We start from the raw sequence: 60,948 nt of genomic DNA on the forward strand, positions 1-60,948 counted from the left end.
TCGATTGCTGGTACATAGGAATTCAACCTTTTGTAGGTCATCTGACCTCCCCAAGTGGCCCTGGGAATGGCTCCTAGGTCTGCACAGGGCAGGGGCAGTTTGAGTTTTTCCCTTCCAACCTGTTCACGCTTCATCTCCTCTCATCGACTGAAATGGTTACAGGCGAAGACACCTAGTGTGCAGAGATGCGCTTTAAAACGTCCCAGAGAGAGAAGTGGGGTCTTGTGACGCCTGCTGGGCCCGAGTGCTGGGTGCCTCTGGCTCTTCTCTGCGCTTCTGTGTAGACTCGACATAGTCTGTAATAAAGGGTTTTTTAATCTATTACAACAACCCCAACACTTGGACGAATGGAAAAGGGACAAAGGCCATTAAAAACACACACGACCAGCATTTCATCAAGGAAAACTTGCAACCTCACCAGCACGTTCCGGCGAGAGGGTTTGCCCCGTGTGTGTGTGGAAGGGTTGGCACGAAACGATGTGTGTCCCGACTCGTTGAGTCGCTCCTGCCCGTGAACCCAGGGACTCACGTCTCTTTTCCCCTAAAGAGGGGAGGAAAGTCCAAACCCGGGTCCACACAGCAACGTGTTCAGAGTAGCAGGAAGCTAACTGAGGGGTGGCCAGCCCGCCCCTCGAGGTGAGCAGCCACGGCAAGTAGGGACGGTGTGTGAAGTGGGGTCGGGGAGCCGAGACCAAAGCTGCACGCGCAGCGCCCACGAGCACGTCTTCAAAGAGCAGGAAACACGGTAAAAGGGAAGCGGCAGGATGCACGCCGAGGTCCTGCTGTGCTGCGGGTCCCAGAACATGCTCCGGCTCCCTGCGCCTTCTCCAGGAGCGAGGCTTACTTTCGTCAGCAGAAAAGAACACGGGGGCAGCAGGACCCTTCCCGGGCCCCCAGGCGGGGCGGGTCTGGGTCCTCAGGGAGCCCACGTGGCATCCCTCCCACGGCCGGGGCCACAGCCCCCACGCCAGGGCTCCTGCCCCCTGCCACCCCGGCTGGCCTATGCCAAGCGCCGCCTGAGCTCCCGTGCTCACCAGGCCCTGGGCTGTGTGGCTCTGGGGAGGCGGGATCTTTGAACGTCCCGCAAACGGTGCGGCCTCCACCCGTGCCCAGTAAAGTGGGAGGCCGGTGGGGGACAGGAGTGGGGCCATCTGGGCAGAGCCGAGGGGCCAACTGACCGGAAAGGGGAGACACCGACTTGCAAAGGCAACAGCCCTGCAGAGGTCAGGAAGTCCACGGAGGGTCAAGGTACCCAGACTCCTTGTGGGTCCGAGGCCGCTGGACAGAGAACACTGGGCTCCGAGCCACAGCCTGACCCTGTTTTCTAGGACACGTGTGGGCACCCAGCCGCACGCCTCCCGGGGCCACCCTCTCAGGGCCCGACTCCTGAGAACCAGCTCATTCTGTGGTTTTAGTGGAGCAGCCCAGTGGGGGAGGGCCGTGTCCCCCAGGGCTGACCGCCCAGAGCAAGGCTCCCCGCAGCACCAGAAGGCCAAGGAGAAGCGGCACATCGCCCAGCAGCTGCTGTGGGGGACGCACCCAGGCACGGGGCCTGCCGTCACCCCGCTGGAGCTCACTCCAGGCGACTGCCTCTGTCTTGGTTTTTCCCCGAAGGTCACTCCCCTCCGGAGCAGCAGAACCGGTGTCTGTCATACCTCCATTCCGCCAGCAAACAAATACATCAAGCCCTTTGGGCAGTCTCGGGGAAGAGCTGAGCCGGGGCCTTTAGGGGGTGCTGCCGGAGCAGAAACGAGTGTCGGTGCGAAGCCGGGCAGTCGGAACCAGGCGACCTCCGGTGCAGAGGCCGCGGCGAGCTCGGCTCGGGGCCCAGCAGCGGCCGGCGGCCTGACGGGGGTGTGCCGAGCCCAGCGAGGAGGGGGACGCGGGCCGAGCCTCTGTGACCAAGGCCACGGGCTTGGGTTTTGTTCTCTGTGCGTCGTCTGGAAGACGCTGGAGCGGGTGAGGTGAGCCTTGGCATGCACGCCCTGGGTGTCGGGAAGCGGGGGGCCCCTCACTGCAGAGAAAGATGGGAAGGCAGGTGGGGGGGGGGCGCCCGGGGACCAGGGTGCCCGCCTCCAGCAGGACGTGCAAACACCCCTCAGCTGCTGGGCCCTGGGGTCAGAGACCCCATCCTCCAACAGCCCCACTGCGTGTGACCCCGAGGACCCCTGGTTCCGAGGGAGCCGGCTGGCGGGGGGCAAGGCCAGCAGGACAGGCACGCGTCCCAGGCCCGCCCGGCCCTCCTAGCACCTGTCCCCAGATTAGATTTCTCTTTTCTCATTACCGCGGTAATAGGTCCTTCAGACCTCATTCCAGCCCTAGATATTATCTGACCCGTATAATTAATTAATTATAGCCCAAATATTATAGATTATTAAAAATAGCATAACTAATAGTGTAATATCTCAAGCTGTCGACTTTAATAGTCAACATTGTCTTGGCCGCGCTTATCAGCCCGGGACACCCGGTGAGAATATTGATTCCGGGTAATTTTAGCCGTCATCTGCCATCCTGACGGGGAATTGTCAGGGCCTCACCCAAGCCGGGGCTCATTTGAAATCGTTAAACCGCCGCACGGCTCACAGTGGATCTTAATGTTCCTTTTTCTCCCCTTCAATATGTTTCAGCAACAGAGAGGAAAATAAATAGAGAAGTGGAGGGGGAAAGGCGGGGGGAGGGGGCGAGTCCGCTCTCAAGGGGAGGGGAGGAACGACTGATTTGTCTCTCTCCCTGGGGACCCTGCGCTCGCACGGCAGCCCCCCACCCCCACCCCTCTTTCCCGGAGACCGTCCAGCGCCGGGGAGGCTGCGGAGAAGATCCACGCGCGCTGCAGCTCGGCCCGGATCCCAAAGCCCTGACTTTGCCGGCAGCGTGGCCCCCACCCCCACCCCGGGCTGCGCCCCGGGGACCCCCCAGACCCACCCGCGCGCACAGGGCGCTCAGGCCACAGAGTCAGCCCCTCGCCGGGCACACGCGGCGCACAGACCCACACACGAGCGGGCACACGCACGCGGAGTCACGTGGACACCCCCCCCCCACCCCCACGGAGCAGACTCATGCAGGGCCACACGTGCGCATGAACACTCGGGCACATGCGTGTGGAGCGCACACACCGTCAACCGGCGCGTGCACTCACTGAGGGCCTCCCGGGGGCCGGGTTAGGTCCGGGGGCTCGGAATGCGCGGGGGTGCCCATGAGGAGCCAGGACCCCGTGGAGTGACCTTGGAGAGGGGGCCTGGGGTGACGCACTGCCAAACGGCGTCGGCGAGGGGGGCCTCCGGAGAAGAGGGAAAGTGGAACCGCGAGCCCCTCCCGCCCATCGCCGCCCCCCCCCCCCCCCCCCCCCCCCCGCTGCAAACCCATCACCAACTTCGCTTGGGAAAGGAGGGCAACTGCCAGCAGGCCGCAGGGACCGTCTCACACGCAAAAGACCCCCAAGGGGCGGGGTTCGGCGCGGGGGAGCAGTTGGGGCGCGCCTGAGTCTCCCCCCAATCCTCCCCATCCGGGCCCCACGCAGTTCAGCGGCTCACCGGCACCGGGAGCGCGCTCGACACCCCCACCTCTGGGCGTGCTCGCCCCACCCTCACCCTACTCGCCCCTCCCCCACTCCCCCTGCCCGCTGGGGGGCGGGGAGCACCCCCTGGAGCGGGGAGGGCGCCGGGGCAGCGGAGCTCCGTTCCTCGGAGGCTTCCCTTGGAGTGTTACTCAAACTTCTCATTAGGATTCACGCATGTGATAATAATTTAATAATCAGGGAGCCGTGCAAGAGGCATTAACCTCAATTAAGCTCATTACGCGGCGTGACTGCCCCCACCACATGCCCTCCCGACCCGAGTGCGTCCTGCGGGGGTGACTGTGGCATATACGTGCTGGGCGGGAAGTTTCACTGCATGCATTTATTGAACACTTTCTGTTTACCTTGCCTGGGGCCCTCTCCTCGCACCCCAGTTCCCGGTGCCCTCTCCCTTCTTCCTCCCTGGGCGACCCGGCTCCCAGGACACTGTCCACTCTTCCTGACCAGGGAAGTGCCTGACCTTCCCACCCACCCTCACGACCTCCCGCCCCCTCTCAAGGCCTATCAGGTGGAAATTGAAGGACCGCTGGTGGCAGCCCGCTCTCCACGGTAACTGGATAACTGCCTACCCTCCTTGATGGCAGACCTGCCTACCTTGCCCATTTCCGCCCCCATGCCCACCACCGGACTCACCCTGTCAGAGGTGTGGCATGGAGAGTAGCCCAATGCGTGGTGGGTGAAGGAATGAGCCCCCCCATAGGATGTGGGGAGGGGGGAGAAACACTGGTACCTGGGTCTGGGTGACTGGAGAGATGTCGCCCAGTGCTCGTGGGATAGGCGAGCAGTGGATAGGTCAGCCGGTGGACATATGGAGGTCTGGTCACAGAAACTGAGGCAGGTAAGCCAGGCGAGATGGGAACTGAGCAGACAAGTGGGCGGGTACTCCTCAGGCCACATCTTCTCCACTCTAGGATGCCATGGGTGGGTTAAGGGCCCCACTTGTATCGGTCCGGTTTCTGCTACAACACTGCCGTGTAACAAACAGCCCCAAAGCTCTCGGTGGCCCACAGCCGCCATCCCCATTTCCTGCCTGTGGACCATGATCAGCTGCCATTGGGTGCCCCCCCACTGGGCTCATCAGGTGGGGTTTGGGTGGGCTCCAGACCTTGATTCCTGGTCCCAGCTGAGGGAACAACAGTGTCTAGAGCATGATCTCTTCACAGAGGACAGTGGACGCTGCAAGGGGCAGAAGCACAGATGCTCTTAAAGCCAGAGCTCAGAGCAGGCTCCTGGTCCTTTCTGCCCACTGCGGGTCATGTGGCCAAAGTATAATTTCAGTGGGTGGGAGGTATACTTTCCCCACTGAAAGGCCGTGACGGAGTAAGGGGATGAAGGGATAGAAAAACTGGTTAAATTATCCAGGGGCACCTGGGTGGCTCAGTCACTTAAGTGTCTGACTCTCGATTTTGGCTCAGGTCATGATCTCACGGTTTGTGATTTCGAGCCCCATGTCAGGCTCTGTGCTGACAGTGCAGAGCCTGCTTGGGATTCTCTCTCTCTCTCTCTCTCTCTCTCTCTCTCTCTCTCTCTGTCTTTCTCTCAAAATAAAAAAAAAATGAACTTTTAAAAATTATCCAGTCTGTGATATTTCTGATTTAATTAGAGTTTTTCCCATTGGATGGGGCTGGGGGCAGGGGGGAGGGGCAAGAAGCATTACTGTGATGCGCCCACGTGCACAGACGCATCTTGGGTCGAGAAGTAAGCTGTGCACTGAGACACACAGCACAGCAGGGGTGACAATTCCTTCCCTGGGCAGGGACTTCCCATGTCGGTCTCCATGCCATCCCAGCCTGTCACCCCTGGTGAGACCCAAGCAGAGCCCGAGAAGCATGGATTCGGGCACCTGGGATTTACTGAGGCAGGAGAAATTCAGGAGGTAGCGTAGGAAAGGCAGGGACAGAACACAGCAAGGATGCCTTCTGGAGAAGTCTCGTCTTGGCCTGATCTGCAGGGAGCCCTGGAGTGTAAATCCCGACAGCTGTCTAGCCTTGAAGGAGGGACAGTGTCCCCCCAGGTGTCTCTAGGAATGAGTCTCTTATCAGCCAAGGACAGTTCTGAGTAGCTCATGGGTCTGAGCTGGAACTCCTTACACTCCTAGAAGCAGGGGCAGGGATCCAGGTGGGAATCTGGGCAGAGATCTGGACAAGATCTGGAAAAAGATCTAAGCAGGGATCTGAGTGCGGATCTGGTCAGGGGTCTGGCGGGGGACACCACCTTCATCCACTACACCAAGGAGAACGTTAATCAGCACCAGACCTGTCTGTTGGTGGAGGACAGAGCCAAGGCGGCCAGGGCCCTGACTCCCCAGCCAGGGCCATCTCCCTACTCACGGGGGCCAGAGACAGACCGGGATGTCAGACCACGGCGGGGGTGAAAGAGTGTGTGGGCCGAAGTGCTTGCCCCACCCCCTCAGCACCGTGCCTTCCGATTTTCCTCATCACTTTTTGCATTTTGCATTCCGCCTTTCCTTTGACGGGGGACACAGAGCTGAGTGAGACACACACAGTGTCCGGGAGCCCACAGTCTGGAGCCGGAGCCACATGTGAACAGATAAAGACCCTGTGATGTGTTAAAACATGACAGAGTGGAGCTCGGGTTTCGGAAGGACACTCAGGAAGGTGTCTGCCTCCACGCAGGGAAATCAGACAGCTCCCAGGTGGTGCTGCCACTGAGGTAAGTGGGAATGATGCACGTGGCCAAGTGGCCAAGGGCACTGGTCAAAGAGGGAACTGCAGATGTAGGCACATGCCAGGTTGACCACTGGGCTCAGGAGCTCTGGGCACAGGGCACAGGTTTAGGGACTGTGCAGGACAGCCTACGGGGTCCAGGGAGGAAGTCCTTAATGCCGGGCTGCAGAGCCCAGAGGCCGGCCCTAGACCCTGGCAGCCTTCAGGTGTTTCTGGAAGAGGCATGTGATTTGATTTGTGCTTTAGGATGATGGAGAACAGACCGGAGGGCTAGGCTGTGGCAAGGGCAGTGAGGGGTGAGGGCATTCATCAGCGGGAGACTCTGACACCACACGCCCAAGGCATCCCCAGACCCCCTACTCACAAGGGGTCTTCTGACCGCCCACCTCAAACAGGGAGGCTTAGGGCATTCCCCCGGGTGAAAAATCTATAGAAAGCCCAAACTGCTGTGGTGATTACTGATGGCGAGAATGCCTGCGCTTGGAGCCCTGGGTACTAACAGAACTCTGTAGGTCAGGGACACAAGGTGGCTGTTCTGGGCAGGACTGAACCTGGACATCCTTGTCGCCCTTGTGAGGTGGACCAGTCGCAGGCAAGCAAAGCAGCAGGAAAGACCAAGGGCAAAAAGGGCCATTCTAGAGAGAGCCTGCAGTGGCAAGGACCCCTCGGGGCACCCCACCTGGACTACCTTCCCTTTGGCATCTGGTAGCTGATTATGTCACTTTGCATCAGTAGGACTCGCATCCACATCAGAGTTCCACCACGTACCGGCTGGGTGACATTGGAGCATGTGATCAATTGTCTTCATCCTCAGTTTGCCCACGTGTGAGGTGGTAATCCCCACTGCTGCCCTACCTTCTGGTCGGAAAAGTCTTCGGAGCTAGGATGTCCTCCGTGGCCAAGGGAGGAAGCTGGCCACCACCTCCTCAGTGCTGATGTGGGAGTTGGGTGCCCTGCCACAGCACCCTTGACTGCACAGCCCCTCCTCCCCCACAGCACCCTTGACTGCACAGCCCGAGAGCCACTTTCAGTTTTGATGATTCAGGATTTTGTCTTTGTTTTAAAGGGTTTAAACCTCACCTTTGCGTTTGACTGACTCCTTGCCATGATCCAGGACCAGTGCTACGTGCTTTTCATCTTTGAACTCATGCAGCTTAGAAATAGAAGCATTCAAACCTGGACAGTGAAAACCTTGTAAAAATCCCTACCCTTTGGTTGGCCCTGGCTTGGCCAATGTGAATGGGCTGGGGGGTAGCACGCACTGTGCCCGGACGCCACACCACACACACAGCCTGCCGCCCTCGTCCTCCGGTGGGATATCCTAGAGTCCAAGGAAGAGAGCCAAGCTCGGGGCACAGATGTTACAGCAGGTGGACAACCGAGGAGAGCTTAGCCGTGGGTGGCAGTTTGCGCTGTCCGCGGTGCTGAACGCTCGAGCGCGCGGGGTGGGGGGGGCGCCCGGCGGCGGGTGCGCTGTCCGTGGTGCTGACGTGCTTTGGCTCTGTCTGTGGGTCTGAAGACGCCCTCGGTGCCGCGGCTGCGCGGTCCGTAGGGCGCAGGCAAACGCCCGTGTTTCCATCTCTTCTCTGCTGTTGAGTGTGGCGTACCCTTGCTCGAGAAGTCAGGAGACCCCAGGAGAGGTATATCTTAAAGAAGATGAATAAAGAAATCAATAACTAGAAAGTTCCCCTCTCGTTTTTCAAACTCGGGGTGAGCAAAATTGTTCCCCGAGGAGCAGAGGGGGTGCAGAATCCTCTTACCTCTCGCCTCTCCACGAGGAGGGAGCTTAAAAGCCTCTTGTTCTCATCCTCCTCCTCTGCCTCCTGCATCCTCCCCACAGGCGCACAGGAGGTTGGCCTATTCAGAGACACCAGCTCATCAGCGGGACTCGGCATGGACTCGAGGAGTCAGAACACTAATGTGTAGATGGAGGTGATAATGCCTTCCCTGCATATTTCACAGCGATGTTGGGAGGGCCCTGGGCAGTCTGGGGTGGGGGTATGCTTTGCATGAAACATTGTACAAAGCGGGGGTTATCCATCCATGTGCCCCTGTAGACCCCTGAACGTTGCTGCCCCTCCATCCTGCCCGATAAAGCTTCTCCAGCAAGAGAAGGGAGGACCCCCCACCCCCATGTACACGAAGGCTGTGATTGTGTTGTTACTCGACTCCCAAGGGGAAGGTATAAAAATCACATAGAATCCAACCCCCTACAAATGACAGGTGGAGACACTGAGTAGGGGGTTCATAGGCACATATGTTAGTGGTGGGGTGTCCCACCTGCTCTTGTGCACCCCACACTCCCAAAAACTCTGGTGTTGGGGAGAGGGTACGGCTGGAAGCGCAGCCCTCCCTGTACCTCTCCCTCCAACACCTCCCCTTCCTCTTCTGCATAACCTCAGTCCCCACCCACTACTGTTCCCTGGGCCACTTCTAAAACCTTGCAGCCCCAGTCCCTCCCCCAGATTTCTACACTTGTTCCGCGTCGGTCACTGTCTTGGTGCACACCCCCCACCCCAGCCTGCCAATGACCCCATCTGGTCCTGACTGATGTGCGGTGAGTGGAGGCTTAGCAATGAAGGGGTGTCTCCTGTCCACCGGGTAGGCAGAGGCATCCCTATCTCAGGCACTGATTTCACCTGTCAGTGCCCACCTGGGGCCCTGCAAGGGAAACTGGTGGCTTGGAGATAACCCGATATGGCAGATGGGCAAAGATTGCACAAATGAGGGTCTAATTGACAATCAATTGTGATTAGGAGCAAAAGGACATCTTTATAGCTAGCCCTAGACGCTCCGAGTTGAAGTTGGGGGGAGGGGAGGGTTGTTCCGGGTATCTGAGAGAGTAGGGTGGGTGGGTGCTGTGCATCCCCGTGAACGGGGTTATTTCTTAAGAGATGGGAGAGGCGGAGGGCAAGAGAGGATGCTAGGATCTCCCTGAGCCTTGTCCTCACACAGCAGCCCCCTTCGCATGGGAACGTGACCCGAGGTTGCCTACGGAGCTCTGGAGGCCTCCCCTCACACCCCATTGCCCTCCCCCTGCTCCCCTGGGCCAGACTTTGCAGTTCATTACTCAGACCACTGCAGCTCCCATTAGACTGTTGAGAGCACGGAAGAGAGAGGGAGAGGAGGACCAAGGAGGGAGTCTTGGCACCTCCAGACTCCAGGACACTCACAGCACTTTTGTCCCAGTAACACTCAGCCCCAAGCCAGCCCTCGCCTCTGGGCAGGGAGCACTTCCTGCTGTGCCGAGTGTGTGGATGTGCTTGGTTGTATATTACAATATGTTATTTGATTATGCCTATTACGTATCATATTTAATATACTGTGTTCCCTCTACTATGCTTTAGTCATACTCACCATACATTGTACTGCATCTCTGTGACATAAAACGTCATCTTATGTGTGTTTGTGTTGAACGAACGTTGTAGCGAGACGCCTCACGTCTCTCTTCCTCACCTGCAGGTGCCCAGTGTGTATAACGGGGGTGAGAGCAGACCCACGTCCACACCCTGCCCACCCAGCAGGGTGTGGGGGTGTGACAGACATGTTTGTGCCTCCCTGGTGACCTGCAGTAGCTAGGGGACAGGTGCTGTGTGGCATGGAGTGTGAGCACGCACATGAGGGGTAGAGCCAGGTCAGAGGTCTGTAGTTAGGACCCGCCCCTAGGGCACCTCATGCTGTGCCAGGGCGGGGGGGGGGGGGGGGGCGTGGTGGGAGCAGTGGCAGCTCAGGGACTGGCCAGGCAGAGGCCCTGTGTGCCCTCCTCACGGAAAGCATTAAAGAGGGGACCGAGACCAGTGCAGAGCTGGTGGGCACTGGTGAGGCTGGCTGCAGGGACGTGAGTGCATTAGTGGGTCATGCGCCTGAGATGGTGTGCCCAGGTGCTCATGAATGAATCTGCGACTGCATGTGGTGCCTGCTGCTGAATGAGTGTGTGTGTGTGTGTGTGTGTGTGTGTGTGTGAATGGGGTGTGCACATCTATATTCAAACTTAGCTGGGGGAGGGGTAGAGAGAGCCTAAGAGTCCCACCAGGAAGGTGGGGGCGGGAAGGAGATAATTACCTCCCTGTGATGAGAGATTATCCACCCTCCTTCCCCCAGAGGTGATTTATAATTTAAAGATAAAGAATAATCAAGTCCTGGCAAGGAAGGACACAGTGTTGTGGGTCTGATTAGAATCTCAGGATGGACCAGCACGCGGGGGAGGGGAGGGGAGGGAGGGGAGGGGGGAGCCCTTGCCTCCCCCCAGTCCCAGCCTCCCTGAGGCTCAGCATGTCCGAGCTGGGCCCAAATTACAGCCGATTGGTCCCCCATTATTTCTCCCAACTTTTAATTTCTGCTTCCAAAGGATCATTGCCCGCGGTAATTGCAAAGGACCCGTCCTTGTGCGCGGAGCAGGCTCCGGGGACCGCAGTGTGAGGTGGCGCGCACACCGCTCGTGCACACGCCCGCGCGCACACTCACGCCCGTCACACACAGCCTCACACCCCGCAGACCCTCGCACGCGCGCTCCCACCGCCCGCTCCCACCTGGGTCCCACCGGCGACGCGACGGCCGAGGAGCTCGCGGGCTCTGCGGCGGGAGGAGGGGGGCGGGCGCCGCCGAGGGGCAGCAGCGGTCTTACCCTCGGACGCCGACGCTGGCCGGTCCTTCCGAGGGCCGCAGGGCCCGGTGGTGCACACGTGGCAGCTGTGGGTGAATACGCGCAAACACAGCCCCGGCCCGCGGGGCTTCTGGTTTCTCCGGGCGCGGGGGGTGGAGGAGTTTGCCGCACGATGCCCCCTTACTTGAAGGGGATCGATTCTTATGCAGGCCGCCTGCCGTTTGTACGATTCTTCCGTCCCCATTTGGGGGGGGCGGGGGCGGGAGAGCCGTCCGGCCTCCCTCATTTTCGATCCCACTTCTAATGAGCGACCCAGGGGCCGCCGGCCCCGCCCCTCGCGGGGACACGAGGCCGGGCCCTAGTTTGACGACGCGAAGGGGGCGGGAGCGGGAGGGGCCGGAGGGACAGAGACCCTGAGCCAGGGAGACCCAGAGACTCGAGAGGCGACCCCGAGACGAGCGACCGGGAGAGGCGGGAGCGAGGTCCACCGAAGGAGAGGGAGGGGGCCGGAGACGCGCGGAAGACGCCGAGAGTCTTCCCCCGGGGACACCCCCCGCCGCCCGCCACGACCCCACCCCCTGCCCCAGCCGCGGAGGGACGCCGGGGCCTCGGGGACCGCGGTTGCGCCGGGACTGCGCGCCCCGGAGCCGGACGAGAGGCCGCCTGCCCGCCGCGTCCCGCGCCGGGATGTCCCGGCCGAGTCTTCGCGCTCGCCCGCCCGCGCGCCCCGGGGCCTCCGCGGCCCCTCCGCCGACCGATCCCGCAATTATTTAAAAGCCAGGGCGGCTCCTCCCCCTTCGCCCAGGAGGCAGGCGCACCGTTTCTGGACGAGCGGAGGCGCGGCGACGCGCCGCTGACCGCGACAGCCGCTCGCGGCCCGCACTCGGGCTCCGGGCTGCGCGTCTGTCGGTCGGGCCCGGGGCTCCGTCCGTGTGTCCCGCGCGGGGCCCGCCTCCTCCGCCCGGGGCCGTTCGCAGCCAATTAGGCGCGCGCGCTAACGAGGGCGGCGGCGCCCCGCGGCCGCCTGCGGGCGCACGTGTGTGCGGCGTGTGGGCGCGTGGGCGCCGCCGGCGGGGTCGCCATAAATGCGCGGGCCGGGCGCGGCGGGCGCCTGAGGCGGCGGCGGAGGCAGCGCCGGGCGGCAGCGGCCGAGAGCCAGCCGAGCCGAGGCCGCCTGCGCCGGGCCGTGCGGCGGCGCCCGGGGCCGCCGGGGATGGGAGCCCAGTAGCCGGCGGGGCCCGAGCGGCCGGAGCGGCGGGAGGCCGGCATGAGCGCGAGCGGCCCGGCGGCTCCCGGGGACGGCCCGGCGCTGCCGCCGCCGCCGCCCGGGCCCGGCCCGGGGCCCGCACCGCCCGCCGCCACCGCCGCCGCCACCGCCCGGGACGCCATGGACGGGCGCGCCGAGCTGCCCGCCTTCGCCCGCGCGGGACCCCCGCCGCTCGCCGCCAGCGACACGGTGCCCGCGGCGCCCGAAGGGGCCGGGGCGGCCCGGCCTGGCCCGCCGCCGCGCCCCACGTCCTTCTCGGTGCTGGACATTCTGGACCCCAACAAGTTCAACAGCAGGAGACGCCGCTGTGTGCTTCTGGGCCCCGCCGCGTGCGCCCCGTGCGCCCCGGCCCCGTGCGCCCCGGCCCCCTCCGCCCCGGGGCGCCCGCCGCGCTCAGAGGACCTGGAGCGCCGCGCCCTCGCCGCCGCCGGAGGAGCTGGGGCCGCCACCGGAGCTGAGCCGCCGCGTGAGTAGGACGCGGCCCGCTCCGGGTGCGGGGGGCGGGGGGACGGGCCGCCTCTACGCGTTCACGCTCCTGGGCCCCTCGGCGCGCCTGGCCGGCCGGGTGCCGGGGCGGTGTGCGAAGTTCGCAGCGCGCGGGGCTCCTTCCGACCCGGACTCCGGGGCCCGCGCCGCCCCGCGCCTCCCGGGATGGCTCCGCCAGCGGGTCCCGGGGCTGCGGGGCCGCGGGGCCAGCCTCGGAAGGTAGTTGGTGCCGGAGGAGGAGGGCGCCTGCGAGGCTGCGGCCCGTGACCTCCCCGCCCCCACCACGGCTGCCCGAGGCCTCCCTTCCTCCCCCTTTCCTCCTCCTCCTCTTTTTTTTTTTTTTTTTTTTTTTTTTTTTTGGGACAAATCAGACTAATTGTGACAAAACGCTGGTTATCTCTGGAAAAACAATTAAATCCCTTCGATTACAGTTAAGGGGAAATGTGCTTAGCGGCGGAAAGCGGCCGGTAATGGGGCGGCCCGCGCCCCCGGCCCGGTCGATATCCCATTACGGCAGCATGCATATCTCTTTCAAGCACCTTGCAAACTCCCCCCGAACATCTAAATTATAGGGTCAAAATTCGGATAATTACTCGATTAAAACCTATTACACTTATTAGGGGCCGCTATTGATCGAGAATTGCATTCGACCGGCTCCTGATTGCTTTTGGTTCCCCCTCCTCCGGCCCTTTCTCCCTCCAACTTCCCAGCCCCTCGCCGAGCAGGGACGGGAGCAAGCGCAGGGCAGCCGGGGCTGGGGCCGCAGCCTTGGGGCGTGGGGGCCTCAGGTACTTGGCTTTGCCGGTTCCAGGTGGGGTCTAGATGGAGGGGGAGCAAGCCCAGGCCGGCCGGAGGGAAACCCTCTGGGCTTTGGGCCTAGCCTGGGTTCTGGGAGTCTCCACCCCGAGCCTGCACCCGCATCGGGAGCCCATCCCAGCGGAAGGCCCTGGCTCTCGCAGCTTCAGGGAGGGAGCCAGGCCAGGCCCTCTCCCTCCTCAGATCTCCCCGGGACAAGGCAGGGCTGTATGGCCAGGTGCTCTCAGGGTCCCCTAGGGGATAGCCCCTGCTCCCGCCAAGGGGTGTGGCTGGGGGGCCAGGCCACCTGCCCTGCCGACTTCCACCTAACCTCTGCAGTTGCCCTGGAGGAGTCTGCTGGTACCGAATCTGACGTTTGTTCCCCGGGTTCTCCATGTCAACCTGACTCAACAGCAGGGGCCTCGGTGCCGACTGGGCCGCACTGTGTAGGGCACCTGCCTGGCTTTTCTCACGGTGGGTCGGTGGTACCACCACCTGTGGGGGTGGAGTCTGCGCGGATGCCCTCCCAGGGCCTGCCCAGGACAGACCCTTTCTTGCAAATTTCCCCGACTCAAAATGCAGCCACCTCAGGGGCCTCTGCTGGGAGGAGCCCTGCTGCTGCGCAGACTGGGCCTAGCGGGGACACCCCCGATTTAGCGCCCAGGGCCAGACCTCCTGGTCAGGACCCAGACCCACCCGGGTTTCCGCGGCGGGGAGGACGGCTGCCAAGTTCCAGGCCCAGGAGGCTTGAGGTGGAATCGGGGCCAGGGCGGCCGGTTCTGGTCCCCAGGAGCCCCCCACTCCTTGCAGGCGGCCCCAATCCCACCGCCGCCTGTGGCCCGCAGGCTCTCAAAGGCCGGGTAATTGGCTGGCCCTCGCCTCTCCGTAATTGGAGGGTAATCTACGCCGAAATAAATTAAATGGCCGTTAACTAGTTTGTACATTACACAAAATGAGTTTAATTAAGTTTGTATCTGCCCCGCGGATCGATCGGAGCCTTCACTCCGCTGTAAACCCCGCGCGCGGAACCGGCCCGGCCCGGCCCGGGAGGCTCGGCGCAGGGGAAGCTTCGAGAGAAGCAAGCGAGGAAGGGATAGCGAGGCGCCCCGGGCGCGCGGGAGAGGAGGGGGGGGGAGAAGGAAAGCGCCCAGGGGAAGAGGAGGGGGGTAGCGGAGAGAAGGGGACCCTCCCCGGGGCGGGAGCGGGAGGGAGGGCGCCGCGTCCTGACTGTGCTGTGCTCCCCGCCCGCCCGCAGACGCCGGCGACCCCTACAAGGCGGACGAGGCCGAGGCCAGCGGCTACAGCAGCGGCGGCGGCGGCCGCAGCCCGAGCGCGGACAGCGGGGACGAGGCGCCCGACGACGACGACGACGACGACGACGGGGCGCCCGAGGCCGGGACTGCGCGCGGCGCGGAGGAGGCGCGGGGAGGCGGCGGCGGCGGCGGCCTCGCGGCCCGCGGGTCGGGCTGCCCGGGCGCGGCCGAGGCCGAGGCGCCCCCCGGCGCGGTGGACGAGGCTGCAGCCCCCGGCCCCCGCGGGACCTCGCCCGGAGCCCCGGGCCCGCCGGGGGTCGCGGCGGCGGCGGCGGCGGCAGGGGGCGCGGGGACGACCCCGCAGGGCGCGGCCGCGGCCGCGGCCAAGCCCAAGCGGAAGCGCACGGGCTCGGACTCCAAGTCCGGGAAGCCGCGGCGCGCGCGCACCGCCTTCACCTACGAGCAGCTCGTGGCGCTGGAGAACAAATTCAAGGCGACGCGCTACCTGTCGGTGTGCGAGCGCCTCAACCTGGCGCTGTCGCTGAGCCTCACCGAGACGCAGGTGAAGATCTGGTTCCAGAACCGCCGCACCAAGTGGAAGAAGCAGAACCCCGGCGCCGACACGAGCGCGCCGACCGGCGGCGGCGGGGCCGCGGGGCCGGGCGCGGGGCCGGGCGCGGGGCTGCCGGGCGGCCTCAGCCCGCTCAGCCCGTCGCCGCCCATGGGCGCGCCGCTCGCCATGCACGGCCCGGCAGGGTACCCGGCGCACGGCCCCGGCGGCCTGGTGTGCGCCGCGCAGCTGCCCTTCCTGTCGAGCCCGGCGGTGCTGTCGCCCTTCGTGCTGGGCTCGCAGACCTACGGCGCGCCCGCCTTCTACGCGCCGCACCTGTGAGCGCGGCGGCGGCGGCGGACGGGGACCCGGAGGCGCCCGCCGCCGCGCTCGTGCAAGGCCTCGGTCGTGGACTGTGTACATAGCCCGTTGCTACAGGAGAGTTTTAAATTTATAAACGACTGTTCGCGTCGGGGCCGGGCTCGGCCCGCTCGGAAGCACTTTGCTGAACTTGACTCAATCAATAAACCGCAGGAGGCCGAACCCGCGTCCCTCAGGCTCCCGCGCTGCCTTGCGCCGGTCCCGTCCGGTCCCGTCCGGTCCCGTCGGTGCGTACTTGGCGCGACCGAGGCGCCTCGGAGGCTGTTGCGCCAGGCGCTGCGTTCAGGCCTCGGTTTCCCCGCGGGCGTGGTGTCCCGTGGCCAAACTCTGCGGTCGGATGGCGTCTGGGTTCCGCCACACGCGCGCGCTTGGTGCTGGCCGACTGAGGCTACTGTCCAAGAGTCCCGCGTCCCCGCGTCTCCCCTTCCCCCACCCCGAATCCTCTAGCTTCGGGGACGCCCCCCTTCCACCTCCGTGGAGCCTTGGGGGGCCCTTAGGGGTGCGGGAAGCCCGGCGGGACGGAGCCGGGCGGGGCGGGGCCGCGGGTGTTGGGCGCATCCTCCCCCGGCCCCGCAGGGACGAGCTCCCGTCGCTTCCCAGCCGAGGAAAGCTGGGGCGCGCCGGGCTCCAGACACTTGCCCGAGAGCGCCGGGCTGGACCGCAAGCCCGGCCCGCACGAGTCCAGCGCTCCAGCCCGGCGCGGCCACCTCTCCTCCAACGACTGGCGGGTTCCCCTCCAGTCGCGGTCCCCACGCGGGTTCCTGGAGCCCCGGAGACGCGGGGAGGCTAGAGGCGGCGGCCCCCGGGCGGGTGGCTGCCCGACGCGAGAGCCGAGGCTACGGGGCCGCAGGCCGCCGGCCCGCCTGGACTGCGAAAGAGCTCGCAGGGGCCGCACGACCCGGGGCGCCGTGGGGCCCGTGGGGCTGGTCCGCGCCGAGCCCAGCGCCGCAGAGGGAGCCAGGGCGCGGCGGCCGCGTGTCTAGGCGAGCACCCCCCTGCGCGTGCGAGGAGTCGGCTGAGCTCTCCCAACTTTTCCCTGCGCCAGGCAGCCCGCCACGGTCCACTTTGGGTAGGGCTGGGGGCTGAGGCTGGAGCGAGAGGCTGGAGCCAGAAGGCGCTGTGGGGGTGGACGGCAGCGATCCCCCACCTGCCTGGGTAGGAGTGAGGAGAGCGCCCCCCCCCCACTGGCTTCACCATCACTAGTGGGTAAAGGGCAGCTGAGGGGCAGCTGGGACCACCCTGCCCACCACGCCCCAGGCTCCACCCCACCTGCCACCCCCCGCCCCTGCTCCCCACCTGCACAGCGCCGGCACCAGGAGATTTTCTGCTAAGTAACCCTGCTGACCGACTCCGTCAGCCCCAAGAGGGGGGCTCTCCTACTGGCGGAGCTCAGCATGCCCCAGGAGTGGGGCTCAAATCTGCTGAATCTAACGGGAGAGGGGAGAGGAGGTGGGGACACCCCTGGTCTCACCACTGAGGCCTGGGCACCCAGGGTGTAGGCAGCTGACAGAGGAGAACCAGAGCTCCAGAAAGTTCCAGAAGGCTCTTGGCCTAAAATCAAATCACAGCATGGCGGTGAACTTAGCCCAAGTGGGCTCAGGGGCTGCCAAAGCAGGAAGCCACAGCCTCCGCTTCTCCCGAGCCGGGAGGACAGGCCAGAGGAGGCAAGCCTATCAACCTAGAGGGTGTGGGGTCCGTGCTCCAGGGAGCCCCTGCTTCCCCTAAGCCCACCTGCTGAGCCCAGTGGAGTCTGCTGCTCCACCGCCCTCAGAGGGAGAGGACGAGGCAGACCTCCAGCGCGCCCGCCCAGGCCGAGCTAGAGGCAGAGGGGAGCGGTGGTTTTCCGGATTCCTCAGCACTGCCCCTGCCCCACGGGGGGCTGACTTCGCTGTTAGTGCCAGGAAGGGCTGTCTCAGTCCTGGGATCCGAGTGCGCCGAGGGATGGCCCCTCCTCGAGCTCCGAGGACCAGTCCTGGCTGCAGTCGCATCCATCGGGAATCCCAGAACACACCCATGTACTTCCCATCACCTGGAAGGAGTCTCCTGTCCGGCAAGGCGCAGGCCCTGCGAGTATGAGCCCAGACGAATACAGGCCTCCCTGAGGGCCTTGCTGGGGAGGCTCCGCTCACCACGCTGACCCCCAGGCTCCTGCCCGGGAACTGCCGAGCCCAGGCAGACGCAGAGCTCCCTCCCCATGAGGCCACCCCCCACACCACCCAGCCCTCCTCGTCTCCCTCCGCGCCCAGCCCACAGCTGGCGCTCTGTGGTCCCCTGCTAGTGGGATTGGCTTTGGCTGCATGAAAGAGAAAATCCAAAGAACACAAGTTGAAAGATTATTTTCTTTTGTGTGAGGAAAATCTGGCCGCTGGCAGCCCCAGGCAGCCATGACACCTACAAAGAGCCCTTGGAAACCCTATTCCATCCCACTATCTGCTACAGCTTCCCTGGGCTGGGTCCTCATCCTCAGAGATCCATATGGAGGGTGACGCTCCAGCCATCACATCCCCATTCCAGGCAGCCAACAGGAAGGAAAGGAGCAGAGGGGCACACCCCTTTTCCTTTTAAGGCGCTTTCCCAGAAGCCTATGTAACACAGCTGCTCACAACTCATTGGTCAGAGCTTGGTCACATGACCGCTCCTTGCCACGGGAGGCTGGGAAATGTAGTTTTTTAGAGCCGGTGGCAACTCCTAGTGAAAAGGGGAGAGTGGATGGACATGGGGGCCGCTAGCCTACCGGCCACCCCCGCATAGCACCCTCCAGCGTCGCCCGATTCCTTGCCTGCCTGCCCAGCTCCTTTGCCCATCTTTGTTCCGTCCCCCCCAGCCCCCGCACCGGCAGCTGGGCACGCGGGGGCCATGGGCTCACCCAGCTGTTGGCCACACCCTCCAGCGGGCACACCCCAGTGTGTTCACTTCCCTCTGTCCGTGACCCCCCACCGCCCCCTCGCCCCCACTGCCGGCTCGGGCCACCCACCCATCCCGCCATGTGCCCTCCCCGCCCACCTCGGACTGACCCCTGCGCCCTCCCTCCTCACCCACTCTTTCTGCTAGGCGGTGTCCAAACATGCTCTAGGGGCCGCACCCTCCTTCGAGCCGACCCTGTATTGCGTCCAGCTGCCCTCCCAAAGCCAGAGTTGCCCAAAGGGCTGTCTCCACTCGCTGTCCACTTCGGTGTCTCCGCCCGCGTCTCCCCTTCAGCCCCGCGCGGCCCTGGCCCCACTGCCTGCCGGTTCTTCTGCTGGGCCCCGGGCCCCACGCACCCCTCGCGCCCCACCTGCAGTCCCGCAGAGGCGACCCTGAGCGCAGCTCCGCCCCCCCCCCCCCCCCCCCCCCCCCCCCCCCCCCCCCGGGACCGTGCCCGCCCCGCCCCCCACCGTCTTCCAGCAAACCCTGGTGGCCCGTGCGCCCTGACCCACCTCACTCCCCACCCTGCCGCCCCGGCCGCGGGGCCGCGGTGCCCTCGTCCACGTGGTCCCCTCCCCACACCGCAGCTCCGCAGCAGAGGGGCCATCTCTTCAGCCTCACAGGCCTCCCCGGCGGCGTGTCTAGCGCTGTCACCCGACCAGTCGCCGTGCCCCTCCCGCTCCTCCTCCCTTGCCCGCGGTTAATCACGTGTGACCACACGCCCCCGCTCCCAATCAGCCAGCCTCATCTGTCACATCCCCCGTCCCAAAGTGGCACCCTGAGGACCCAATGTGGAGTCCCCAGGTCTCTGCCCTGGGTCACTTGAGGTTCACAGGGCTCTGTGAAGTGTGACTCAGCTCAGAGGGGCCTCCCTAGGCTATTCGAGGGATGGGGGGGGTGGGGGGCTTCCTTCCGGGAGGGAATGACGTTTACATAGGGAGGGCAAGGCTGACAGACAGCCTGGGCACCAGGGGCACCAGCTGGGGGAGGGGGGAGGGAGGGGAGGGTCAAGCAGGTCACTCTCAGGGACGTAGGCACTGTCACGTGGAGGGACACGGGTCCATTCCAGGGCCCCTCCCCCCACATGTCCCACCCACACCTGTTGATGGCCCCTTCAGAGCAGCCCTACTGAGGGCACATTCTCCCCCTTGCCCGGACACGGGCCAATGGTAGCTGGAGGCTTATCCCCATTTCTTGCTTTCTGGGCAGCTAGGTGCCGCCATGTGATCAAGTCTGGCCAAGGCCATGCAAGCAGTGTGCGTCTTCCCTTCCCAAGAGGGGTTCCCGGAAAGGCCCTTCACAGAAAATGGAGGCACACCCCACCGTGCCTCCTTCCTTCTCCAGATCCTGTGATGGCTGGAGCCCCAGCAGCCAACTTGGGCCAAGAGGTAGCCTGGGGAACGGAGGTCCTACGCACTGGTGCTGGGAAGAGACGAGGCTCCAATGGCACCGTGGGTGGCTTCTCACCAGCTTGGGGGGCTCGCCTGAGAGGCACACACACAAGCCAGGGCCACTCGGGGGTTTCCCATTCTGCGCAGCCGGTTCTGTGACAGGCCATTTCTGTAAGCTCCGTCCAACCCCAGTCCCGAGGCCGCGACCCTGCAGTGATGCTCCCGGGGCCCTGCCGGTCATCCCTCCTGCCATCCCTCTGCTGTTCTGCGGGCCGGCCCGGGCGGGGGCAGCAGTGCCCTTCAGGACCACGTTCCTGGGCTGAGGTATGCAGGTGCCACGGCCCCGCCCTCACCCCTCTGGGCCGGGAGCCCCTTCGCGGGGCCTGTCACCACAGCCCGGCTCCAAGCCGGCCACGGGCGTCCGCGCTGCACCCGGCCAGCGGGCCTGCTCTCCCACCGGCTGGAAACACACGAGCGCGCAGGCCTGCCCTTCAGGAAACTCCGGCAGACGCAGCGCCAGATGAGACACAGAGGCACTCAGGCCTGAGCTAAGTCTCACGAAATCCCTCCTCCTCCCTCGGCGCACCCGTTTTCTAACTGCCTCAGAGCGGACAGAAAGACATCTCTGACGTAAAAACGCAGGACAAAGCCACAGTTATCAAAACAGGTGTACTACATAAACGGGCGGGCTGACGGGACAGGAGGGTTCTGTCTTCCCTGGGTGTCGACCTAAGTGAAAGGCGGTGTGCCACGTCTGCACAAGAGACCGCTTGTTAGAAATGGGTGACACGAGCAGCCACCTATCGGGAATGAAAGCTGGGTTTCCGGGCTCGTATTTTGTATCAAAACCGATGATGGATCAGTGAGCGAAATGTGAAAACGAAGCCCAAAAAGTGCCGGGAAATGTGGGAATATTTTTTAATGTAATCCTTGAGTGGGGAAGGGACACAAAACACAAGAGGCAGGAGAGGTCGGGAAGATGCAAGGCGTACAAAATCCACCTGGCCGAACGGCGATCGCAGGATCGGCAGACGGCAAATACTCGAGGCTCACCACACTGAGCTACTTGTCTTTTTTTTTTTAATTTTTTTTTTAATGTTTATTTATTTTTGAGACAGAGACAGAGCACGAACGGGGGGGGGGGGGGGGCAGAGAGAGAGGGAGTCACAGAATCCGAAGCAGGCTCCGGGCTCCGAGCCGTCAGCGCAGAGCCCGACGCGGGGCTCGAACCCACGGACCGCGAGATCGTGACCTGAGCCGAGGTCGGCCGCTCAACCGACTGCGCCACCCGGCGCCCCTGAGCTACTGGTCTCAACTAATGAAGAGCTCCTCCAGCTCACACAAGTTAGTAAGTCAGCAGGAAACGAGCAAAGGATATGGACATCCGGCTCCCAGAAAAGGAGACACGAGGAGAAATGCCCGGTAGCTCACCCCCCCAAGAGGCACATCATCAACCAGAACTCCAAGGTGCCACTGCTCCATGGGGCAAGTGCCCGGTGCCGCCACCGCTGAGTGCCCAGGGCTCCGGGAGCCCGCGTCTTCGCGGGCTGCCGCCACTGGGAAAGCGAATGGAGCGGTCGGTCCCACGGCAACTAGCCCAGTAGCAGCCGCACAACCGCTGGGGCTCCGCACTCGCGATCCCGGGGGCCCAGAGAGACACCCGTGGCTGTGGTGGATGCGCGTGTGCGAGCCGTGTGCCGGACCCCTGGGAACGGTCAAGGGCTAGGAAGGGCCTTCCTGCCCCAAGTCGGGACTGCTCAAAATGCCACCGAACCCGAGGGAAAACGGCCAGAACTAACATTCCCAAGACTCTGGAAATTCACCAGAGACCTGGACCGATAGGCTGAGTCACGGTGGGAGGTTGCCATTCCCAGTCCCTCTCCTGCTTCGCAGTGTGACCTTTAACCCCAGCAGCCTCACAGCCACAGCGGCTGTGGAAATCAGTCCGGCAGTCACTGGGAGGTGAAGACGAGGTGTGGAGCCCCCCGAAGCCCTCCCCTCAGAGAACTGGCACCATTTGACCTGTCTGGCTGCTGCCTGGAAAAAATCCATTCGCCAGGCTGGTCTTTTTCCGGCCTGACTCAAGTGGCCGAGTGTGGGTTTGTTGCAAACAATCAGCGGCGCTGTTTAACGATGCGGCCGCCCACAGAGGCAACATGCGCTTGGGCAAACGAGAGGCTGGCCAAAAAACCTCCGAAGACCTGAGGAGTACCCAGCTCTCACCTCCGGCTGAACTCGAGGCCCTGTACAACAAGCAGGAAGTGTGAGTTCTCGGTGAGAACTGACTGGCTGAGCAAAGTGAGCCCCACATGCACACACAGCTTGTCTACAAAACTACAAGACTTCTTGGGTCAAAGCATTTAAGGAAGTCTCTGTTCAATCATTAGCTGATCACTAAGCTAACCACAGAGACTCCAGTGGCCAAGCATAACAAAGAATACAGATTTACATAATTAGTCCAGAAAGGACATTAAACAAACAGCGACAACAAATTTGGGGGGGGGGGAGGATCTGATTTCCAGAGTTGTCATGTTGTATTATCTAAAATGTCTAATTTTCAACAGAAAAATTATGACACATAAGGCATCGGGGAAGTGTGGCCCATACACAGGGACAGAAGCACTCGATGGAAACTGTCCCTGAATAAGCCCAGACGTGGAAGTTATTAGACAAATGTTGTAAATCGGTTATTATAAATATGTTCAAAGAATTAAAGGAAGACACGTATAAAGAATGAAAATGAGAATGGCGTTTCACCAAATAGAGAATATTGGTAGAAAGAAAGACATTATAGAAAAAAAACCAAATAGAAATTCTGGGCTCAGAAAGTATAGGTGAAATGAAAAATTCATTAGAGCAACTAAACATTAGATTTTTGTTGGAAAAAGAATCTGTGATCTTGAAAACAGATCAATAGGTTCATTCTGAGGAGCAGAAAAAAGAATGAAGAAAAATGAACAGGGCCTCAGGGACCAGAGAGACATCATCAACCAGCTGACATACACATAATGGGAGTCCAATGACAGGCGAGAGAGAAAGAGGCAGGAGAAGAAAAAATGGCCCCACACCTCCCAAATTTGATGAAAAACCACCTCTAAATCCAAGAAGCTCAACAAATCTCAAAGACGACACAAGCAAAGACACACAATCAAACTGTCAAAAGTCAACGACAAGGAGTACCTGGGAAGCAACAAGGAGAAGCCCCAACCTGTTGTGTACATGGCATCGTCTAGAAGGTGAACACTGGCTTCTTGTGAGAAACCGTGGGCGCCAGAAGGCAGTGAGATGACACAAAGTGTTAGAAAGACTATTACCAAGATTTCAAAATCCGGCAAAGCCATTCTTCAGAAGCGAAGAAGAAAACATTCCAGACAAACAAAAATGGGGAGAATTCACCGCCAGCAGACTTCTCCTACAGGAAATAACTGCAGGGAGCCCTTCAGGCTAAAGTGAGAGACACTAGTCAAATCCACAAGAAGAAACACAGAGTGCCGGTAAAGGCAACCACGCAGCCAAAGAGCAGACAGAATAAATGTATTTTTGATTGTAAACGTTTTCTTTTCCCATCTGAGTCAAAAGAGCTGCATAAAGCGATAATCACAAAACTATGCTGACGGGCTCACAATCTATTAACACGTAATTTGTACGACAAAAAAATGGCACAGAGAAGCTGGGAGGGAACAGACTTATGTTAGAGCAAATGCTCCTGAAATTAAGTTGGTATGAATCCAAACTAGACCGTATTTAGTCGTTCACTCTGAAGGTTCCAGAGCAACCACTAAAACATTGCCCCCAAAACAAAAACAAACACCCAGTGAAAGGCACAGGGGGATTAAGTGAACGTCCATCCAACATACAAGAAAAGGACAAAGGGGAAAAGAGAGATAAAAAGATGTGTAGAAAAGCTGAAAGGTGACAGATGTAAATCTTTCTTATCGTAATTACATTAAAGGTAAATGGAGTAAACTGCGCTATAAGTGCAGAGATCGGCAGAACAAATGAAAAGCCACAATTAGCTACATGCCACCTATAAGGAGCACGTTAGGATCAGATAAAGATGTACCACGCAAACAACAACCAGAAGGCGTGCTGACATCACACGAAAAGAGACTTAGAGACAGACAAAAGCTGTTCGAGACAGAGAAGGCTGTGTTACAAAAGGGTCAGTATATCAGGAAGAAATAATAGTATAAGCATATATGCACTTAACGACAGAGCCCCAAAACACAGGAAGCAAAAACAGAAGTGAAAGGAGAAACGACTGGACAGGAATGGCTGCAGACCGCCATCCCCCACTTTCAATAGTGGGTAGAACAAGCGGGCTGAAGGCCAACAAGGAGAGAGAGGAGGTAAGCAACACTACGGACCAACTCAACCTAACACGTGTCTACACGACACCCAACAACAGAATAGTTTCTCAAGTGCATGTGGAACATTCTCCAGGATAGCGCATACACAAAATAAGTCTTAAAGGACTGAAACCATACATGATGTGTTCTTTGGCTATGTGGAATGAAATCAGAAATCAAGTAACAGAAAAACATTGGGAAATTAACAAGTATGTGGAAATTAAACCAACTCTTAAATCACAAGAAAAATGAGAAAATACTTGGAGATAAAGATGAGGCAGAGCACACACAACCTACACGATGAAGCTAAAGCAGCACCTAGATGGAAACTTCCAGATGTAGACACCTAATGAAAAAGAAGCTAGACCTCAAATCAGTAAGCTAATCACCTATCTTCAATAACTAGAGAGAAAACTAAGCCCAAAGCACCCCAAAATAAATAATAGAGTAGAAAATAATGAAACAATGAAAAAATAAGAAAAAAAAATCAACAAAACCAAAAGCTGGGTTTTGAACAGATAGTAAAATTGGAAAGCCTTTAGCTAGACTGGCCAAGAAAATTTGAGAGAGAGAGAGGACAATTTTCTAAAATCAGGAATGAAAGAATAGATGTTACCACCACACTTACAGAAATAAAAAGGGCTGTAAAGGAATAGTATGAACCACTGAGATCAACAAATTACAATAAAAAACCTATGTGAAATGGACACATGCCTACAAATACAGAAGCTACTAAAACTGGGGAGCCTGGGTGGCTCAGTCGGTTAAGCGTCTGACTTTGGTTCAGGTCATGATCTCACGGTTCCTGGGTTCGAGCCCCGCGTCGGGCTCTGTGCTGAAAGCTCAGAGCCTGGACTTGCTTCAGATTCTGTCTCTCCCTCTCTCTGCCCCTCCCCTGCTCATGCTGTGTCTCTCGCTGTCTCTCAAAAATAAACGTTAAAGAAAAAAAAAAAAAAAAAAGCTACTGAAACTGACTCAAGGAAGAACAGAAAATCTAAACAGATCTATAATAAATGAAGACAATCAGTTAATTAAGAAAAAACAACTTCTCACAAGGAAAAGTCCAGGACCAAAATGACTTTACTGGCGAATTCTACCAAATGCTTAACGAATTAACACAAATCTTCCATAGATTGTTCCCAAAAAAGCAGGAGAGGAAGGAACACTTCCCCATTCAACCTATGAGGCCAGTAGTACTCTGGTACGAAAGCCAGACAAAGACAGCACAAGAAGAAATACACACTGATATCTCTTATGAATACAGACACAAAAGTCCTTAACAAAGTACTAGCACACTAGGTCAATGGAATCACAGAATACTAGCAAACCAAATGCAGCAATATATAAAAAGAATTATCACGACCAAGTGGGATTTATCCCATGAAAGCCAAGAGTGGTTCAACGTACAAAAACCAATTAACGTAATAAACCGTATCATCAGAATAAAGGACAAAAGCCACATGATCGTTTCAGTAGAGACAGATGGATGGACACGGGACAGATGCAACGTTTTCTCCAGACAAAAACACCTGACAGAGTAGAATTAGAAGGTGACTTCCGCAGCCTGGCAAAAACCATCTTCAAAAGCCCCCAGCCCACACCGTACCATGGGGTGAGACTCTGAAAACTTCCTCCCCAAGCCCAGGAACAAGGTGAGGATGTCCACTGTCACCACTGCTACTCGACACTGTACTCAAGGCTTCTACTTTGCCAAAGCAGTTAGGCAAAAGAAAAAAACGAAAGCATCCAAACTGAAAAGGGAGCATTTTGTTTGCAGATGATGTGACTGTGTGTTGAGAAAATCCTAAGAAATCTGCACGCACGTGCTAATCTATTGGAATTAACCGAGTTGAGCAAAGTTTCAGGCTACAAAACCATACAAAATTCGGCTGAGTTTCTATAAACTGAGAACAATCTAAAATGAAATTCAGAAAAAGCTACATTTGCAACAGCATTAAAAAGAACAAAATACTTGAGAACACATTTAACAAAATGAGGGCAAAATGTGGACACTGACAAAACGTTGCTAAAAGAAGCTGGCAAAGAGCCTAACGGTCATGAGACCCCGAGCGCATGAGCCACACGGCTAGGTGTTAAGTATTAAGTATAGTGACCCCTAGATCCACCAAAACCTCTGTCAAAATCTCAGCTGCCTTTTTTTTTTTTTTTTTGGCAGAAACTAACAAGCTGATCCTAAAACTCATTTGGAAATGCAAGGGACCCAGGCCAGCCAAACAGTCTTGAAAAAGAACAAAGCTGCAGGGAGGACTCACTTTCCGGTTTCAAAACTTACCACCAAGCTACATTAATCAAGACACGGCAGCACTGGCATAAGGACACAGAGGTCAGTGGAACAGAACTGAGAATCCGGAAATAAATTCGTACATTTATGGCCAACCGACAATCAGCAAAGGTGTTAAGATAATTCAGTGGGTCGGAAAGAATAATCTTCTCCACACACAAAAGGACAAAGTTGGGCCCCTACCTCACGCCATATACAAAACTAACTCAAAACAAAACTGACCTGAATTTAAGAGCTAACCCGATAAGGACACTTAGAAGAAAACATAGGGGTATATCATGACCTTGGATCAGACCATGCTGCTCAGACAGCACGCCAGAAGCACAAGAAACAAAAGAAAAAACAGATCCTGGATGTTATCAAAAGGAACAACTCAGTGCTTCTAAGGGCACTATTGAGGAAGTGAGACAGAATGGGAGAAGGTATTGGCACACGATATAAGGATCCGGCATCCAGAATAGATAAAGAATTTTTAAAACTCAAAACAAACTATCCGACTGAAAATGGTCAAAGGATCTGAACGGATATTTCTATGGCCAACAAACACACGAAAAAACGATACCACTGGTCACTAGGAAAATACAGACTAAAATACAAATCAAGACACCACTTTACGCCAATTACAGATAATATCAAGTGTGGACGAGCGCAGACAAGAAATTGGAACCTTCACGCGCCGCGGTGGGAATGTAAGTAAAATGGTTCGGCTGCTTTGGAACAGTTCAGCAGTTCATCCAAAAGTCAGACAGAGTCGCCATATGACCCGGCAATTCCGTTTCTAGGTGTAAACCCAAAAGAAATGGAAATATTATGTCCACACAAAAACCTGTACACAGACGCTCACGGAAGCATTATTCGTAACAGACAAGCGATGCGGAACGACCCACATGTCCGTGATGAACAGATAAACAGGGTGTGGCATCCACTCAATGGGTATCATCACTAGGCCACAAAAGGGGCTGGAGTTCTGGCATATTCTATCACACGGAACAACCCTGGAGACGCGGGGCTAAGCGGACGAAGCCGGACGCGAGGGGCATTCACGTGAAACGTCCAGAAAGGGCGCAAACCCGCAGACAAATCCGGAGGTGCTGCACACGCCTGCCCACGGGGACAGCGCTTCTTCTGCGGTGATGCGAAGTTCTGGAATCAGGTGGTGTGGGTCGCACAACACCGTCGACGCACTTAATGACACTAAGTTGCACGTTCTGAAAGGGTGAATGCTGTGGTATGTGGGTTCTGTCTCAGGAACGCGGTCCTCGGAAGAACAAGAGCAGTGAGGTAGTTGTGGGCATTCTAACGCAGAACCACCACCCCACACGTGTGCGTTGGAGGCACAAGGCACAGCGCCCTGAGCGGTTCACTTCCGGTGTGTTCGTCTTAGAAACGGTGTGCGCGTAGAAGTGTGGGTTTCCTGGAGCCCCTCCGAGCGATCACCGCCCAGGGAAGGGGCCGGGAAGCGGGGGCCGGGGGTCACACGTGGCCCATCGACTCGGAGCCACGTCGTAAGACGTACGGGCTTTGTAAGAGGCCCCACTGAGACACAGCTGCCCATGTGTCCTCCAGGCTCTCGGGCCAGACGGGAGCCCAGAGGACAGTGGCACCCCCGCGGGAGGGACAGTCCACGGCTCTAGGGCACTTTAATTAGAATACGCGCTAACTCCTCACACAAAGCACACACAGGAATGGTGGCTGTGGTGGTGGCGACCCGGTCCCGTGCCCGCTCGCCCGTCCTCGAGCGCTGGCACAGGGCGAAGAGGAGCTGCGGCCAGAGGGGACCACACACGCCCAGCCTGGCCCTCTAATTCAGCGCATAGTTAAACTGGTTTGCAAACTTCTCGTGTTTCTTGCGGTCCATCTGGTTCATGGCCGTGACGACCCTCTGCACGGCTGCCCTGTGGGGAAAGCAAAGCGGGGCGTGATCAGGGAGCCCCGGCTAGGGCTCTGGGCTCCGACTGTGGTCTGGCTGGGCTGAGGCACCGGTCCCAGGTGGCTGCCACACTCCGGCCACCCAGGCTCCCTGCAGCTCAGAAGCAGCTGGGCCCTACCCGCGCAGAGCCCAACGACGACCTTGGCACCACCCCTGTGGGCTCCCTGAGCCCCCAGAACACCTCCCGGGATCCCGAATCTCGCCAGAGCCAGGCTGCACCCCAGAACCAAGTGCCAGAACCAAGTGCCAGACCCAGCCCCCGCCCAGCCTGCTTCCCCCCCACCCCGAGCCCCCTCCCCGCCCAGCCAGTCCCCACCTCAGGTGGGGCCGCAGGAGAACACTGCAAACGTGCGGCAGGAAGACGCGGAGTGGCGGATGGGGCGCATCTCGCTGCCCAGCCTGGGTGCTGTGAGGCCGAGGGCCTGTGCCCGGTGCCCACGTGACTTTTGGGCGCGGCCCCAGGGGCGCTGCCACCCCGGCCCTCCAGCAAGACGAGCTCTAGGCCACCAAGCTGCTGCAAGCAGGCAGCCCGAAGGCTCTCCTGAGCATGGTGGGAGGGTGCCGGGCACAGAGGCCCCTTGGCCGGTGCTCCTCTGGGCATCAGCACCCAGGGTGCCCTTTACCCTTGGCTGATCCACCAGAAGCCAGCTTCGTGCCCGGAGGCTGGGGGCCAAGCCCTCCTCAGGATGCCGACTCCTACGACGCGCCAGCAGTGAGGAGGTCCTGCACCGCCCCCCCACCGCCCCTCGGGGCTCCGTGCGGGCGCCGAGGAAGCCGTGCTCTCCCGTCCCCTCAAGCCAAGTACACGGCGATGCTGGCCAGGAGAGCAAGGAGGGCCTCCCTTGCCCAGGACACTGAGCCAAATGCCCTCCAGGGTCTACTGGAGGAGGCTGCCCCGCAGGCACGGTCTGAGGCGCCTGTTAAGACCTGTGCCTAAATCTGACCCACGAAGTGACGGCCTCACAGGCTTCCTGAACAAGCACCCCAATTCCTTCCGGCAGCACCTTGTATAAGCAAGGTGGCTCCGGCGAGCCACAGCGGCGAGCAGGCAATGAGAGTGCTGGCTCGAGGCCCTGACCCACTTCCCTGTGGCACCGGCCAAGTGCTGGGGCAGAGACCTGGGTGGCAGGTCCCACCGGCCTTGGAGCAACTCCCCTGCCCACGGTCCCTAGGTGGACGTCCCTGGGCACTGACCTCGAGAGAGCCCAGCCCGGGCCAGCGCCCGGCCCTTCTAGGTCAGCTGGGCAAGGAGACACAGGGCCGGCTCTGTGCCAGCAGCCCCCGCTGAGGCCTCAGCCCCTCACTGGGAAATGAGGATGTGCTGGCCGGCCGGTCCGCGAAGCCCCACCCCTAGGGGAACCGCTAACCGGTGACCCTCGGGGTGACCGGCTCCAGGCCCTGCCCCTGCTGGCTAGGAGCACCTGGCCCACCCAGCGGCCTGGTGGTCAGCGGGAGAAACGTGTGGTAGAGCGGAGTCGGGGCCCCAGGCTTGCCAGGGTCTTGGAGTCCAGTCACCACCCCCCCGGCACCCCCAGACGCAGGGGGTGGGGGGCAAGGAGGCCGCCAGAAGCTCTTACTTAGCAAACACCTTCTTCGCGATGCGCGCACGGGCAGTGTCGGCCTGCTGCTTCAGGTCGGTGAGGCCACGGCCTCTCCTCCTCTTTCCTCTGCCTCTCCCGCTGGACCCAGACGAGCCAAGGTCAACTCCTGTGGCGGCCTCCACGTCTCTCATAAACTCGGGGTCCTGCCACTCTGCAAAGAGGCCTTGAGATTTAGGAGAACTCCCGACACTAACCCGAGCGTCCCTACTCAAGTCCCGATCCCTCCCCGCCGTAGGGGCCGGCTCGGCTGGGGACAGCGGGGCAGGGGGGCAAGGCAGACCCTCCCCCCGCCACCGTCCTGTGCCCCGCAAGCCCCTGTGCCCACAGAGGCCAGAAGGGGCCGGGACAGGACCCAGCAGCCTCTCCCGGTGCATCCACTGACCCCTCAGGCAGGAAGGCAGCTGAGGCTGGTGGCTGGGGGACAGTGCCATCTGCAGGCTGCTTCCCGGCCTCCAGCTGGACTGTGCCCCGCCAGGCCCCCAAATATGGCTGCCAGGCCCGTCTGCTGGCTGGTGGGCGCGTGCAGCAGCGGTGGCCACAGCCAAGGGGTCAGCGTGGGCACAGCCTTCTTTCTTTTCGGTCCAAAAAGAACCGGACGCGGGCTTCAGCGACGCGGGGGTCAGTTCAGCCAGACAGCTCTGAGTTTCCTGCCACGTGCCTTCTGCCACGGCCCAGCCACACAACGCGGTGGGGGACAGCGCTCCGAGGGGAAACACGCATCACCCGGTCCCAGAGCCCAGCCTCACCAGCCCCGAGCCGCACCGAGGCCAGGTCGGCGGGCTCACCTGCCAGAACCGAGTGGAGGTTTTGCTGTCCGATGGTGGGGGCTCCCGGCCTCGGCTTCCAAAGGCCCGGCTACCGCCCACCTCAGTCTCGGCTCCCCGGTCCCGGTGGGGGCTGCTCTGCCCATGCCGGCCGTCCCAGGAAGGCCATCCCGGGCAGGAGCGGGACGGCACCATGTCCCTCCTGTGCCCAGATCTGTGGCCGCCGACCCTGGCCCGCAGGAGGGTGCCGGACGCCCTGCCCACCTAGCCGACGGGAACCCCGGGGCCCAGGGTCAGAGGGCTGGGCTGTGCGCCCCAGACAGACAGATGGCCAGGCCTCCCCAAGTTGATTTTTTGAAGTGAAGGAATACAGGGCCGCACAATTCAGGCCCAGGAACGATTAATCCGAGATTAAGGAAAAGTGTCTGAACAGTTTATCTCCCGTAATCAGAAGGCGCCACAGTTTAGGAGCCCGGTGAACGGAGCAATTGTTTAAACACAACAGAAAATGCCAGCGCCCGGTGGAGATGAAATGAGCATCTCAGTAAAATGAAGGACCAATTTAACAGCCTTTGAAGAAAATCAATAGAAGCCGGGCCGCGCGGCCTTCCTGTGCGCTGACGGGCCCTGGAGCTCGGCGCGCATTGTCACCAAGGTTAGCACCAGGGAAAAGAAAATTGCCCCGCGTGCGAGGGAGGCGGGGATCGATACTGTAGTTAGTGAAGAGATGCTATTTCACATCTGACTGGCCAGCGCCGGCCCGCGGCCGCAGCCCCGATACCTGTTGTTAACAAGTCGCCGAGGGCTGGAGAACCACCCGCTCTTCGGGGCTGACACAAAAAATAGGCACTTAATTTGCTCCTGAGTGTGAGCCACCAGGGAAGGCCTCACCCTGCGGATTAGCAGGTCAGGGGCCCCTCCCCGCCGCCATCCACTGCCCCGGGTGTCAGCCTGAAATCTAACATCTGTCAAAGGGAGAAACCCCACTAATGACGACAAAAACAGCCTGGCTGGGACCCTCACGTGCGGGCCAGCGCTGCCCCCCACGCACGCGGCCGCCTTCCCTTCGTCGGGGCTCTGGGTCTGCAACAGGGCTTTCTCAGGTGAGCGAGAGCCCCAGGCAGTCCCGGGGCCTCCAGACGCTGGCCCGGGCTGGACAAACCACGGAGACACGGAGACAGATCAGGGGCCCCGTGAGTGTGCCCGCCCGCTGCCCCGTGACGGCCACTTCTGGTGACGCCCCCTGGCCCTGCTCCTCAGGGGTCCTGGGAAGCCGGGAGGCAGCCAGCACATGGCACGTGCCCAGCACAGGGCGTGGACACCCGTACTGAGATGAGACGAGTTCCCTGGGTTGTCCTGAAAACAGTGATTATGTGGCTCAAGTCCACCATCCTGTCTGAATCTAGCCTACGGGACAGGACCCTGAGATGGCCTCTGTGGAGACCTAGCCTCCCGAGGCCTGAGGCCTCAGGACCCGCCGGGTACCCACTTGCTCCTGCCCAGACGGGCACAGACACACGCACCTGCACGTGCCTGCAGCTCGCCCTGCTGCAGAGAGCGAGCCGGTCGTGCGGGGTGGCAGGGGGCACAAGGTCTGCACGGGGGACACGGGGGCAAGTGCGTCTGCCTGGCAGGAAGCAAACTGCTCTCCTCCCTGGAGCCCGGGCTTCGGCCAATTAACTCTTCTTGCCTCCATTTCTTCACCTCCTTACAACTGATTCAGGGGCGCCTGGGTGGTTCAGTCGGTTAAGCGTCCGACTTCGGCTCAGGTCATGATCTCAGGGTTCGTGAGTTCGAGCCCCGCGTCCGGCTCCGGGCTGACGGCTCGGAGCCTGGAGCCTGCTTCGGACTCTGTGTCTCCCTCTGTCTGCCCCTCCGCTGCCTGCACTCTCTCTCACATTGTCTCAGAAATAAATAAACGTTAAAAAACATTAAAAAAACAAAACAAAACAAAAAAAAACTGATTCAGAGCCCAGAAGCCAAACAACCAACCAGCCAACAACGCGGCCTTCTCGGGCCGTGAGCACATCCACGTCTCCAGGTGGCAGCTGTGCGAAAGCGCCACCCCGCTGTGTCCCAGTTGTGCCGCCGTGAGCCGGGACCACGCTGGTGGCAGGTGGCCACAAAGACCCCATGGGGAGGGTCCCGGCCGTCCCCACACAGCCCCCAGACCTACCCGGGCGTCCCGCCTGCTGCTGCTGCTGCTGCTGCTGCTGCAGCCGCCTCTGCTCCCAGGCCCTGTCCTCCGGGCGGAGGGGCCGCCCCACGTCATCTCTCGGGACGATCTTCCCGTGGAAAGGACACTGTGGCAGAAAACAGAGCAGTTCGGATGGCAGGACAGGAATGCCCCTTCCTTCGCACACCCCGAAAAGGAGGGGCTCTTGGGGTACGTCTGTGAAGGCGGGTGGGCCGAGGGAGGGGGGAGGCTGGGGCCACGGCAGTCCCGCGCCCGCCGCCCGCCCGGCGTGTTCCGTACGGAGTGTGCTCAGGAGGTGCGGTGTTAAGCAAGCGAGGGCGCCGGAAAAAGTGCGGAGCGCCCCAACTCCCAACCCCGGCACAAGTCCCCACCTGAGCGACGCGTGACAGCCACAGGCAAGCCCTCCCTGGGGCGGCAGCGGCCAGCGCAGCGCGGCAGTGGGAGGCTGGAGCCTGGAGCCGCGCACTGCCACCCCGCCCCGCCCCTCCCGGCCTCAGCTCCCGCCTGGGCTCCCGCCTCGCCTTCAGCCGGTCCTGGCGCTCGCAGAGCCGGCCGTCGGGCCTCGGGGCGCGGCAGCGGTGCCGCACGGGCTCAAACTTCCCCGCGAAGGTGATGTAGCGGCTCCGGAGCATCTCTGAGACGTTGGCGTTGTCCACTTCCACGTGCGCTTCACTGGGCTTCCAGAAGCGGTGCTCAGAGGGACACCTGCAACACCAGACTCTCAGCGCTGCCGCAGGGAGGCCGTCGGCCGGCCCGGCCGGCGAGGCCTGGGCCGGGCAGGCTGGGGAGGGCACGCCGCAGAGACCCCGGGACCCGACCACAGGTGCCACAAGCTGAACGCCAGCAGCCCGGCAGAGCAGAGACCTCGGGGGCGATCCCGGCCCGGCAGGAGTGGGACTCGCCCGGGGAACACGCAGATGGAAATCGTGCCCCTTCCCGTCGGCGGCCCCCAGAGGGAAAGTGAAGGCCAGCACAGCCGGGGGGCAGCTTCCCAGAAATTCCTGGCAGAACCCCAGGCCTGGCCCGTGGGGGGACGTCTGAGAGCACCGGGCGAGGGGTGGGCGGGGCGGCCGTGACAGGGGCTGGGGTGCAGAAGCACTGAAGGAGCGCGAGGGGCCACAAAGGGCCCGGCAGCCCATCCTTCGTTCCCGGGGTGACGCCAGACCACGCAGGACGGCGAGCGACGGGGCAGCTCAGACAGAGTGCAGACGCGCACTGCACACGGTTCCACGGCCGCCACACACCCGTGCCATGTGGTGGCCGTCCCCACGCCCTGCTGGCATCCGCAGGGGCTGCGGGGCAAGGGAGCGAGAGTCGCGGCCGGCGAGGGCGGTGGGGTGGGTGCCTGCGGGAGCCAGACGCACACACACTCACTCACTTGAAGATCTTCCCGGCCGGCGGCTGCTCCTGGCCCCAGTAGCACAGATCCACCCCAAAGGGCACGACAGGCGCCCGGGCCCTCTCTGCGGCCAGCTTCCCAGCCTCCTCTGGTCCCACAGGTGCCCTGGAGAGGCCCCGAGAACAGGACACACCGACTGTGCACCCCTGGAGCCGGCCACAGCCACCCGCCTCTCCCTCATGTCCTCCACTCTCCCCAGGCACAGACACGGGCCCCCATGTCAGCACATTCGGGCCCGGGCTCCCGGGCGGACACCTGGGCCCGCGGGAAGCCCAGCATCGGGCCCCAGGCGTCCCCGGGGAGCTGCGCAGGGAGCTGAACGCCCCACGGCCTCAAGGTGGCTACTGTACGGCCCTCCGCGGGCCCCTGTACGCCTCATGACCCCTGGCCCGGGCGCACGCCAGGAACCGCCTCCCAGGGGCCGAAGGGGCCTCGGCAGCTCGAGGACAACGGCCCACTAGGCGGGGCACCCGGGGGTCACCTGGGGCTCGGGGGCGGGGGCAAGCGTCCGTGCAGTGCGTGCAGCTGGGCGGCAGCACAGGTGGGGTCCTGCGCCTCCTCATCCCTCCTCATCCTCTTCCGGGCCTGCGAGCCCCGTGCCGCCGGGTCCCTCTCCAGCCCTGGAACAGAGAGGTGTTGTTCCCCACCACCCTTCCCACGACCCCAGACAGACCCCTGGGGCCACCACGCCCCCATCTCACGGTGACAACACGCTAGTGAGCGCACGTGTTAGTGCCAAACCCTCCAACTGCCAAACCCTCGGCCATGTTCCACAGAGAGCCTGGTCTGCCACCAGCAGGATGAGGCCACCGCGCTGGGGTCTCCCGACACCTCAACGGGACGCGGGCAGAAGAGAGGCTAGGCTGCCAGGCCACCGACCTCTGCGGGCCGGCGTCCATCCCCAAGTCCCCCAAGTCCCCAGGGCAGGGTGAGAGATTCCTCAACGCTACCGCTACCGGGCCCTGCCCTGAGCCCTGCTGACTCTCTCCGCTGGGTGCGGAGGCCACCCTTCCCAGTCGCCGTGCAGGCCGGCGCCCCAGGGCACACGGGAGGCACGGGGCGGAGTGTGGATTCGGACACCAGGGGCGCTCCACCGCAAGCACATCGCACCCCCCCAACTCGCTGTGGGAGCCAGGGGCCTGGACTGAGCACTCTCCCCACCGAGGGGCTGAGGGCCCGCGGGCCGAGCATGGCTCACACCGTGAGGACCGTGAGCTGCCAGGAAGGGAAGGAAACGAGCTGAGTGATGTGTCCCAGGCAGAGGACGAGAGGTCGAGCAGGCTGCACAGTCCTCCGGGGCCGAGGAGCTCGGGACTTGGAGGGGCACACGTGAGCGGCGGGCACCCCCAGGCGGCACGCGGGCATGAAGCCGGGGTGGCGGGGGGTGGGGGGTGGGGCTCTCCCAGGTGGGGAGAGCAGACGCACAGACACCAGCACCCTCGCTCCTGGACCCAGGAGGACAGAAAGACAACTGGAGGGTGAGAGACCCGAGAAGGAGGCAGCGCTGTTTTGCTGAAAAACGTGGGAAAGATCGGAAGGGCCTGCCGGGTGTCAGGAAGGAGAGAGTGGGGGAAACCCAGCTGCTAGAGTTACGGGGGCTGCAGGAGACCCACAAAGCTTCTGAGCAGAAGAGGCGGGTGCTCGGAAAGACCTACGCGAAGACCCACGCTCCCTGTGACGTGACAGTGAGCGGGCAGGGGCGAGGCCTCAGGAGACTGAAGGAAAAGCCAATCACACTCCCAGCGTTTTCTCCTATTAGCTTTTGCAGCCAGCCTGAGGGGCAGCCTCCCACCAAGACCCCTTGGCAGGGTGGGGGTGGGGGTGGGGGGCGCACACAGGAAGGTCTGCCTTGAAAACACTCCAGAAGCAGCAGCCAATCGGCCGGGAGCGGGGGGGGGGGGGGGGGGGGGGGGAGCTCCGGGCTGGGCCGGCCGGCAGGGCGGGGTGGGGGGGGGGATGTGACTGGCTCTGTAAAAGTCAGGAGACCGCGGGGCGGGCCAGCAGACCAAGGCCCAGGACAGACGTTCGAGCATGGTGACGAGGGCAGTGCATGGGACAGAGGATGAATCTTTCAAAACGGCCCTCAGAAAAATAAACATTCTTACCATTTCACTAACATTTAACCAATACTTCCAAAACCAGAAGACACGTCATCCTACCGCATAAAAGGCAAAGAAAGAAAACAACAGAAACTGGGGACCAAGGCCCGGCACAGGCAGCAAAGTACTAACAACTCGCTAAACGGATCACCATCAGCCGAGAGGCAGACCGATCGGCCTTAAAACACGGAGCGACCTGCTGTCTACACCAGACCCACCTAAAACCACCGGTCAGCAGAAAGTGGGAGCGAGGACGTGAGGGAGGGTTCACTCTGCAGGCGGCAAGGAGCGCGGACCGTGGACAGGCGGCACGGGGGCTCCGCGGACCCTCGCAGGGCAGACCAAAAGGGCCCACGCGACGGGCCGGCGGGACGCTGTATCCCAGGGGCCCTTCCGGGCACACGGGCCCCGGACAGGAGCAGCGTCCCCAGACCACGTCCCGGGGCCACGGAGCGGTCAGAGGGTGCACAGCAACGGGCAGTGGAGACCCCAGACGTCAGAAACGGACACAGACACGACGTACTCAGCGCACACGCGTGCCCACTTCCCGAGCGCACAGACCGGTGGCGTAGACAGTCCCACCGAACAATCCACTCCGCACCGCCCCCTCCCCCACGGACTCACGACTGCCGACTCCGCCCAGCCACTCTGCTAGGGAGCCAGGGCCCCTGGGGAGGGCGCCAGGAAGGGCCTCGCTGCGCCGGCACCACCAGGAGGGGCCGCGCCCGCCTCAGGTGGCCTCGGGCTCTCTGCCGCAGGATCCGACGGACTCGGCCCAGAGGCGGCTGCCCGCCCTCTGCAGCTTGGTGGGCGGCGGCAGACGGCTTTGGCCGTCGCACGGCTGGTTTCTCAGGGGCCCCCGGAGGCCGCAGGCCCTTCGCGGGAAACATCTGCCCGCGCCCGCTCCAGAAGACCAGCGAGCCCGCCCGCTGCCCTTTCTCAGGCTCCCGTGGCTGAGAGCAAAGGACAGAGCCGTTCGGGCGTGCTGGGTCCCCCGAGGCTGGGGACCCCAAGCAGGCTCCATCATCACCACGACACCCTAGCTCCAGCTCCCCAAAACCCCCCAGCGCCCCCACTCGGGACGTGGACGAGGTGGATCGCTAACCGCCGCGGTGGCCCGGCGAGCGTGCCCGTGACACACGCGCACGCCTGGTGCAGGGGGGTGGCGGTGGGCAAGACCGGTAAGTGGGCACTGTGGCATTTAGATGGATACAATCACAGCCCAAGGATCGATACGAGAATTCCTAAGAGTTACAAGAATGAAATATATTTTTCATTGATTTGTTGTTTTAAACCATTAAAAAGATGGGTAAGCGTGTTAAGGCAGAGTAAATACTCAGGGCGCGAAAAAAACCACTACCACTTTCACGTCGTTGTAGAAAATCAATCTTGCTGACACACCTTCAAAGGAAAACCCCAAAAAGCAGACGGCATTCCTCGGGCCCGGGAGCGCGCATCTGCCGGGAGAGCGAGGCCGCGGCCGCCCCGCCTCGCCAGCTGCGCCCGCCCGGCCCAGAGGCGCGCGACTCGAGTACGGGAGCGGGAGCGTGGCTCCGAGGTACTCCCACGGTCGCCTTGAGAAAGCGTCAGAAAAACGCCCAAGTCCCCGTTTTTGTTTGAATTGACCAAGTGGCACCCGTTTGCCTGGAGCGCGAAGGCAGACAGGGCGGGAGAGATGAATCGATAGCAGGAAATGGAGAGGCTGCGGCTTCGCGCGGAGTTAGGCCGCCGAGCTTGACACTATTGATTCTACCTGGTTCAGCTGGCCTTGTAATTAAAATGTAAATTTGAGAAAGAGATTACGTCCTGACAGAAACGGTAGGATTAAGGGGAAGATAAAAGCCCCTTGGTGAAAATTCAGAGAAAGGAATGAGAAAGCGCGAGCACCAGCGTCCTCAGCCGTGCGGATTTAGACGACTCTACTGCGGGGCTCACCTGCGTTTAATTGAAAACACAGCGACGGAATATAAAGCAGCATTATGAACTGCCGCGCCCTGGCACACTTGTGTTTGGAAACCCCCAGGGCCCTGGAGGCCCGCAAGGGCTGCCGTGCGGGTGAGGGTGGGGTCGCCCGGGCGCACAGCCGTCTCGGCAGCCGATCCCGGGTCACGAGCGCCCCCGCCTCCCCCAACCCCAAGCTCACTGGGACCCTCACCGCCCCTGGGACCCTGGGACACTCCCCCCCCCCCCCCCCCCACACACACACACAGCTGGGCTGTACGGGGCTGGCTTCGTCCCCGAGGCCCCTGCTCCATCGCCGGCCAGGCCCTCGGCAGCCCACCTGTCCGTGACCCGCGTCGGCCATTAGCATTCCCTTCCGGGTCACAGACAGCATGTCGTGAGCCTTCCACAGAAAAGGGGTGAGCCAGTGGCGGCAAGACCGGCGGGGTCTCTCACAACACGGGCCCCGCGGGCCTCACGAGGAAGCGGGTGTCAGGTGCAGCTGACAGGAGGCGGCATTCTGCTAACCTGCTCCTGCAGGGCAAACGCTCCAGGGCTCAGCGGAGGGACGGAGCACCCTGTAGGCCTGTGGGTTTTTCTGGGCCAGAAATACCTCAGTGGGAACAGCTGATCTGTCTTGCCGGGGCCTTGGCCGGGGAGACGAGCGGTTAGAACCCCTGGAGGGCGCTCGCCCTCTGTGGTCCCCTGGGGAACCCGGGAGCAGGACTCAGCTGGGCTCGGCACTCAACGGCTCTTGCCGGTGGGCCCGGGGCTTTCTTGTCACACAGCAGCAGGGCAGGATCCCATCGAGTGTCCTGTGAGCGGCACTGTGACACCCAGTCCCCCTCTGCCACTCTTGATTAGCAGGATTCCAGGGAGGCTCACCACCCGGCCAGTGGGAGTGGCGGGAGCTCCCCCACCCCCGCCGGAGGCTGGCAAGGCCAGACCACGTGCCAGCCCCTCGGTGGTAAGGCAGATCCACGGGCCACGGTTGTGGTCACTGCTCTCCTCACGACCGGCCACCAAGCACAAGCCACAGGCCAGAGGGAAGCTCTCCCTCCTGCGGGAAGGGCTCAGGGCCCTCAAAGCGAGACTGCAGGGGGCCCAGGACAAGCGGCTGTGGCAGTAAGAGCTCAGCGGAGGACAAGCCGAGGGTCAGCGTGGGCTCCCAGGCCCCAGAGGCAGGGCCAAGGGGCTCGCGGCCCAACCACTGCCGGGCACCCTGCCCAGGCAAGGGAAGCAAGAACAGGGCGGCGGGCACGCCCCAGGAGGCGCTCGGGCACGGGCTGCAGAGGCCCGGAGAAGTGACCGGACTGGGGGGGGGGGCGTTCCCCGGGGGTCCCGTCCCCACCGCCCACCGTCCCAGCCTGGGCACGAGCAGCCTCAAGTGCGGCTGGGCCTCTGCTGGGCTCTGGCCTGGCCACGGGGGAGGCCTTTGGCCACGGGGAGCCCCCGTCCGGTGGGAAGACAGCAGAACCCAGGGACGGCAGAAGAACACACAAGACCAAAGGGCAGGAGGGCTGCCCAGTGGTCAGGGGGGGGGGAGGGGCCAAAAAGCCACGAACGGAAGGTCAGCACGGCCAGAGCAGAGGGCGGGACGCATGTGCAGGCCGGCGCCTGGGGAGAGGTCACCTGGCCGGCAGACGGCAGGCGTCGGGTCTGGCTGTGCTGCTCGGGTCGTGAGGCCCCTAACGGGCCACAGCACCACCCCTGAGCGGCTGCCAACCACCCACACTCTTCACACACCTGCGCTTTGCCTCACAGCCTCGGGCAGACATCCACCTGTTTTGCCCCCAAAACCACGGATCCGGTTATTTGGCTCCTCTGGACGTGAGGGGTCGGCCCCGTGCGCCCACACCCCTGCTCCCTAGGGCCACCACCCTGGGCCGCTGGCAAGGAAACCACCGGGTGACGCTGCCCAGGAGCAACCTTGCTCTGCCCCACGGCAAACAGGCGTCCTGGGCCTGACGTGCCGCCACCGTCCGCGGCTCTACAGTCAGGAAGGAGGGAAGGGCGCTCCGCCACGCGGGGGCCGGGGACCAGGGAGGAGGCAGCAGTCTCTGTCGCCCGGTGCCCCTGCCCCAAGCGGGAATCGAGCCCCTGGACGTGGGAGCCGGCCCCCACCCTGGATTCGTGTGTCCCCAGCAGGGCTGCCCCTCGTGCGGAGCCGGCCTGACCGTGCCTCCAGAAGGGGCGGTGGCGCCTGCCCGACTCGGGGACGGCAGGAGCCCAGCATGGGGCCGGCCTGGGAGAGGGGCCCTGGGCACGAGGGGGAAGATGGCATGATTTTCGGTGACAGACGTGCAGCGTCACCAGGCAGGGCGCACACCAGGGCTGGCTCCCCTGCTCAGGGGGCCCCGGACCCCAGACGAGAGGTCACGCCCGAGGGCCAGCATCCTCGGCTCCTGCCACCCCACCGCCGGCCGCACTCACCACACTTGGGCTGCAGGTGCTCGGGGACGCCAGCCTCATAGCCCTCCTTCTCTGGGACCTCTATGAAGTCGTCGTCCTCGTCCTCATCCTCGTCCCCGACCGCTGGGCCCGTCTGTGGAAACACACCTGTGTGTGAGAACAGCCCAGAGGCCCGGAGGCTCCCGATCCTGCCGGGGGAGACCTCGCTCCGGGCTGGGTTTCGGCGACGGGCTCGAGGCAGCACCAAACACCAAAGATGGTCTCCAGGCCCTGCTCCTCGGCTCAGGCCAGCCCCGTGGCTCCTCCACCGGCCAGCCACCTGGGTTCCACGTCCAGCCACACGTAAACCTGCCCCACTACCTCGTTCCCTTTGAAACTCACGCAAGAAACCGGCTTCAAGGTCTCATGGAGCAGACGTGCTCCTAGGGCCCCGTGAGACATGTCTCCCCCAGCGAGAGGCAAGATGCCCCCGGTTCCGGGCCGAGCTGAGGGTGGCGTCCAGCTCAAGCCAGGCCCCCCGGGGACAGCGGTGTGCCTGTGCTGCTGGAATGACCTGCCCTTAAGAGTCACTCGTGACAGAGCCACCGAAGAGCCCATTCCCTTTGGGCAGGGCCACCTGCTCCTTAGCCCGCCCGGAGGGCCTGCTTCGCTCCTGGGGCACCGGGACCCTCTGCAGCACCCAGTCCGTGGCACAGCAGGGGCGGGGGCTGCCGCACACCCAGGAATCGGGCTTCTGAGGCTGGTCCTGCGCAGTCCCCTCCTCGCCCCCCTTCTCAGTGACCCCTGTGGCCCCAGGGCAGGACGCGAGGGAGAGGATCCCAGCAGGAGCCCGGCCTACTCCGCACCACGGCCGCGGCCGATTTCAGACCAAGTGGAGGAGACTTCCAGAACGGAGGCCCCCGTCGCGCGAATGCAGACTGCCAGGCCTCTGAAGGCACAAAGCAGCAGCCTTGGAAGAACGGCCCTGTGACACACGCCCGCACCACCGAAACCTCTCTCAATAGCACACCTCAGAGGCACAGCGCAGGCCTGAGCAGGGGGACGGAGAGCCTGAGTGACCCAGGGGACAGGAGGCCGCGGGCTGGCCCCACACCAGGCCCGGCCAAGTCACAGACGCCGGCAGCGCCCGCCCGCCCGCACAGCTGGGCCTGGTGGCGGCCCCGGCAGCGACCCGGCGACCCGGCCGTACCTGCGGGCCCGGGACGCCCATGCGGGAGCCACCGCCCGCCCGGAGAGGCATAATCAGATGCAAATGCACTTTGTTTAGGTACAACCCACGGCTGTGCATCTGGGAAGCACGGGAGACATTAATCACTGGAAACTGTAATTTTTGTTATCAGTCTAACACTGATCAAAAGGGAAGCCTGTCTCCACCACTGACCTGTGAAACGTCCCAATTATGCTCTTTGGAAATGACAGGGGCACTTAACTCCCGAGCTGGGCAAATGACGACGATCAATCACGTTTGAATAACAATGAGCCGCGGACCTGAAAATTATTTTTGTATAGAATCTACCCAGGAATTTATGAAAGGTGGAAAGCAGCCCAAGGTTTTAGGGCATTACGGTTCTCGGCTAGTGCAGCGCGTATCAAACACTAAACAGAATTTATGTGTTTTAATTTTCTAAAAGGTAGATGTGCACTGGGTGCTACAATGCATAACATATAGTGCTGGGTTTTAAATACGGGGTCATTTTCATAAAATATTATGCTTATTGTTCACACCCTTGAATTTCACCAGGGACTTTTATTAAATTTTCATTTCTTAAAAAATATTCGGCTGCTTAGCTAACTATTAGGAATTATGCCCTCTTTCTCCCCAACTAAAATTGTTTATTCCTGTGAAGAAACACGGAGCCCTGAGCTGCTCTTTGTTCTTAAATTAGCACTGATCAGGCCGCACCAGGCAGCACACACACCACCTCCAGAACGCCGCCCCCTGGGTCTGTGCAGCCAGGTTCCCCGGAAGAACACGGCTGACTCGACCGCAGGGTGCTCACCTCCGGTCCGCTGGTGGCCCACTCAAACCACAGCGACGCAGTCAGACACGGACTTTGCCGCCAATATCGAAGCCACGCTTGAAAGCTTCCACTTTCTTTTGGTTCACGGTGTTCGCTCGGCTGTCTGAACCCCCCTGGAGCTCAGAGTGACCCTGGATGTCGGGCCCTGAGCACATCAGCAAAGGGCAGTGACATCTGGTGTCCAGAGGTGGAGGGGGCGCCACGTCCAGAACAGTCACTGCGGCTGTGACACCTGTGTGACCTGCCCAGGCGCCTCACACAAACGCCTGTTCAGAGAGCAGGAGCACCGCCACCAGGCAGGCCAGAAAGCCCTCTCCATGAGACGTTGGTGAAGCAGCATGGATTGGGGAAACTGAGGCCGGCAGGAAGGAGCCCATGGGAGCCAGTCCCGGGGCAGGACTTCCCCTCAAAGTCAAAGGTCACAGGCTGGTAAGAAACCAGCACTGGATGAGGCAAGGGGAGGCACTGGGGGCAGGAGGCAGAGGAGGGGCGCCCGCTGGGATCGTCCTGTAAGGAGGCATCCAGTTGAAAGTGGGTGGTCCTCAAAACCGAGTGGGCTCATAAGCTGTTCTGTGTTTGCCAGAAGCTGAGTTTCCCTGTCGCAATAAACCCTACGAACACTCTCGAGAAACCAGCCCCCGCGTCCCCCCCACCTTCCCTAACGGAGAGCCCCTGGGCAGGTGGACAGAGCCCTGCGGCCCCTGGGACGCCCCCCCCCCCCGCACCGCGTCACCCTTTTGGGAGAGGCCAGACCCGAGGGACGAGGGATGGGGGACAGACACCTCCCGGGCACAGCCTGTCCGCAGCCACGGGGAGGCGCAGAGGAGGGCCTCGGGCCTTTCGCGGGTCTTATACAAATGGATTCGCACCCACGGTTAAAAGGATTTAGAAAAATGAGCCTCTGGGATCGTAATTAAACAAGCAATAAAACGGCTAAAATATACAACGCAATCAGCTTACAGCAGTGGGGGTATCGGGGTTACTGATTATTTGAGGAGGAACAGAACGAGCGACCTGGCTCCGGGAGCGGGTCTGCCCGCCAAACGCGCGCCCGAGATGCAGCTGGGACCGTTAAATAAATTTTGTACGATCTAATTAACTTGGTGCGCAATCTCAATTACTTTTCACCCAAGAAATCACTTTTGTTCAGTTTTATGTGTGTCTGTTTCCCTTTTTAAAAAAAAAATGATGTAAGGCCTCGTCAGACAAGTGAGCTCCAACCTGCATTTGTCTTTCGGCGGCTTGATGGCCATGCATTTAAAACCCCATTCTATCTTATAAACTAAAAATTAAACGTGCTCAGCTGTGATGGCCGTCATCGCATCTGCTATTTATATGCTAATGCCCTCCCTGGAAGGCCGTGCAAATTGCCCAGCCAGGCCAATATCTCATGCACATCTCCAGCTGCTGGGGACGCACGCTCACAGGGCAGAGGACAGCAGGGCGTGGGACTGGCCAGGGCAAGAGTGAGGACACAGGGACCCTCGGCGACACCACTCGGGCCGCAGAGCGCACGGTCCCCGCTCAGCGAGAGCAGGGCTGGTGAAGTGCGTCACCGGGTTCTAGGACGGCCACGGCCCCCCCCCCCCCCCCCCCCCCGGGTCTGGTCTGATCCAGCCCTGCGTCCGGCCTGCTGGCAGTGCAAGAAACCGCGCCGTGGGTCCACAGGACACGGGCAGGCCCGCTGCCAGGGCGAGGCTGGGGCGCGAGGCCCTGCAGGGTCACCAGGAGACTCGGGTGGGTAACTTGGGTCTGTGCCATGGTCCACATGGGCATCCTCCCCTCGGCCGCCACGCTGGGGCTCGCTGCTGGACTCAGCAGGCCGCGAGACGCGCTCCCCTGGGCTACCTGACAGCGCATCTGGCGGAGGGCGCAGCTTGCTGGTTAGACCTGGCAGTTCCCACCGCCCGAAAGAGCCGTGTCCACACGGGAAGAGGAAAACCTTCAGCTCGCGCCCCCCTCCCTCAGCCCAAACTTCGCAGGCACAACGGCAGGCGGCCGGCACCTTCAAAGGCCGAGGCTCACGCAACTCCCCCCAGACTCCGTCTTCTCATCTGTGAAATGGGGCGGTACCATCATCTACCTCAGAGCATGCTCGGGGACTCAAGGGCTGGTACCTGAAGGTGTTCCGGAGGAAGGGGTGTGCGGTGTAGACACACAGGAGAGGCCAGGCACCGCGGGGCTGGGCCCCAGGGCCCCCAGGAGACGGCTGGCCCTGAGCAGGGGGCGCTTGAGCGGGAGCTCCAGTCCTCGTGAGAAAGGCAAGAGGCGTCCAGACCCCTCCCCTCCCCGGCCTCCAGCCCCTCGCTGCGGCGGCTCGGCCTTCAGCGTGATGGAGGGGACCGCGTCACCAGGAAGGCTGTTTACTGGCCCTGCCGAGCACAAGGTCCCCACCGCCGGCTGATTTAGTTTCCCTGCCTCCCTGGGGTGCCTGACTCGTTCAACATTTCATTCCCTGGGTTCCCTGCTCTGTCCTTTTCACCTACAGGAAGCCAGCACTCACATGCCTCCAGCAGCAGAGAAAACCTGTCCGACACCAGAGCAGCAGGAGCCCCAGGCCGAGGGGCCTCCTCCCTCAGACAGGTCTGCTGGGGACGCTGGCACAGAGCCACGGGGCTCCATCTGCTTTTAGAACGAGTGACGATGCGCCCGCCGCTCAGACCATGTGGCTGCCACTGGTGAGCGGTGAGAAAACATAACCCAGGCATTCTTAAAAACCATACCGTGGGGATAGTCTGTATAAACGGATGCTTGAAATTCATTTTTTCAGACATATCGGTTGGTGGGAAATTAATATTTTGTTAATTACACAACAGAATAATTGGTGATCTCGGCCACATAATTAAACCGCAGGCAATTTAAAAGTTTATAAAGGATTTTTATCAGTTTAACAAATGTAGCAGCCACGGATTATTACACCTCTCCTACGACAGCAGAGCCGGAGACTAAATCTACCCGATGACGCTCCACATTGATCCGTTCAGGATTTATCCCCGGCCTGCTTCCCGCAGGACGGAGATACGCTCTATAGAACAAACACTTACGCGTATTAAAGGTGGAGCTACGTCAAAAGGAAAACAGTCTGTAGAACCAACAGCAACACAAAAAACAAGCCCAGGATGGCTTCTGACACGCAGAACCCCCGCCGGGCTTCCCGGTGGGGCTTCTGCAGTCACAGGCTCCTGGCCGGCTCGCTCGCTCGCTCGCTCTCTCTCTCTCTCTCTAGCGTCCGTTCTGGCCTCCCACACATCGGTCGTTAGTTCTGAGACACTCGGATCCCTGTCACTGAATCGGCGTCCCCGGCTCGGCCACTGTGCAGGCGGTCGCCAGGGCGAGCCCCGGCTGAGTGGGGGGACGTGGGGGACGGCCCAGGCCAGTGATTCAAAGTCGCAGACGTGTTACTTGGGACCGGGCGGAGCGCGCCTGGCTCCTAATTCCCCGGAGGCCGGCGCCGCTGCGGGAGCAGATGTGCAGATACGGCGGCCGTGGCTATTCCGGGAAGCGGCGCTCACCTGAGCGGGGCGCTGCCACTCAGCCCCCACCCCCCCCCCCATCCCCGATCGCTTCGTCTCCAGGCGCCACGGCCCACCAGCTGGCGCGGACGACCGTCTCCAAGGATTTCGGAGCGGTGCCTTTTTTAAATCAGTTCGTGGAGAAGCGTCTTCAGAGTGTCCTTTCGTCTGACAGAGGCGGTGAAGCTCCCCTGCCTCCGAAGTCACCTTCCCACACTCAGCTCCACCCTCCGGGGCCATCCTGAGCCTCGGCGCCCTGCTGTCCTCCCGCCGGAGGAACAGTGTCCTGTTTGGAGGACACCCACAGCCCCTCCTCCGGCGGGTCCCCCACCTCGCCGGCCCCCCCAGCCTTCAGAACGGAAGCCGGCGCCTCTGACTGAGGGCCTCCCATCCCCCAACCTACTGGGCCACGAGCAGCGTACCTGCCCCCACCAGACACTCCCTCGGATGCCTGGGGACAGTGCCCGGGATGGCGGGCTACATCGGCGAGGGTGTGAGTCCTGCCTGAGCGAGGGAACCACTGAGGCTCTGACTGTATCGCGGGTGGGGGGGAGGGGGCACAGCCCCAGCCCGGCACCCACGGGGCACCCAGGGCAGGGCTCCTTCCACACGGGGAGCCTGAGCCCTTCAGTCTCCACCGGCCTGTGGCCTCTGCTGGAGAAAGGGCCCATCCTGGCTGCTGTCGGCAGCCGGCCCTCAGATTTGAGCCCCGTGGGCCCCCAGGCCACGGGGCTACAGCAGCCACGGACAGGGCAGCCGGCCTCTCCTCCCCTGGGGGCCCTAGAGCCTCGAGGCGAGGGTGGTGCCTGCCAGCTCCAGGCACCTGGGTGACTCTGCCCGCCCCGCCCGGCCCCGCTGCCCCCGAGGGCGGGCGAGGGCACCTGCTACAGGGAAAGCGGGAGCCAGCCCAGCTGGGCCTCTGTCAGGAGAGAGGCGGGCCCCAGGGCACCGCGAAGGGGGCACGCGGGGAAGCCCCACGGCCCCCGCACCCCTCCCTGCTCTCAGGCCGGCCTGCGCTCTGGCACCGTGACCCCGGGTCACCTCACGTTCCAAAAGAAATCCCTCTGCACGTGTGGGAACGAGCTGACGGCATCACCTCCTTCCCGACACGAGGAAACCACCTTCTTTCGTTGCAAGAAGAGTATCTTTTTTCACAAAACTAACTTCTTACCGTGTGCTCAGGCACACACCCAAGCAGGGTCCTCCGTGGCATGCTGCACCCACAGAAGCCGGGCTGGGATCTCGGCGCCAGGTCAGGAACTTTCCTCACCCTCTTGAGGCCTTGCGGGAGAAAGGCGAGATCGCCCTCTGCCGGTCCCTGGGGGCCGCTGCGCAGTCACCCCTCTCCTGGGCCCCTCCCACACGAAGGGCGGCGGCCTGGAGGGCGTCTAGTGGCCCTGGAGGGGACAAGGTCACTAGGTGCCGAGACCGGGGGTGTCGGCCACTGTCTGTCCTAGGTCTCGGTGGCTCCGGACTTCCATTCTTCCCACCCTAGAGCTTCCTCTAGCAACAGTTGTGTCTCCCTGGAGCGCAGCCCCGCCCTCCTCCCTCCGGGGTCCTGGGGTTGCAGGTGAAGCTGGTGTCCGGCTCCCAGGCTGGAGCCCAGGTTCAGGGTCCCGGCACCCGGCGGAGAAGGACACTCTGGGGCCTGCCTTCTCGGTTCTGAGAGAGCGGTGCTGTGCTGGCCCCACCGTGGTCTGGCTACGGCTGCCTCTCCCTGCTGGCCCGCGCCCAGTCTCCGAGGACACCCGCAGAGGACACGGCTCTCAAATCCCTCTCGGATGTTAAGTCCCAGGTCCTGGCCCACAGCCACCGGAGGGGGGCCCGGAAGTCACGGTCTTTAAGGCTCAGGGTGGCTGCATGATGCCTGCTGTCTCAGGAGCTGGCGGCCTTCACTCGGGCACCACCACCAAGTGCGGGCCTGTCCTGCTGCCTGGGGACACGGTGCTCAAGAGCACCAGCTTCCCCCGCCCAAACCACACAGTATCTGTGAGGCGCCACGACCAGCCACAGCCGGCCTCGACCACCCTCCCCAAATTAGGCACCGGCCGCACACTCAGCCCGCCCGGCGGCCGGGGAGCTCCTCCGTGGGGCACTACCAGGGACGCCGCCCTCTGCACAAGCCTGGAGCAAAAGTCCTGATTTTCTGTCTGCCACAGGCATCCTAACTCTGTGTGTCCTTGGCTACGATGCAGGCGACAGGACGAGACCCCGAAGCCTGGAAGGTTGACACCAGCTCACGGGAGGCTCCGCTGGGGCGCTCGGGGAGGTTCAGGGGACAGCAGGGCTGGCCTAGGTCTCAGCTCAGCCCTTGGCCTCCTCCCCCTCTTCTTCCGGGGCCCTGGGACCTCCCTCCCGACCAGAACCTTTTGACTGTTCCCCCAGCTCACCTGCCACGCCCTCCTGCCCCAGACCCTGTCCCAGCCCTCCAGCGGCCAGGGGGCCTCAGCTGCGCCCTCTGACCTTCCAAACCAAAGCTTCCGTTTCGGGAACTGAGCACCCGATGAGGCAAGAACCAGAACATCTCTGAGCCCCCAGTCATTCCCGCTCAGAAAACCGAGCACAGGCCGAAGAGGAGATCTCCTTGCTGTCGCCTCTGCCCCAGCCCGCGGGCGGCACTCACCTCCCCCCTGCGCCCCTCCTCAGGTTCGATGTCCAGCTCCCCAGATCTCCTCAGGGCAGTTTCCAGTTCCGCCTTCAGGTTGATGGCGGCTTCCAAGTGCCCGCCACGAATCCCCGCGCGCGTGAACAGCTGCCGACAAGGAGGCACGTCACTGGGGCAGGCCAGGGCGCCCCCCCCTTCCACCCCGGGGGTCAGCCGCCGCACAACCCTGACCCTGGCCTGCGCCTGAGCACGTGTGCGCGGTGGAGACGGGCCTCACCTGTACCCAGGAGCGCACGGCCGGCAGGAACTTGTTTCGGATAAGCTTGAGCGCGTCCCGGGCAGACTGGATGACGGCGTGGTTGTCCTCGTCCTCGTGCACCCTCAGGCCGTCTGGATCAAAGCACACGGGGTCACCGAGGAAGCAGGGCAGGTCACCCAGCACCACGGATGGACCACCCGCACTTCTGTGCGTCGGCCCCCAGCCACGTGTCGCCCAGGACCCCACGCCTGATGCCACAGAAAGACGTTCACTACTTTAAGATTTGGGTGGAAATCATTTCAGCCCGACCCCAACGCCCGGCCCGGTGTCCTCATAGACACACGCGCCCCAGCCCATTCGCCCGGCCCGCGGCGGCCCTGAAGCCCCTCCCCTGACAGCTCTCAGGACGGAGGCCCCAGCCTCAGCTCGGCCCCAGGGTCCTCCCTCCGTGTCCTGCCCCCTAGCCCTTCTGCGGCCGGGTACCCTCCTCGTGCTCCCCCAGGCCCGGCCAGACAGCGGGCAGCTCCTTGGGGCTGGTGGGGCTCAAGATGCCTGGGCATGTGGGGTGTTCACACAGCTCCGTGCCCTGACTGCCCTTCCTCTGTAAACACCCCCGAGGGGCTCTCAACCCACCCAACACCCTGCACAGGGGGCCAGGCCACAGCGGGTCCCGTGCGGCACACCTGTGTCGTCGCCGTGGCGAGAAGCCGCTCTGCAAACACGTTTCCTCCAGACCAGGGCAGACAGCCACCCTCCGATCCCGACGGGCCCGGGACCAGGCCCCACAGCCTCCCGCAGGGCTCCAGGCCACTTGTGGCAGCAGCCCCTCTCAAGGAGCACCCCGGGTGGGGTCGTGGGACCCAGAGCCTCAAGTCACCTGGGACCCCAACCTTGGAGGACCGGCCCTGCCACGTCCCGAGAAGTCTGAGCTCTTGCCAGCACACCTAGGGCCCACGGCCAGCCCACGGGAGCCGGTGGTTACCTGAGGAGAGCTCCACATCTAGCGTGTACTTGTGGGAGCCCAGTCCGTGGCGCCGCACAAACCCTTCCTCGTCACCGTCGCTGTCCTCACGCCGCCCCTCGTCCTCCTCGTCCTCCTCGTCCTCCTCCCCTGAGTCCCCTGTGGTCCAGGGAGGGGGAGACGGAGGGCGGGCACAGGCGAGCAGGCTCTTGCTGCAACAGGGCTCCTCGTCCCCAGGCCTCACGGCACCGGCCAGGCAAGGGGCGCCCCCTTCAGATGCACCGAAGGCCACGGTGGGCAAGGCGGCTCCCGGGCCCTCGGCCAAGTCCAGCGGCACCAGCAGCCTGAAGCAGCTCTCCACCTCCGTGAGGCAGCACCGGATCTCCTCAGACGTTTCTGCAAAGATGCGGGAACTGCCTGTTGGGTCGTGATGACAAGCAGCAGCACCTCCCCTCAGGCAGAGCCCAGGGTCAGAGGGAGGGCCGCCCGCCCCTCCTTCCTGCCCCGGACAGAGGCCAGCCCTGGGCGCATGGAGGCTTCGTCGTCTCTTAGAAACCACCCGACTGTGCAGCACCCCACCACCCGCCCCGTGACGTCCTCAGTAACACCCTCACGCCTGGACTTCTGGGAGGCTCACGGGCGCCCCGTGGGTACCAAGCGGGGTAGGCCACCGTGGGCGGAACTTCCGGAAGAGAGCGGCCAGCTGAGAGCCGTGGGGACGCACACCCTTCCCAGCCCCCCAGCCGGACCGCACTCCAGCCAGCACCTGCCTTGGGGCCCAGCAGCGCCTCCAGCTGGGGCCTTCCTCTCGGGTTCCTCTCACCCTGGCTGCCCCTCGTGGAAAGGGCCAGCTGCTCAGAAAAGGGTCAGGTTTCAGAAGTAGGGGTGCCAGCAAGAGCTGTCCCCTGCCCCACCTACGGGACCTTATGGGGAGCATCGTTCTCAGACAACACCACCAGGGGGCGCAGGAGAGGAGGGCCCTCCCGGAGGTTCCTGGGGACGGGCTGGAGGCTGCTGCCAAGGTCAGGCCAGCGGTCTACCCACCTGCAGCCCCACGGGGTGGGGAGAACTCACCCTCCATGTCCCTGACGGCCCGCTCACACCTCTCCCTGTAGATTCTGTCCAAGCGTTTCTGCTTCTCTTCCTCCCGCTTTCTTTCTGCCAGAGTCCGCGCGCTCCCATCCTCAAAATCCACCTGAGGAATCAGAGGTTAGACCGGACTACACGAGACACGTGGAAAACACAGCAAGTCAGACAGAAACCCAGAAGAAGGCGTGTCGGCACCGGCACACGGCCCTCTGTGCCCCTGGGGCCCGACGGGATCAGGGCCAGCAGCACTTCCAGCGAAGCACGCGCCACGTGGGAAAGCAGCGTGGCCCCTGGGGCCCCGGACGAGCAGCAGCACGTTCAGGCTGCAGGGGGACTGGCCAGCGGCCCTGGCCGAGGCGGGGGCTGCCGGGGAGGAGGGCCCGGCCCGGCGGGTTTCACGCAGCCGGGACCGCCAGAGCCCACGGCAGACCCAGGCGGGACTCAAGCTCGGGGCCACAGAACGGGGCCGCGTCCGAGAAGCTGACTCCTTTCCCTCGTTTCCGCTTCCTGTGGCAGTCAGGACCGGAGGCTCCGCTCCGTCCACACGTCCCCGTCTTGGAGCGGCCGTCCGTCCCCTCCCGGGAGCCCCTCCACCACGCCGGCCGGCAGCGAGACGCCAGGCAGGCCCGCCCACCTGTTTGCTGTGTCTCAGGAAGTGGTAGCCCAAGGCGAGCTTCTTGTAGGCGGCGCCGTACTTCCCGTGCCATCCTTGGACAGCCCTGGCGGCCGCCTGCCTCAGCCTCTGGGCCGCCTCCCTGGGGGGCGGCAGGGGCTGCTCGTGGTCGGTGCCCAGGGTGAGCTCCAGAAACTCCTGGAAGTTGGAGACGACCAGCACCCGGAACTGATGAGACCGGGCGAAGAGCTGATCTATGGCCTGGAAGGCGGAGAGGCGGACCTCGGCGTGCTCTCGGCTCAGCTGGGCCACGAGCAGGTGGTAGGCGCGGCGGAGCTGCTCCTCCGAAGACCTGGGGAGAGCAGCCGTGCTGGCCTGCCGGGCGCCCACTCCCCGGGGACGCTTCGTTAAGTGCCCTGCGTGGGGACACACCCTCTCCCGGCCCCCCGCCTCCGTCCACAGCAGGGCGGACGGATGCTGCCTCGGGCCTCCGCCTGTTTCTGCGGGCCCCACGAGCCAAGAACGGTTTTTACGCTATTTAACGGCTGAAACAAATCAAAAGAATAATACTTGATGACATGTGAAAATCACAAGATCCAGCGTCAGTGCCCATAAAGTTTTACTGGGACACGACCGCGGCCGCACCTTCACCTCATTCGCCGCTACCGCCCACAGCTGAGTGGTCACGGCAGAGACTTTATGGCCCGCAGAGCCTACCGTATTCACCACCTGGCCCGTTACACAAAGTCCGAGCTGACATCTCCAGGGGACACCACAGCCCCCAGCCTCCCCTGCAGGTGCAGCCACCTGACTGGAACAAAAGGGAAAAGTCATGGGGCTCCTGGGGCCCTCCCTCCTGTCGCTCTTCCCAGTTAGTTCCCCTGCAGAAAAACCCACTGCCGTTTTGGAGTTTTGTGCGACGTACAGTGAGACCTGAGCCGAAAATCTTGTCGACGTGCAAAGACTTCGCTACTTAAAGTCACTTAAACTTTCCTTTTTGTAAATACAAGATAAGGACGATCGGCGAGTTTTGACTTAAGCTCTCAACAGATCCCAACCGACAATCTTTAGAAAGCTTTCGTGCCGCACTCCCCCACCCTGGGGCCGCTGCCCCACAAAGTGACCGCCTGCCAGACCTGGACGCTGCAGGGCCCTGGGGACACAGCCTCCGGAGAGGTGATGGTGGGGGGCAGGGAAGGGCTGAGACATGCAGGTGGCGGAAGGCCTGACCGACCCAGGGGAAGCCCCACAATCCCCCAGGTGTCACAGGCTGGAGGAGCCAGCAATCGATCGGCATGACATCCTGAGCCTGAAGACATACTTGCAAATTTTCTTCAGTTCCTTCATTTTCTCAGGACTCAGTTGGGGTTCTCCTGAAGTCGTGAGCTCTTCTACCAACTTTGAAAGTGCTTGATCCATGTCTAGAAATACGTATGAGAGAAGCGAGAAATGACCCCCTAGCACTTGAAGGTTCTCTAGGTCATTAAACGTTTACTAGGCTCCACCGGTTCCTGGGCATTCCGGGTGGGGGGCTGCAAGGCTGGGCTCCCCGCGCCCTTGCCTCTGGTACATGGCCTCGATGCTGAAACGTACCAATTCAAGGTGATATTCCGGGCACGGCCAACGAGACCTCTTCGATGGTAAACTAGGAAAAGCGCAACAACAAAATACTAATTCTGGAGCTCTACAGTCACATAGATCAGAGCTCAGCAATGGACGCTCGGCAACACGTTAGCGACAGAACATAACCGTGCAAATAAAATTTAGACTAGCTTTTCCCAAACGTGACAGGCGTTTTTTCCCCTTTCCAACTATTCACGCCCAAGCCACGAGGCAGCCTCTCGCTACAGACTTCGGTAACGAAAGACCCACTCAAGGGCCAGCCTAATGGCTAGGAGCAAGCCAGCAGAGGTGCACCTACCTAGCACTCCCATGCTAAGCACCTAGCAGGTGTGCACAAAGAAGAGGAAAGGGTGGGGGTGAGGGGAGAATGCGGGCTGGGAGGAGGAAGGCCCGGGGAAGGCAGCCACTAAGCGTGGACAGAGACTGGGGGCAGCACGGATGCCAGGCTTGCCCCAGGCTGTTTTATTCGGAGGGGGGAGGCCAGCAGGTGTACAGGGAGCCAGGAGGAGCTCTCGAAAAGTAACGTTTGTCAGGGACACTGACTCCACTCAATGCACACTTGGCAGGAGCAAGGAGCCGCTCAACTGAGCGCCCTCCCAGCACCTCCCACTGATCATGGATCCCTCCGGGGGGACTTTGCCAGTGTTTCTAAGCCCAGCGCACCACAGCCAAGGACAGAAGAGGGGGCATCCCAGAAGAGAGCAGTGTTCAGGGAGGAAGAGGGAATGTCCTGGAAGGAAAAGGAGGACGAGGACGAGGACGAGGAGGAGGAAGGAATGGAGTTCCCAGGGAGGAGGAGGACCATGGGAAGGTGTTCCAGGGGAGGGGAAGAGGAGGAGGAAATGGTGTGCGGGGAGGAGGAAGGCATGGCATCCCCATCCGGACGAGGAAGAGGAGGGAAGGGTGTCCGTGGAGAAGGAAGGGGAAGAGGAGGGACTGGTGTGCGGGGAGGAGAAAAGGGCGACCCTGGGAGGGAGGAAGAGAAGAGGACGGTGTGCGGGGAGGAGGGAATGGTGTCCCCGGGAGGAGGAGGGAGGGGAGAGGAGGAGGAGATGGCATCACCAGGACGGCTTGGGAAGGGCGTCCCAGAGAGGAAGGAGAGAAAGAGGAAAGGACGGTGTCCCAGGGAGAAAGCGGGCGGGGCGGGGAGGCGGGGGAGGACGCAGACGGGGAGGCCGGAGGAAGTCCAGGGGAGGAGGGAGAGGGAAGGGCGTCCCAGGGAGGAAGAAGAGAAAGAGAGGACGGTGTCCCAGGAAGAAAGCAGGGGGACGGGGAGTCCCGGGGTGGAAGGGCATGTCCCGGGGAGAAGGAGGGAAAACGCCCGGCGGGGCGTGGAGGTTTGTGGCGGGGGGGAAACGGGCCTGCCCTCCGAACCCCGGCTGGGCCGCAGCCCCTTGCCGGCATTGCGACGACCGCGACACGTACCGCGAAACCAGGCCGCTCGCTTCGCTCCTCCCCTTCCGGCGGAGAACCCGCCCCTGTCACGTGCCGCAGATCACCACAGTCATTGGCTCGCCCTGGCACAGGCGGCCCGGGGACGAAGGTCAGCGCCGCGACGACCGCACCTACAGCGCAGGCGGACCAGTCACCTTAGCCCGCCCCTTCCGGCGGAGGCCCAACCCGCCTCCAGTCACGTGCCCCCGAGCTCGGCAGCCAATGGCTCTCCCTGACCCTGCAGGCGCGAGCGCCAGGGAGGGGCCGAGGCCTGCGCGGTGACGCAGGCGCGCTCCCGGCAGGTCGGGACTGCTTAGGAGAGAGAGAAAAAGGAAGCGGGCGGGCGCAGCAGGTCCTTAAAGGGGCCGTGTGCCCGGCTGCCAGGGCGACGCGGAGCGGGCCCGAGGGGTGCGAGCTCGGTCTCCATGCCGCGGTAGCCTAGGGGTTTGCGATCCCCAGTCCTTGCCATCGCGACGGGATGGCCCGGGTGGGAGCCGGTGCACGTTTCTACTGGGGGCGCCGGAGACTACCCTCCCCCGCCCCCGCTTCCCACGTGCTACCCAGAGGGGTCGAGGGGCGGGGGGTCCCCCGGGGCCGGGGGCCGGCCGGGGCTTTTCCTGGTGCTGAGGTGGGGGGTCGGCGGCGTGGAAAGGGGCGGTCCCCGGAGGAGCGTGTGCAGCCGCGGGAGGGGCGGCACGACCCGGCCCCGGGAACCTGCCGGCGCGCCGGGCCTTAGTCCCCCGCCCTGTGGTCGGACGCCGCGCAGGTGCCCGCACCCCTAGTGGAGGCGCTGGCCTGGGCCCCTGCCGGGCTCCGTCCTTCCCCAGGACACCCCTCGCCCCTGTCCCTGAGCAGTGCAGGCTGCGGCTGGCCTCGCCGGGGCCCCTCACTCAGTCTGGGGACACCTCGGGTTTGCGACTCGCTCCTCGTGCGGCCCGAACCCGGAGCCGCCGGGCCTGTGCGCACCTGGGGTTCCGCGGGCTCCGCGGCTGTGGGCTCGGGGGCCAGCGGGCGGACCAGGGCCCTGGGGGTCTGCTCCTGACTCGTTCCCGGCGCTGGTGAGCTGCTTCCTCCTCACCTGTGCGGCCTGCTGCACCCCAGGATCCCCTAGGGGCCAGGCTGGTGGCCTCACTCGCCCCTGCTTAGAGCCTGCGCGCTGTGTGTCCCCCACCCCAGGGCTGAGGGACCACCACCCCTTTTGGCCCCCGGCCCCCCCCTTTCTTCAGGAAGGCCTGTCTCACCCCAGGTACTGGGCCCCCACCCCCGTGTTTTGGGCTCTTTGAGGGGGTCTCCACCGGTGCACAGCGAGCTGGTTGGATGTTTCTAGGCTGTCCGGTGGTTGCAGAACGGGAGGAAAGCACCAAAGACAGGGCCCACTGGAACAGGACCGTCTGGACCTGACGGTCCACAGCAGCGGGGCTCTCAGTGGCAAAGGTGGGAACGGCTCAGATGTCCGTCAGTGGACGGTAGGGTCTGTCCTTCACACCACAACGTGGATGAACCTTAAAAGCAGGGCGCTGAGAGAAGCCAGACAAAAGGGCCAAATATTGTGATGCCACCTACGTAAAACGTCCAGAAAGGGCAGATGCGTGGAGACGGGGGCGCGTGACCGTTACAAAACACTGAGTTGTATGTTTTCAAAGGGTGGCATTTATGGCACATGAATTCTCTCTCAAAAAAGCGGCTGTCGGAAGAGAAAAGGAAAGCGGAAAGCACGCCGGCCCTCCCGGGGCGCCTGACCCCGGCCCGCGGTCCACTCCGAGCAAGCCTCCCTCCGTCTCTGCTGTGGTTTGGTGTTCCTGCACCACTAGACTGTTCTCAGCGGCAGGAGAGCAGTTTCTCCTGTCCTAACCAAAGCCTTGTGTGCATGCCGCCCCTCCCCCGGCCGTTCCCGGTTTGGTGCTCTCTTGCAGCAGGACTCCTGGAGACAGCTATCTGTGCTTTGCCCCGCGCCCCATCCTCTTCCTGCGACACCCGCGTCCACCCCAGTGCCCTGTGATGTCTGCACCGCCCGGTCCCGTCTCCTGCCCACCGCCCTCGTGTTAGCCGATAGGATGTCAGTCCTGCTTCTGCGGCCCAGCAGCCGCCTCCTGTCCCCCAACTTCTGTCCTCACACCCCTCGAGTCCACTCACCTCGCCCAGCCAGGGTGGAACTCAGTGCTGCCCCCAGCTGGCTGCTTTGCTCCAGGGGGCCGGCTTCTGGGGGGCCAGCCCCTCTGCCTGGAAGGCCGCTCCCAGCCGGGCAGGGCCCTCGCTGGCTGTGTAACAAGCCTCCTCCTGCCATTTCCTCAGGCAACTCTGCTTTAGCAGCACTCAAAGCACTGAGACTGCCTGTCACACGAGGTTTGTAATCTTCGTATCTTCTTTGCTCCGAAAACATGCTCCACGAGAACAGGCATCTTTGTTTTGTTTCACGATATCGGGCACACAACAGGCGCCAGTATTGAATGCCGAATACATAGAATTAGCTCAGGTGAATATGTTGAGGCCTGGAAGATACGGTAGAACCAACTGGGACTTTCAGAGATGGACCCCAGCAGAAGGAACACGAGCCCATCCAAGGCCGTCCCGATCAAAGTGTGGGAAGGCAGTGACGAACAGGAGTGGAAGAGAAGGGGCCTCATGCGAAGTTACAGAGAGCAAGCAGCAGAGTTCTTGGCCAGGACACCACAGGCATGAAGAGAATGGCATGAAACCTAGAGTTAAAAGGAAAACTGTCAACCCAGAATCGTGTATGCCACGGAATACCCCTCCAAACTTGAACTAAGCTGAAATAGAGCACTTTCAGACAAAGAAAGGCTGAGTGAATTCCTCGTCCGCAGGTCGACCGAGGGAGCGTCGGTACAGTAAGCTCTTCAGATGAAAGGCAAACGCAGATGCCAACCTACACGTACAAAAGCTGGGGGGAGCACTGGGATCGGCAAATATGGGTAAATAGGAGATCTGTCTTGTTCTAAATTTCTTTTCTAAATCATTGGCTGCTCATTGAAAGCATAACAGTGTATCACAGGGTGCAGAATGTCCGTAGAGGGAAAATATGCCATAGTTGGGGCAAAGGACAGAGGAGGGAGAAAGGCAGTCAGTTTCTCAGATCCTTGTGTTTACATGAAGTTATACAGTATTTGAAGGCCCTTGTGGGAAGTTCAAGATGTACACTGAACTACAGAGGTGTAGCTAAAAAGTCAAAGATTAAAAGGAACAATGTGGGGGCACCTGGGTGGCTGAGTCAGTTGAGCGTCCGACTTCGGCTCAGGCCGTGATCTTGTGGTCCGTGAGTTCGAGCCCCGCGTCGGGCTCTGTGCCGACAGCTCGGAGCCCGGAGCCTGCTTGGGATTCTGTGTCTCCCTCTGTCTCTGCCCCTCCCCCGCTCAAGCTCTGTCTTACTCTCTCAAAAATAAACATTAAAACAATATTTTTTTTAAAAAAAGGAATAATGTTTAAATAGTCTAGAGGTGTCAAGTAAAGACAAAAAAGGGAACAGAAAACGGACTGGACAAATAGAAAGGGCACAGATTTAAATCTAGCAATAATGAGAATTACATTAAACGTCAACGGTCTAGACACCTCAATTGAAAGGCAGTGGTTGTCCAACTGAATTAAAAAGACTCGAGTGTATAATGTCTACAAGAAACTCACTTCAAATTTGACTTGGATTGGAAGCAAAAGAATCGAGAAAGATGTAACACTAAGTAGATGAGGGCCAGACTGGCTGGACCTTCATCAGACAAAGTGGACTTTATAAGAGATTTTGGCAGCTAGGGTGCTTGCTCCTAATAACAAATTACAAATAAATGAAGCAAAGGCTTGCAGACACAAAGGGGACAGAGACAAATTGATCTGTAAGCTTTAAGAACCGGCAGGGAGGAGATCAGGAAGGGTAGGAGAGACTAACCGCCCATCGTGGACTTGACCTGGTTTGCACTTGGCAGGACGCTCCACCCGATGGCAGACGATATTGTTTAGAAGTGCACACAGAACACTTATCAGGGCAGACATAAAACAAATCGCTACAAATTTAAGAGGGTCGGAACCATACGCAGTAGATTTTCTAACAGAATTACATTAGAACTTAATAACAAAAAGATTTGGAAAGTCTCCAAGTATTTGAAAATTAGCTAACAGACTTGTGTAATCCATGGGTCAAAGGAGAAAAGAATCACAATGACATTATAAAATATTTTGAAATGCGTGAAAATGAAAACAACATAGGAATGTACGGGAGGTTTATAGTAGAAATGAAAGGCCCAAAGCAGTTATCTAATCTTCCCCTTAAGCCAGAAAAAGAGGGGCACCTGGGTGGCTCAGTTGGTTGAGCAGCTGGGTTTGGCTCAGGTCATGATCTCACAGTTCATGAGTCCGAGCCCCACATCGGGTTCTGTGCTGACAGCTCGGAGCCTGGAGCCTGCTTCGGATTCTGTGTCTCCCTCTCTCTCTGTCTCTCTCCCACTCACACTCTGTCTCTGTCACTCAAAAACAAATCAATGTTAAAAAAAAATTTTAAAGAAGCCATTAAACCCAAAATAAGCAGGAAGAAGAAAACAGTAAAGAAGAGAAATCAATTAAATGGAAAACAGGGAAACAATAGGGGGAAAAAAATCAAACAGGTGTTTCTTTGAAATGATCTGCAAAATTGATAATCCTCTGGGTAGACATCAAGAAAAAAGAAGAAACAAATGGCCAGTATCGGGAATGAGAGGAAGCATCACTACATATCTTACAGACCTTAAAAGAATAATAGAGTGCACGTCATGGACACTTTGTTCAGCAAAGTACCAGCAAGTCAGATCCAGCAATATATGAAACCTACACCATGACCCAGTGATGCTTGTCTCAGGAAGGGGAGGCTTGGTCCACCACTCAAGGTCCATCGTGTAGTCCTCCCTGTCTCCTTCATGATCAAAGCAAAGGAGAAGAATCCTGTAGTAATTTCATTAGACGAAGAGAATAACATTTGATAGAATTCAAAATGCCCTCATGATGATAACTCAGGGAACAAGGAGTGAACTTCCTTAACCTGATAATTGCACCCATGAAAACGTACAGCAGACATCGTCTTTCACGTCCTTCCTGGCAGGAGACCACACCTCCCCCTGAGATCTGAAACAAGTCCAGGACTTCCTTCTTCCCTTCCTGGTTCACACTGTGCTGGAGGCTTTACCCACACAGGAAGGGGAGAAATAGATATAAAAACCATAGAGATGAGAAAGGAAAAGGCAAAATGGCCTTTATTTGCCGGTGATACAATCGCGCACATAGAAAATGCTTTATAGGGGCGCCTGGGTGGCGCAGTCGGTTAAGCGTCCGACTTCAGCCAGGTCACGATCTCGCGGTCCGTGAGTTCGAGCCCCGCGTCAGGCTCTGGGCTGATGGCTCAGAGCCTGGAGCCTGTTTCCGATTCTGTGTCTCCCTCTCTCTCTGCCCCTCCCCCGTTCATGCTCTGTCTCTCTCTGTCCCAAAAATAAATAAACGTTGAAAAAAAAAATTAAAAAAAAAAAAAAAGAAAAGAAAATGCTTTATAACCTACCAAAGAGCGCCTAGAACAAATGAGCTTAGAAAGGTCACAGGATACGAGATCAATAAACAAAATCAGTGCTACATATATGTTAACCACACTGGAACACATGGGAAGTTAAATCTAAAGATGACAGTGACAACAGCAGTAAAGTCATGAAACACTTAGGATAAGCAAGAGAACTGAGAACTGTAACGTGGTGAGGTCTGGACACAGACACCCCGTGTTCACAGGCCGGTGGCCTCAGTATTGTCGAGATTTTAAAGTCTCCATTGTGGACTGAACTGTCCCCCTCACCCCAACTCGTGTTGAAGCCCTGACTGCCCGCCCATGGTGACTGTACTTGGAGGTGACTAAGGTCACGTGACATCACAAGCCGGACCCTGGTCCGGCAGGATTGGTGTCCCCCTAGTAGGTAGGGGTCTCTGTCCATG

At 61.2% G+C, this 60,948-nt stretch overlaps 2 protein-coding genes across 2 annotated transcripts; one reads left to right on the plus strand and one right to left on the minus strand.

The window, feature by feature from the left end:
• The first annotated feature begins 12,131 nt into the window (after positions 1–12,131).
• Positions 12,132–15,557, plus strand: NKX1-1 (NK1 homeobox 1). The gene is made up of 2 exons (XM_043573196.1): positions 12,132–12,597; positions 14,668–15,557. The coding sequence occupies exons 1-2, from the start codon at positions 12,132–12,134 to the stop codon at positions 15,555–15,557; spliced, it is 1,356 nt and encodes a 451-aa protein (XP_043429131.1).
• A 9,745-nt stretch (positions 15,558–25,302) lies between these two features.
• Positions 25,303–55,110, minus strand: UVSSA (UV stimulated scaffold protein A). The gene is made up of 14 exons (XM_043573197.1): positions 54,994–55,110; positions 53,267–53,366; positions 51,967–52,297; positions 51,318–51,438; positions 50,265–50,639; positions 49,301–49,413; positions 49,042–49,170; positions 40,907–41,018; positions 34,915–35,053; positions 34,413–34,538; positions 33,556–33,739; positions 33,014–33,140; positions 30,050–30,224; positions 25,303–28,437 (listed from the first exon to the last, which is right to left on the minus strand). The coding sequence occupies exons 2-14, from the start codon at positions 53,362–53,364 to the stop codon at positions 28,344–28,346; spliced, it is 2,124 nt and encodes a 707-aa protein (XP_043429132.1). The 5' UTR covers positions 53,365–53,366; positions 54,994–55,110; the 3' UTR covers positions 25,303–28,343.
• Positions 55,111–60,948: the final 5,838 nt, after the last annotated feature.

This window comes from Prionailurus bengalensis, chromosome B1, assembly GCF_016509475.1.
Source record: "Prionailurus bengalensis isolate Pbe53 chromosome B1, Fcat_Pben_1.1_paternal_pri, whole genome shotgun sequence".
NCBI lineage: Eukaryota > Metazoa > Chordata > Mammalia > Carnivora > Felidae > Prionailurus > Prionailurus bengalensis.

Excerpts from the sequence above, each read along its gene's own strand:
- NKX1-1 (XM_043573196.1), top strand. The coding sequence starts at position 12,132 with ATGAGCGCGAGCGGCCCGGCGGCTCCCGGGGACGGCCCGGCGCTGCCG. Across the intron at positions 12,598-14,667 it reads CACCGGAGCTGAGCCGCCGC|ACGCCGGCGACCCCTACAAG; the intron begins GTGAGTAGGACG and ends GCCCGCCCGCAG.
- UVSSA (XM_043573197.1), bottom strand. The coding sequence starts at position 53,364 with ATGGATCAAGCACTTTCAAAGTTGGTAGAAGAGCTCACGACTTCAGGA. Across the intron at positions 35,054-40,906 it reads GCACCTGCAGCCCAAGTGTG|GGCTGGAGAGGGACCCGGCG; the intron begins GTGAGTGCGGCC and ends TCTCTGTTCCAG. Across the intron at positions 33,740-34,412 it reads CCGGCCGGGAAGATCTTCAA|GTGTCCCTCTGAGCACCGCT; the intron begins GTGAGTGAGTGT and ends CTGGTGTTGCAG.